This window comes from Globicephala melas, chromosome 9 (genome assembly GCF_963455315.2).
Source record: "Globicephala melas chromosome 9, mGloMel1.2, whole genome shotgun sequence".
Lineage (NCBI taxonomy): Eukaryota > Metazoa > Chordata > Mammalia > Artiodactyla > Delphinidae > Globicephala > Globicephala melas.
Window position 1 is genome coordinate 11,275,666 of NC_083322.1, and position 72,089 is coordinate 11,347,754.

The 72,089-nt window shown below is 41.3% G+C and overlaps 2 protein-coding genes and 2 pseudogenes across 2 annotated transcripts; 3 read left to right on the forward strand and 1 right to left on the reverse strand.

The window, feature by feature from the left end:
* Nucleotides 1-14,169: 14,169 nt before the first annotated feature.
* On the forward strand, nucleotides 14,170-17,680 carry LOC115851802 (olfactory receptor 10AC1-like). Its single transcript, XM_060305417.1, has 3 exons — nucleotides 14,170-14,264; nucleotides 15,018-15,185; nucleotides 16,706-17,680. Exon 3 carries the CDS (start codon nucleotides 16,751-16,753, stop codon nucleotides 17,678-17,680), a length of 930 nt encoding a protein of 309 aa, XP_060161400.1. The 5' UTR covers nucleotides 14,170-14,264; nucleotides 15,018-15,185; nucleotides 16,706-16,750.
* Nucleotides 17,681-34,470: 16,790 nt separating this feature from the next.
* Nucleotides 34,471-35,362, forward strand: LOC115851805 (olfactory receptor 2F1-like; annotated as a pseudogene).
* Nucleotides 35,363-41,231: 5,869 nt separating this feature from the next.
* LOC115851945 (olfactory receptor 2F2-like) lies at nucleotides 41,232-41,808 on the forward strand (annotated as a pseudogene).
* Nucleotides 41,809-70,019: 28,211 nt separating this feature from the next.
* TAS2R60 (taste 2 receptor member 60) lies at nucleotides 70,020-70,968 on the reverse strand. Its single transcript, XM_030854080.2, is given in 3 exon segments — nucleotides 70,020-70,594; nucleotides 70,597-70,749; nucleotides 70,752-70,968. Coding segments are annotated over 3 exon segments (945 nt in total).
* Between the last annotated feature and the right edge of the window lie 1,121 nt (nucleotides 70,969-72,089).

The window sequence follows — 72,089 nt, forward strand, 5'->3', positions numbered from 1 at the left end:
ACAAATGACAACGAAAACACGACGACCCAAAACCTATGGGATGCAGCAAAAGCAGTTCTAAGAGAGAAGTTTATAGCAATACAGTCCTACCTTAGAAACAAGAAACATCTCAAATAAACAACCTAACCTTACACTTAAAGCAATTAGAGAAAGAAAAACAAAAATAACCCAGTTAGCAGAAGGAAGGAAATCATAAAGATCAGATCAGAAATAAATGAAAAAGAAATGAAGGAAACGATAACAAAGATCAATAAAACTGAAAGCTGGTTCTTTGAGAAGATAAACAAAAGTGATAAACCATTAACCAGACTCATCAAGAAAAAAAGGGAGAAGACTCAAATCAATAGAATTAGAAATGAAAAAGGAGAAGTAACAACTGACACTGCAGAAATACAAACGATCATGAGAGATTACTACAAGCAACTATATACCAATAAAACGGACAACCTGGAAGAAATGGACACACTCTTAGAAATGCACAACATTCCGAGACTGAACCAGGAAGAAACAGAAAATATGAACACGCCAATCACAAGCACTGAAATTGATATTCTGATTAAAAATCTCCCAACAAAAAAAAGCCCAGGACCAGATGGCTTCACAGGCCAATTCTACCAAACATTTAGAGAAAACCTAACACCTATCCTTCTCAAACTCTTCCAAAATATAGCAGAGGGAGGAACACTTCCAAACTCGTTCTACGAGACCACCATCACCCTGATACCAAAACCAGACAATGATGTCACACAAAAAAACTACAGACCAATATCACTGATGAACATAGATGCAAAAATCCTCAACAAAATACTAGCAAACAGAAACCAACAGCACATTAAAAGGATCATACACCGTGATCAAGTGGGGTTTATCCCAGGAATGCAAGGATTCAATACAAGCAAATCAATCAATGTGATATGCCATATTAAAAAACTGAAGGATAAAAACCATATGATCATCTCAATAGACGCAGAGAAAGTTTTTGACAAAATTCAACACACATTTATGATAAAAAGCCCTGCAGAAAGTAGGCATAGAGGGAACTTAGCTCAACATAATAAAGGTCATATATGTCAAACCCACAGCCAACATCATCCTCAATGGTGAAAAACTGAAACCATTTCCACTAAGATCAAGAACAAGACAAAGTTGCCCACTCTCACCACTATTATTCAACATAGTTTTGGAAGTTTTAGCCACAGCAATCAGAGAAGAAGAAGAAATAAAAGGAATCCAAATCGGAGAAGAAGAAGTAAAGCTGTCACTGTCTGCAGATGACATGATACTATACATAGAGAATCCTAAAGATGCTACCAGGAAACTACTAGTGCTAATCAATGAATTTAGTAAAGTAGCAGGATACAAAGTTAATGCACAGAAATCTCTTGCATTCCTATACACTAATGATGAAAAATCTGAAAGTGAAATTAAGAAAATACTCCCATTTACCATTGCAACAAAAAGAATAAAATACCTAGGAATAAACCTACCTAAGGAGACAAAAGACCTGTATGCAGAAAATTATAAGACACTGATGAAAGAAATTAAAGATGATACAAATAGATGGAGAGATATACCATGTTCTTGGATTGGAAGAATCAACAGTGTGAAAATGACTATACTACCCAAAGCAATCTACAGATTCAATGCAATCCCCATCAAACTACCACTGGCATTTTTCACAGAACTAGAACAAAATATTTCACAATTTGTATGGAAACACAAAAGACCTCGAATAGCCAGAGCAATCTTGAGAATGAAAAATGGAGCTAGAGCAATCAGGCTCCTGTACTTCAGACTATACTACAAAGCTACAGTAATCAAGACAGTATGGTACTGGCACAAAAACAGAAATATAAATCAATGGAACAGGATAGAAAGCCCAGAGATAAACCCATGCACATATGGTCACCTTATCTTTGATAAAGGAGGCAAGAATACACAATGGAGAAAAGACAGCCTCTTCAATAAGTGGTGCTGGGAAAACTGGACAGCTACATGTAAAAGAATGAAATTAGAACACTCCCTAACACCACACACAAAAACTCAAAATTGATTAACGACCTAAATGTAATGCCAGTCACTATCAAACTCTGAGAGGAAAACATAGGCAGACCACTGTATGACATAAATCACAGCAAGATCCTTTTTGACTCACCTCCTAGAGAAATGGAAATAAAAACAAAAATAAACAAAGGGGATCTAATGAAACTTAAAAGCTTTTGCACAGCAAAGGAAACCATAAACAAGACCAAAAGACAACCCTCAGAATAGGAGAAAATATTTTTAAATTAAGCAACTGACAAAGGATTAATCTCCAAAATTTACAAGCAGCTCATGCAGCTCAATATCAAAAAAAAAACCTAATCCAAAAATGGGCAGAAGACCTAAATAGACATTTCTCCAAAGAAGATATACAGATTGCCAACAAACACATGAAAGAATGCTCAACATCATTCATCATTAGAGAAATGCAAATCAAAACTACAATGCGGGGCTTCCCTGGTGGTGCAGTGGTTGAGAGTCCACCTGCCAATACAGGGGACACGGGTTCGTGCCCCGGTCCGGGAAGATCCCACATGCCGCGGACTGGCTAGGCCCGTGAGCCATGGCCACTGAGCCTGTGCGTCCGGAGCCTGTGCTCCACAATGGGAGAGGCCACAACAGTGAGAGGCCCGCGTACCGCAAAAAACAAACAGACAAAAAAACCCACTACAATGTGGTATCATCTCACACCGGTCAAAATGGCCATCATCAAAAAATCTAGAAAAAATAAATGCTGGAGAGGGTGTGGAGAAAAGGGAACCCTCATACACTGTTCGTGGGAATGTAAATTGATACAGCCACTATGGAGAACAGTAGGGACGTTCCTTAAAAAACTAAAAATAGAACTACCATATGACCCAGCAATCCCACTACTGGGCATATATCCTGAGAAAACCATAATTCAAAAAGAGTCATGTACCACAATGTTCACTGCAGCTCTATTTACAATAGCCAGGACATGGAAGCAACCTAAGTGTCCATCAACAGATGAATGGATAAAGAAGAAGTGGTACATATATACAATGGAATATTACTCAGCCATAAAAAGAAATGAAATTGAGTTATTTGTAGTGAGGTGGATGGACCTAGAGTCTGTCATACAGAGTGAAGTAAGTCAGAAAGAGAAAAACAAATACCACATGCTAACACATATATATGGAATCTAAAAAAATTTTAAAAAAAGATCATGAAGAACCTAGGGGCAAGACAGGAATAAAGATGCAGACCTACTAGAGAATGGACTTGAGGACACAGGGAGGGGAAAAGGTAAGCTGGGAGAAAGTGAGAGAGTGGTAGTGTATATATGGACATATATACACTACCAAATATAAAATATATAGCTAGTGGGAAGTAGTCGCATAGCACAGGAAGATCAGCTCAGTGCTTTGTGACCAGCTAAGAAGGGTGGGAGGGAAGAGATATGGGGGTATATGTATATGAACAACTGATTCACTTTGTTATAAAGCAGAAACTAACACACCATTATAAAGCAATTATACTCCAATAAAAATGTTAAAAAAAGAAAAAAAAATGAAGGCCAAGTATCCAAGTCATAGCAGTGATGACGGAGAAAGAAAAAAGAGGGATTGCATGGCTATTTTAATGCTATTCTCCCTGGCTGAAAACAATGCTGACAATCTCTTCAATGACTTCTTGTTCATTCAAATTCCTCTTCTTGAACAGCTTGATCACATCCTTTGTCCACTTTTGTTTTCTTAAAATTAATTAGTGATATTTCCTTAAATAACTCAATACATTTTTTATTATTGATGATACAAGTATCACTTCCTGGACTATTATTTCTACTTATGTTGGTTGTCCTTTGTTAACCAAAATAGTTATATTTAATGTACTCAAATCCATCAATTTTTTTTACCAAGTTCACCTGAATTTATGGGTCTGTTTCTGAGGTGTCAATCTTTTACCAAATGCCCATTTTTTTTCTTATACAAATGTATATCAATGTGTTTTACTAATTGATGCTTTGCAGTGTGTCAATATCTGGAGGGTTACTCATCCTCTTTACTCTTTCCTCTTTGAAAAAATGTTTAAAATTTTACATTTTTATTAGTTATTTTAGGGTCTTTATTTTTCTATATGTATATTTAAACCGATATACTAATTTGCCTCACGTTTCCTATCATAATTATTATTGGAAATGCATTTAATATATCTCAAACTTGGAAAAGGTGACATTTTTACAAGGAAAAAAGGCATTTTTAATGACCCATTCATGAATATGGTTTCTACCTTTATTTAGATTTCCTTTCTTGTCCTTTACTAGAGTCTTATATATTTTTCTTTACAAAGCTCTTGTGCATTTTGTTAAATTAATTCCTATATATTTTATAATGTGTTGCTACTGTAATGGTATCTTATTTTTTATGATATTTTCTAATTGATTACTGCTGGTTTAGAAAAAATTTATTTACTTCTATATGTAAATCTTATATTAGGAAATCTTGCTGAACTTTCTTATTGGTGTGACTCATTTGCCTATTAATTTTCTCGGATTTTAAATGTAACTGATCATATCGTCAGCAAATAATTATATTCTCCTCCATATCAATTATTATTTTCATTCCTTTTGTATTGGCTAGAATTGTAAGTACTGTGCTGTTAAGTATCATTTATACTTATAGTATGTATCTTGCTCCTGATTTTAGAAGAAGTGCCTCAGATTCCATTAAATACCACATTTGTTGTAGAATTTTTATATGTAGTTTTTATTAGGTTATGAAGCTCCTCTCTAGTTCTAGCTTTTTAAGAATTCTCATGGTTTTTTTCATGTATATTGAGATAACTCTGTTTTCCTTTAGTCAACCAACATGAGAGTGAATTTATAGATTTTTCTGAGGTTGAATCATCTGTGTATTCCTGGGAAAATTGTCCCTTGGTAAAAATATGTTGTTTTTTAAAAAAATGTTAAATTTCCTTGGATAATATTTTTAAATGTTTTCATCTGTAAAATTAGTGTATATGTTTTACATAATATACTAATAAGAATTATTTTAAATCTAGGTTATGCAAATGTCATAAAATGAGTTGGGCAATTTTTCTTGCTTTTTTTCCTTTTCTGGAAAAACATATGTGGATTATATACTTTATAGTATATTTATATTCTATTTTATTTATATTTATTATTATATTTATATTCATCTTGAAAGTTTGGTAAAGTCCATCAGTAAAAGTATTTTCCATCGGAGTAGTGAGAAGGGCAGAGGGGTTATATTTTCAGTAGCAGCTCTAGGTCATTAATGATCATAATTCTATACAAATTTTCTATTTCTTCTTGGGCCAATTAGGCTTTTATTTTCAGATATGTGTCACCTGCATCCATAGATACTATTTAATAATATTATTTTATTATTTTTAATCTCTACTATATCTATTTTAACTTCTACCTTTTCACTTTTTAATTCATTTGTATCTTTTCTCACTTTTCCATGGTGAAAATTCCAGAAATTTGTCTGTCTTCCTAGAATCGCCAGAGAATTCAACTTAAGGTTTTGTTTATGATCTGTTTTGTTTCTTTTCTGTGCTCTTGATTTCTTTGTGTAGCATTATAATTGCATTTATTTTTGATACTTTAAGTTTATTGCTCTTTTCCTATCACCTGTATTTCTATAAATTTACCAAAACAATTATGCAAAACCCGCAAAAAAATTAACTTTTCCTCCTTAGGGCCATAGATATTCATCAAACTCAATAACCTGACTGACCTCTTCTCTGCTGAAGTCAGAGAGCAGCAGTATCTTTTCTCGCTAGAAGCAGGGATTTGCAATCTGGTGACAAATGGCTGAGGAATGTAGAGATGATGTAAGTATTTCCAGTCTTTGTTCAAACACAGATCCCACATAATTCTGAGTCTGAGAAAACTCATCCCAACCTTCCAAGAGGCGACAGAGGCACCAACACTCTGAGGAATCCCTGGGCCCAAGCAGACAATCCCTGTGTTGACACAACTCTTTAAATAAAGCCAGACTCCAGCCAAAGAAAATGTTATGTATAAAACTCTAAACTCCTGTCACTGGTAAATTTTGCTTTAGGTCAGGGCTTATACATCCTGTAAATTATGCCTAAGATTCTCTTGGCACCATTCCCAAAATTCTAAACCATGATACACTGCTGTTTGTGAACGGTATCGTCACATCCGTGAGTCCTGACCACTAAGGAGGCCTGTCCAGACTGAGTTCCTTCCCAACTGCTTCTCACTTTACAGGGAAACTATGGGCATAAAAAGAATGAGAATGGGAGGGTACTCTACATGCTGAAACTCAGTGCCAGGGAAAGGCAGGATGGAGTTCTGTTTGGAAAATATGTTGATCAAGGCTCTTCAACATAATAATAATTATAAGTGACATTTATGGAGTACTTTAGGTTTTATAAAAGTTTTCATAAGTAAGATCTCATTTAAAATCTCCAAACAGCATTTTACATGTCAATCATACCTCAATAAGCTGTTATTTTTTTGTTGCTTTTTCAATGAAGTGCTATTTTTAAAAAGAATAAGAGGAGAGGAAGTATAGAAAGCAACTGCACACAACTCTCCTAAGGATTTTCTCCAAGTGCACAAAAATGGTAACTAGATGAAAAAATAGGACCAAGAAAGATTTTCTATAAGATGGGAGAAATATCAGTTTGTTTAATTCCACATATATGAAAAATCTAAAGTAGTCTAACTCATAGAGGAAGGGAATACAATAGTGGTTGCCATGGACTGAGGGATGGGGAAAATGGGGAGTTGTTATTCAAAGGGTAAAAATTTCAGTTATGCTTGGTGAGTAAATACTAGAGATCTGTTGTACAACATCACGCCTATAGATAACAACACAGTATTCAAAATCTGTTAAGAGGTTAAGAGGGTAGACCTCATGTTAAATGTCCTTGCCACCAAAAATAAAAAGAGGGAGAGAGAAAGAGAGCAAGAGAGACCCAAAGAAACTTCTGGGAGGTGTTGTGTTATGTCTGTTCCCTTAATTATGGTGATGGTATCATGGGTGTTTGCATACATCCAAACACATCACATTGAACAAATTAAATGTGTACGGTTTTCTTTGTATTTCAATTATACTTCAATAAAACTGTTAGAAATAGAATGTCAAAACAAAATCTGCTAATTAGACACAGGTTGTATTATCATTCTTATATTTAATCATGTGAACTAAGGCTCAGACAAAGTAAATTACTTCCTAAAGTATACAGAGAAAAAAAAATTGGGGAAAGAAATCTACAATTTATAACCCAGAAGTTTTTGTTTCCAACTCTTTCCTTCACCATGGGGTTTGGGTTCTGCCCCCACTTCCAGCCTCTGGTATAACTCCTTACACTTTATGAAGAAGGGGAAAAGGGAAGAGGAAGGTCCACTGCTCCCTGTAAGAACACCATTCAACCCTCCACATTACCTTTAACAGAAGAATTATGTAGGGATTGAAATAATCGTTTGTTATCAATGGGGGAAGTCATCCTACTATATCATGGAATCATTCTCCATGTAAATATTCCATGATGGAGATGTGCAAATTTGGTGATAGGCAGACACAATTATATGGTTTACCGAGCTGAAAAATGGAGGCTATAGACTCCCCGCATGTTCTCCCTTTCTGGTTTCTTTTCATCTTCCTAAAGCCCTAATTTTGGAGAACCCCTGCAATCAGTTTTGGGACCCTTTCTTTTCTCTAACTATACTCATTCCTATAACGATCTCACCCAGTTTCATAACTTAAAGTATCAGCTATAATTGATGACTTCAAATTTACACCTCTAACTTGAACTTCTGTGAACTGCAGATTGTATGTCAATTAAACAGATCCACTTGGACATCCAACAGACATCTCAAACTTAATATGCCCCACATTGAACTTCTGACCACTCTTTCTTCCCAAACTTGCTCCATCTGAGGCCTTCCTCACCTCAGGTAATGATACCTCTATTCTTCCTGTTGCTCAGGTAAAAAATCATTCTGGCCTCTCTCTTTCTTTCACATCCCATATCCAACCCATCAGGAAATTCTGCTGGCTCTACATTTAAAATGTATTTTTAAAAAAGAAATAATAAATCAAATGCATTCAAAACCCAACCATGTCTTCCCACTTCTATTGCTATTCTCATCTAGATCATATATTCCCTCACCTGGATTACTGCATTGCTGATTTCTGCTTCCACCCTGACCCGCTAAAGTCTATTCTCAACACAGCAACCAGACTGACCTTTTTTACATCATTTCAGTCTTTCAGCCAGTCTCTCCAATCCGCTGCAAGGCACCTCTTACTGGCTGTCCACAGCCTTCTTGACCTCATCTGCCACTAGTCTGTCCTCACTTCACCGCAGCCACACTGCGCTCCCTCCCTGTGCCTCAGGCACACCTGCCCTGCTCTCCATTCAGGATCTCTGACTAATTCTGCTTTGAATGTTCTTCCCCCAGATAGCCACACGATTCACTTCTTTACCTCCTTCAAATTTTGCATCAAATGTCTCCTTTCCACTAAAGCCTTCCTCAAACATCCTATTTAAAATTGCATGTCACCCCCTCACATTTCCTATCCTCCTTTATTTTTCTCTATTGGACTTACTTTCAAATATGCCATGTAATTTACCTAATTTGGCTATTGTCTATCTCTTCTCCCTGGAATGTAAGCTTCATGAAGACAGACATTTTTGTCTGTTTTGCTCCTTGATCTATACCCCAGTACTTAGATCAAAGGCTGGCACATAGTAGGTACTCAATAAGCATCATGTGTTGAATAATTAAATCAAAGTATGAGTGAACGAGTAAATGAACTGGAGCAAATGACCTCTACAGTCCTGGGATTCTGGTGCATATACACAGGTGGACAGGCAGGATAATAACCGGGAAATCAAGAGCAAGTCTTCAGCTCTCAAACTTAGAGGGACCTGCCAGAGTTGTCAGGAGTATCCCGTGGTGGAAGCTTCCTAGAGCAGTTTCTGGGGTCCTTGGACACATGTGAGAGTTAAAGACAATTCATTCATGCATCACAACATCCAGCTAGCTTCCTGCTCTAGACATGGGACAAACTAACACAGCTTAGACCTATCAGGTACCTGATCCTTCTCCACAGCTAGAACTACCACATGCACAGATGAGAATTGCTGTGATGACAGAGGAGTATGGAACACTCTAGGGAAAGACTGTGGCACCAGTGGGGCAGAGAGAACTCGGCAGGTGGTCAGTATGAAATAGGGAGTTGTTTCTCTCTGGACAGCTGCAAAGTCACTGCACGTGTGCCAAGCCCTCCTAGGTCTCCAACCTTGAGGAGGGATTTTATGATGAGAGAATTAATCACAGGATGCTTTTTCTCTTGCCCTCCCTCTGGAAGGGACTAGTATAACCTTCTCCTCCCCATCCTCCCAACTCTCCAGGGATATAAAGCAGGCTAAGGTTATAGTACCGACCAGACACAGCGAATCAGAAACTGCTGTGGGAAATCCCCTCCAGGCGCTCGCCCCTCTCCAGCGTCTCCATCCCTCATTCTTCTCCTTTCAAGCCCTTCTCCTCTACCCCTGCCCACTGCAGCTCTAGAGTCTGCTGTTTTTCATTTTGCCTGTGATCTCTCTAATCTCCAGTCACCATGATCTGAACCTCCTCTCCACCCATCTCCAAGTCACCCTTGTCTCTGAGCCCAGGCTGTGGGGTAGGAGGGCAGAGGAAGAGAGGGAAACATCGAGAGCAGAGTATGAAAATAAGGAAATAAAAATACTTCCCGAGTAGGTTTACCCAAAAGAGATAACTGCTGGTGAGAGAAAGACCACCCTCCTTAGATCAGATCTGGTGCCTCACAGCAAGAAACCATGGAGCACCCGGTGTTCAAGGTGCTGTAACCCGTGGAACCCTTCAATCTTGGGTGCCCTGAGGTAGGGCTGGGCTTGAGAAACACGAGGCAGCTACAAATGCCAGGACTGTTAGGTTCTGCTTCTATTTTTATTGAATGACTTTGCCCCAATGCATCTCTTCTGCCTCAGCTTTCTCATCTAAAAATGGGAGAGTTCTGTCTTCTCAAATGAACAGAAGTTTTCATGGCGAGAGGCATCCAATGATATCTTGTTTCTTTAGAATAATATGTAAGAACAGAATTGAAGAAAATATGAATTCTTCAACTCTCAGAGGCAGAAAAGAAAGTATTCAAAAAGGTGTTACCTATGATTATCATCCTACCTCATGGGACACAAAAATTTGACCACTGATGATACCATGACAGGAAAAGCTCCTTGTATGCCTCCCATCCTGGACAAAGCACTAAATCCCTAGGCCCCAGACACCGGCCACAGGGCTTCCCTTGAAGAAGACCCAGTCCCCCATCAGAGCCCACACTTGGGCAGGCTGAATCCTGTGCATTCCATCTTATTTCATCTAGTAATTTGTTCCTCTTTCTCAGCAACCGCAGGAGTCTCTTCTAGAAACTCAGGGGTAAGCAGTAGGATGGTAGGGGGAGTGTCCTATTGGAAAAGGTCCTGAAGCCAAAATTATGCACATGACTCTTGCAGATGATAGGTTTTCTGAGGCGCCCATGGCTTTCTGAGACAATATTCCAAAGATATCAGAAGCTCTCTCTCCTGAAAGGTGGCTGGCCGAAGAAATCAACATTTTTTCCGTAACCATGTTTTTTTTTTCCCATTTTAATGAATCATGAAAATACCCTGACAGAACTGAGGTAGCCTTGATTTCCTCATCCATGCAGCTGCTTTGCCCCATTACTTAGTTCCAACTCTCAGTCTGTGGCCAATAAGAAACAGAGGCTTCTGGGTTTTTGAGGGAATTCTCTATTTTGTAGCATAAGACGAAGTGAAATTAAAAGTATTCTCAAACCTACTAAACCCAAATTCATGGAAAACGACAGCTGATTTTTTAAATAAATTTTGAAAACAAATTAGATTTTTTTTGTCTGCGTTGGGTCTTCGCTGCTGTGTGCAGGCTTTCTCTAGTTGCAGCGAGCGGGGGCTACTCTTGGGGTGTGCAGCCTTCTCACTGCGGTGGCTTCTCTTGTTGCGGAGCACGAGCTCTAGATGCACGGGCTTCGGTAGTTGCAGCACGAGGGCTCAGTAGTTGTGGCACACAGGCTCTAGAGCTCAGGCTCAGTAGTTGTGGTGCACGGGCCTAGCTGCCCCATGGCATGTGGGATCTTCTGGACCAGCGATCGAACCCATGTCCCCTGCACCAGCAGGCGAACTCTTAACCTCTGCACCACCAGGGAAGTCCCAAATTAGGTTTTTTATAGAGCAAAACTGCAAATATTTATTCAAGTAGACAAAGTAACTGACCCTCAGGCCTAGAATACTTTAAAAAATATGTAACAGCACAATGATCATGCATTTATGTGTGATAAAGTTGACCTTCACAATTGCAGAATTGGGACAGTCTCTTTGCCGGACAATTTTGATGTTGAAGATTAAAGGGCTCATGTTTGAAGCATATCCTTCTTCCTCTGGCAGAAGCCTGGGTCAGAGATATTAGTTTAAATGGGTGCTGCTTTGTTCAAGCAGAGTTTCTTTAAAAGCATTAAAGGCAGAGAGCCAGCTCTAAAATCAGCAGGACTCCTAGATTTGTATGGTTCAAATGTCCTCTCCAGATGGAAATAAAAGAGACCAGCGCACCTGAAATGACACTTTACTCAAAGTTTTAATCCCACAATTGATTTCTGGAGAAAAGAGAACAGTGGCAACTATTCAGGGATCTCTTAACACAAGTGCACATATTGTCATGTAACTCTGAATCGTCAGGAAACTGAGGAGAAAATGTTGGCCAAAATGCAAAACCCAAGGTAACATATCGACCCAGAGCTAGAGAACTAAAAGATTCAGAATTGTAACCATCATTTTAAGAAGGGCTCCAGAGCAGACACAGAAATATCAAGGGCATCTCATTTTTATAACATGTAGGATCAACAAATACTTCAGAAAATGCTGTAAAAGGAGAAAAGCAAGAATGTTTGTGTAAGGAAAACATTCCCTATTAAATCTACTTAAATGCTTTTAGGGGATAAAGATGCCAACAAGAAACTAGCAAGGACTTCTTTTATTTAGACTTTCAAAAGCTTTGACAAGCTATCTTACCAAATTTAGTCATGCGGACTCAGTAGACCGCTTTATCATGTAAGAGAAACTGGTTCACAAGACAGAAACATCATGCCAGAAAAGAGGCTCATGTCCCAGGGTTGTCTCAGGGTTGAGGCTGAGATTATAAACGGTTGGAAGAAGGAGCACAGTGAAATCTTTACAACCAAAGATGATATTTAGCTCCTTGGAGTAAAGAAATTACCAAACTGATGAGGAAAAAAAAAAAAAACACTAAAAGATGTAATTTTGCGTGACAAAGCAAGAAAAAGGTAAATGAGTTTTTTAATTCAAGGGATTTTATTTCAGAACACACATCTAAATTTGAAATATATAATAATGCAAATATATGTTAATTGAGTTTCAAGTTATCTGTCATAAACCAAGGAAAAGGCTCATGACATAGGAAAAGGAGTCATTATAGTAATTACAGTTGTCAGCTGCTCTGCAGGTGGAGCCCAAAGGCTGACATCATACTGCAGAAGTTGGGTTATAACATGATGTGATTAATAACCATCTCTTCATGTCCGCTTTGTGCCCAGCACTGTGCTGTGAGCTTCCTTTGTAGAGTGCCTATGAATTAGATACCGTTATCTCCACTTAGATGTAAAGAGACTGAGGATCAGGGGAATTGAGTACATTACCCACAGGTAATGTGGCTAGTAAGTGGTTGAGCCAGGATTTGAATTCATAGATGTCTTCTTCCATAGTCTGTACAGTCTTATAAAGATGACAGGAAACCAAAGAGAAAAAAAAAGTTGAAAGATAGAAAGAGAGGTGGGGGGAGAAAGATGATGGTAATGATAATGATCAAAGATAGAGATAGACTTATTTATGTCTATCTCTACTTTTCTCCCCATGAGAAAAGTATTCTTCCCTAAATCCAGAGTACTATGTATACCTTTGTTTCCTGGATCCCAGAAAGACGGAAAAGGCACCTGAAGAGACACCATCAAGGGGTGAGGAGATTTTCACGGTGGAAAGATGAATATTCAGAAGAAATACAATCTAAGCCTGTCAAGGCATGAAGGACAGAGATGAGAATACTTTTTAGTCTTGTTGTGCACCTGCTCTGTGTGGGGTTTTGTGCTAGTTTTTGCATGCTGTCTCACGGAACACTCACACGTCCCTCCTTTGTTACCACCCCCATTCAACAGTGAGGAGGCAAGGTTTCCGAAGTGTTAATTAGCTTGTCCCCAACCCAAATCAAGCACCCATCAAATAACAAAGCAAAAATTTAGGCTGTGGGGAGCCTTTCTACCTCACTGAGGATTAAGGAAAAGAAAAAGGAAAAATCTTTTGAATGCATGGTGTGTGTTTTCCCTTAAAAAAAAGCACTGGACAAAAATAGACTTCAGAACAATTTGTATAAATTCATAGACCAGATGCTCATGACAGGTTATTAAGTCAAATTATGGAAATTCAGGCATATGTACAACTTTAAATTTAACCTCCTATGGGACAATGATCTGATTTTTCTGTGACCTCTCCTCTGGTGTTTTTGTAAACAATTTTAATACTAGATCAGTGGACTCAGGTCTACTCTGGAAGACAATTCTGGCAGAAATAGAACCATCAAACAGGAGTTGAGAGTCCAGTTCTGCTGCCAACAGACAGTGGTGAGGTCCCAGTCTGGTTGTATGTCCTCTATGGGGCATCCCTTGCTATAGCATGAGGATCTGGACCATTTGACCTTCAAGCTAGTTCAGCATTTTATGGAATCTTCAAGACCCAGAGGAGCCTGACCTGTCTGCCTTTCAAATCTCCCCACAACCTCTCCTTAGAAGTGTTTCGACTGGCTATTAAATGACTGATTAAAAAACATCATTATTACAGATAATTTTAATTATTCTACACAGTGAAAATCAAATCCCAGATCTATGGCCCCAGCCCAGCAAGGCTTCCAGCCGCATCCAGATGTCCCGGGCCACCAGCCAGCCATTAATCTGTGGGTGCTCCACGAAGCCTTACACAATTAGGAAAGCAGATCTGTCAGAACAGTAACAACAGGAATGAAGAATGTCAAGGCTAAGGAGAAATTATTTTTAGATTTGCTATCTTAGATGATCTGTATTACTGCTCACATCCACATGTCCTCAGAAGAAATGTCAGCAAAGGGAAATCTGAGAATAGAAATGCCTAGGAGAGTACAGGTAAGTTCTGGACAGGGGAAGGTAGGAGATGTGGGAAGAGGTTGTGTCTTATGTGAGAAGAATTTTTAGGAGAGTGATAAGTAAGGAAGACAGTATAGTGGATAAGACCATGGACTAGCAGGGACTAGACTGCTTGAGTGAAAACCTGGCTTTACTGCTAACTAGCTTCATGACATTTAACTCTTTTAGGCCTCAATTTCCTCACCGGTAAGATAGGTACAATAAGAGTTCACATACCTCATCAGATTGTTGCTAGGATTAAGTGAGTTAAATGTATTAAGTCCTTATGAGCATTTGCCTGACACTCTCTTAGCTATTACTGTTGAAGAGTGAGAATATAGACCTTCTGGCGCTGGAGGAGGAAGGGGGTGTTTTCTTTTCCCTCTGTAGCTTCTCCTACTAGGCTGGAGCCTGGTTTTGAACAGACCAAATTGTTGAAGTTGTGAAAGTGTCTGTTTCCCTCCTCCCTCCCAGGGAAAAGACATTTCTAACATACATTCGTAGAGTTTGTGACAAATCCTCCTAAAAACTCTAGACAAAGTAGAAATACTCCTCAGTCTCCTTTTGATTGAACTAAACTGTCTGGCTTGCATTCCATGGCCTTGTTTGTAAACGTGGTATACCTTGAGCTTAGAGTTACTGGAGCCACTGCCCGGCCTTCCACGTCATCTCCGTTTCTGTGAAGCATGAGCATGAAGGCGAAAGAACTGGACTGTCTGTGTTTCTCTACCCCCAACACCCTGCTTCTCTAAGGAGATGAAAAGGAAGAAGTAAAAGACCGAGGGGTAAGCAGAGGCAGAGCGAAGAGAGCCGGTTACTTCAACAGCTTCGTCCTGTCTGAACCTCCAGGACAGTCAGCCTTCTCTCTCTTGGTCACACCCACAGCTAAGACACCTGGCAGGGAAGAGGCACTCAACGCAGGTTTGTTAAATTTGTCCAGGTGGCTGAATATTGGGGGGAAAATGATGGGAAGTGATTCCACATCCCTCAGACCCACCCACAACCCCACCCTATTCCTCCTCCATTGCAATGCAAACATCTGTTTGAAGGCATTCCCCTCGGATGACAAAAAAGAGAGCACAGGTTGACGCTGCTAAATAGAAATCCCCAGAACTATCTCAGAAAGGAGCATTAATAGCAAAAACCAAGCTCTTTGCATTCTTTCTGGTTCTTGCATCCAATTTACCTGTCGCCCGTGGCCCAGCTTTATTGCCGTTGCCCTCTGTAGTGTAACAACGGGCACAAACTCCACTTCCAACACTGATTATAGACAGTGACTCAGAGTCACTAAGAGGAAATAATGGTTGAACTTACAATTAAAATTAAAAAGAGATAGCATTAATAACTACTGGAAAAATCAAACGTCCTTCTCTAGTTGGCATGGCCTTGAATTTCTTACCACCTCATGTTCCCTGACTCCAGAGGTTTATAACAATTGCAGCCAACCTACATGCTATCAAATGTTCTCCAAATGTTGCCTGCATGAGTCACTGGATAATGCTTAGAAAGAGACTGTGTTCCGACAGCATATCTGGAATGTACTGCTCCCTCTGAAGGGCGAGTTAAAACAGATACACATCACTTTTTCTCATGCTGGCAGAGTATTAATAAGACTGTTAGGACATATTGTTCCTGATGTGCCCGGTTAGGCCTCTCTGCTAACCACCCCCTGCTGCCTAAGTGTCTGCCTCAGTGCCAGGCACAGACTCGGGTCTCTATTTAAGGCTAAATCAATATGGACTGACTGATTGATGCCAGTGACCTTTTTTACCAACCTCAGATGGGGTCGTGGGAATTTCTGGATTCAGCCTCAGGAATGCAGATTCTGGTCCTAACCTTCTGTGAGCAGTTAAGCCCTTCATCCTGCTCCTCCCCGGCTTTTTTTTTTTTTTTTTTCTCTTTAAAATTTTGAGGCTGAATGAGACGATGGCTAAGATCCTCATCTGCATTACGTCTTTGTGATTCTGAGACACCAGACAAGCAACTCAGAAGTGGCAGAGTAGAGCAGGGAGGAGGAAATAGAGCCTAAAGACACAGCTCCTGCCTCGGGGAGCTGAGGCTGAGGTGGACTAATACCGGTGCCTGTACAGGACCCACGACATACGTGGAGTCTGAGGAGAGGGGATTCTCCATAGGCGGAGGTCAGGAGAGATGCACTGTAAAGGAAGGGCCTAAAATCAAGGTTTCTTTGGAAGCAGCATGTTGAGAAAGCACCTGTAAGAATTCTAGCCCAGAGGCAGGAAAAACTGGACCATTGTTTACAACAAGTTAACAAGACGTCCCTCATGGGGAGGGGGGATGGCAATGGACCCATCAACCCACCTCCCTCTCTGCAGCCCTACTCCCTCCCACCCTCTAAATTCCACCCAGCCCTTTCTTCACCAGCAGCACCCGAGGAGCGTAGCCCACAACCTCTCCCTTCCCACATTTCTTTCCCACAGATACCCCTGGGCAGCCAATGCGCGGACAGCGCCCGCAATGCCACCATGCCCTGCGGCTTTCTCCCGCAGGGCTTCGCGGAGTCTCCCCACCTGGGGCCCATGCTCTTCCTGCTGCTGCTGGCCGTGCACCTGGCTACCCCGAGCGGGAACCTGCTCATCCTGGTGGCCGTGGCCTTAGTGCCCAGCTGGCCGCCCATGCTACTCTTCCTGTGCCAGCTGTCAGCCATCGAGCTCTGCTACATGCTGGCAGTGGTGCCCCGCTCCCTGGCCCACCTGGCCTCGCCAGGCCGCGGCCGAGGCAGTCCCATCTCCTTCCTGGGCTGCACTGTTCAGATGCAGATGTTTGTGGCTCTGGGCGGGGCCGAGTGCTTCCTGCTGGCCGCTATGGCCTATGACCGCTACGTGGCCATCTGCCACCCGCTGCGCTACGCGGCTGTGGTGGCACCTGGGCTGTGCACGCGGCTGGCCCTGGCCTGCTGCTGCCTCGGGGGACTGGCGGTGTCCGTGGGGCTCACGGTGGCCGTCTTCAACCTGCCTTTCTGCGGCTCCCACCTGCTAGCGCCTTTCTTCGGCGACATCACAGCGCTGCTGCACCTGGCCTGCACGCAGAGCTACGCGGAGGAGCTGCGTCTGCTGGGCGCCTGCCTGGTGTTGCTGCTGCGGCCCTCGCTGCTCATCCTGGCCTTCCATGGCGCCATCGCCGCCGCCCTGAGCCACCTGCACTCCCCACGCGGCAGGCGCAAGGCTGCCTCCACCTGTGCCTCGCACCTGGCCGTCACCTTCCTCCACTATGGCTGCTCCACCTTCACGTACATGCAGCCCAAGGGCAGCTACTCCCCTCGGCAGGATCGCACGCTGGCGCTGGCCTACACCAACGTCACACTGCTGCTCTACCTGCTCATCTACAGCCTGCGCAACGGCAAAATCATGGCCGCCACCCGCTGGGTGCTGAACCCCAGGGCAGGATCTGTGTGAGCCATGAGAGCCGGCAGGGACCAGGCCAGGGGGGCGGCTCTGCTCCCTAAAGTTCCCCCTATCAGCACATGTCTGCACTGAGGACGCCACCGGGAGAGCTCAAGAACCGGATTCAGAAAAGAGAATCTGGAAAAGTGTCCCCCTAAGAGAGTCTCGCAACAGTTTCCCCATCCTCCGCCAGTTCTGTGTGGAATAGAACCCTAGACCTGATTTGAGTGGATCCATCAGTACCTGTAGAGTTCTTCCCATGTGCTGGGCTTGGGCAAGGTAGCAGGCTTGTAGTGACAAAGAAGGCACAACTCATGCCCCAGGGAGCTCACGGGGAGAGAGGACAGATGTGAGGAGAAAACAGGAGATGGACGGAGGGGCTCATGCTAGACTTTTCCAGGGGAGAGGGGAGTCAGGGAAAACTTCTTGGGGGGCAAAGATGGCTCAGTGGAGAACTGTAGGATGGGTAGAGGTCAGCCAAGTGAAGAGGAGAGTGAAGAATGCTCTAAATGGAACTGGTTAAACAGGGGCTGGGGCATTTCGGGAAGGTCCTTGTAAAGGGCTGAAGGATTTGAGTTCATAGAGTGATACGACAGCTTGCCCCTCCTTGAGTGGTCACTCTGGCCACAGTGTGGCGAATGGACTGGAGGCATGGAGACCCATGGAAGCTGTTGCCATATTACAGGAGAGAGGTGATGGAGTCTGGACCAGAGTGTTGACACAGCTGATTAAGGGACATGGAAAGAATAAAGAGATATGCAGGAGGAGGAAACCACAGAATCTTGATTGGATATGAGGGCAAGGAAGAAAGAGAAGCTAAGGATCATTTCTAACCTAGGTCACCAGGTGGATGGTGGTACAATCGCTGAAAAGGACACAGGAGCAGGTGCAAGTGAGGAGGGAGGAGGATGGGGACTTCTGCTTAGAACGTGTGGACTTGAGATGCTGCCAGGACAAGCCAGCGAAGATGGCGATTGAGGAAGCAAATACACCAGTCTAGAGCTCAGGGGAGAGATTCAAGAGGGGGGACAGATTTGAGACTACAGACAGCTACTGAGACAAGGAAGTGATGCCACCCACCAGAAAGCTAATAATTGCTCTTTATGTGATAAGATTACAGGTGATTTATATTTTATTGATTATATATTTTCCAAATTTCTCATAATCATTTTCAGTGGATATTACTCTTATATATAAAAATTACTATTTAAGACAAATAATACTGGCATGCCTCAGTGAATCAGAGAGACTTCTTCCCCTCTACCCCCAGGATGAATACCTGAAGGATGTCTCCTGAAGGCTCTGGGGTGAAGTGGAAGGGAATTCTACCACGTAGCACAAGAGCAGGGGCGCACTGACGTGCTCTCATCTACCTCGGTAGCTGGGTGGAGATATTACCGTCAAAGATAAAGTGAGGAGACGTTAAAAGGAAGAGTTACTAAACACTCTGCCTTGTAAAACTGACTAGAGAAATTCCCTCAATGTGACTATTTCTATACAGTGTTACTACATCAATATATCCTATAGTAAAGCGAACAAATTGGCACAAAACTTAGGCTACATTAGGAAAATTCTAAAATTTATTCCTTCATCCATACGTGCAACAAATAACTGTTTATTGAGTGATGGTTCCATGCCAGCGACTGGAGAGTTAAGGATTCAACTCTGATTGAACGCCACTGTATACCTAACATGGCATTCCAAATTATTGGAGCGATGAAGGTGAGGCCCATGTGGAGCTTGAAATCTGCTAGGGGATTCAGGCAAATAAACAGGCACTGCATTACTAAGTGATGAGTACTATGGTGTGACAAGATCCTGTTGGAAGCATTGTGCCTGGTCTTGGGGTGGTGGGAGCATCAGGAGGTTATGGAAGAAGTAATGTGTAAGATCTAAGGGCACGTTGTGATAGCTAGAGCCAGACAAAGATAGCTGAGAAAGGAGAGTCCAGGCAAAGGGAACAGCATGTGCAAATGCCCCAAGGTACGAGGCCATGATACATTCCAAGGACTTGTCAAGAGGACTGATTCTTATTGATGGTGATGTTGGGAAGTGGGGTGCTGTGTGCTGAGAGGTATTAAGAGGTTATGCTAGAGGTACAAATGCAGGCCAGATCATGTAAGCCTTGTATGCCATGTTAAAGAGTTTGGATTTTACCCTAAAGAAGAATGAGAATATAGAGGAGGGAAAGGAGAAAAAAGCAGGAGGAAGAGAAGGAGAAGAAGAAAAGAGAGAAGCCATTGAAGATATTTAAGCAGGGGAGTGATATGATCCAGTCTGAACATTCTGACTACTGTGTAGAGAAAGAACTGAAGAAGGACATGACAGAAAGTATATTTATTAGGAAGCTAGTGTAGAAACACAGGTTAGAGATGATCTTGGCCCATTTTAGGTAAGTGGTAATGGAAATGGAGAGAAATGGACAGATTTGAGAAATATTTAGAAGGTAGATATAATAGAATTTAGTGCAGATTGAATGCTTAGGGATAAAAGGAAAAAAGGATTCACTGATGATATAGATTATCTGATCTGGAAAAGATGACACATTGGGCTCACTGAGATGGAGTACCCAGGAAGAGTGACCAGTCTGAATACAGGACAAAGTTGAAATGGTGAGTTCAGTATTGATTATGTTGACCTGGGCTGTGCAGATGTCCACTTGGCAGTTGGGTATGTGTCAGGAGAAACATATTTAGAAATCATCCACACATCAATGGCAACTGACACGGCTGAGAAGATCCAGGGAGAGTGAGCAGAGGAAGAACAGAGCAGTTCCAAGATAGGACTCTGAGGAAGACCAACAATGAAGGAGGGATGACTGTGTAAGTATGACACAAATGCATAATTTATTAACTATATTAATAAAGCAAAAACTTCATTCCTGGGACACTACCCTAAACAAAATGAAAAGAGAAAAGAGAAACTGGGAAGATCATACCTAATGTATGAAAGAGGTTCATTTCATTAATACATAAGAAACTTTTGCCAATCAATGAGAAAAAGACTAACAATCACAAAGAAAAATGGGCAAAGGATATGAATAGAGAGTTCACAGAAAAGGAAATGCAAATGGATTTTAAACAGGAAAAGAGTTTCAACCTCACTCATAAGAGGAATGCAAAATAAAATTAGAAAATGCTATTTAGAGCACTTCCTGCTCAAAAATGTGAACACAGAGTTCGGAGGATATTTACAACAGACTCCCTCATACAGAGTTGGTGGTAAAATATATTTGTTCAATTCTATGGAGGCCAATTGTGTACATCAATTAAAATGAGAATTAAAGAACATATCATTTGTTCCAATAACTCTACTTTGGGAGTTTGACCTTACCAATGTATTTGCCTTGTGGACAAACATGTATGTTCAAAAATATTTATGCCAGCATTACTTGCATCAGCAAAAGATTAAAGATTTTTTAAACAGCAGTATGGGACTGATGAAATAAATTATGGTTTTATCCCTATAATGGAATCTTATGCAATTGCTAAAGAGAATGAAGCAGTTCTATCTGTTATAGACCTGAAACCATCTCTCATACATGCTATTAAATGAAAAAGCAAGGTACATGGAAGTATGTACTAAGGAGTCATCCTTGATTCTGGCCCATCTTTGATTCTGGCCTTTTCCTTATTATGTCCACTCCTGAAATGCTGCTCTTCATCATGCAGATGCCGTCTTGGCTCAGATACTGGCTTCTCAGAGAGGCCCTCGCTGGGCACCCTACATGTCACCTGTCTGTCCTCTCTCACATTAGCACACTTTAAATTCTAATCATCTCTCATTACTGAAAATTCTCTGACTTTCTTTTAAATGACTTTCTTTTAAATTGTCTCTTCCTCCCAACAGAATATAAACTCTATGAAAATTGTCTACTTTACTCACATGGTCTTCCCGGGGTCTAAACAGTGTCCGGCATGCAGTAAATTGTTAAAGAATGAGTGAATAAATAAATGTTACGGTATGATAGCATTTACATATAAAAACACACAGAGTATCATGTGTGTATGAGCATATGTGTGTGCTTGTGTATGTCCTATAGTTTTACACCCTCACACACACACACACACACACACTTGTAATCAAATTAAGAGTCTGTGGAACTGGGTGACAGAGGTGGAGCAAACTTTTACTTTTTTTAATACTTTCCTTAAACACATATATGCATTATTTATTCAATAAATGTTTTCAAAAAAAAATAAAGGCTAGGCAGAGGAAAAGGAATGCACAGAGGAGTTTTTTAAAAAGAGCAATCAAAAAAGCAGAAGAAAATCCAAGAGAACATGATGTCATGGAAACCAAGGAAAGACAATTTCAAGGATGGAGTGACCAACAGTGCCAAATGATACTGCTATTTCTAAATAATATGATGCTGGAGCCAGAGATGACTTTAGAGATGTCTAATTTGGTCCAAAGAGCACCAAGCTCACTCGTACAAACCTCAGCAAAGCATGTGTAAAGGCCTGGCAGCCGAACTACACAGCCCCCTTCCAGAAAGGCTGTCTAGCCAGAGATCATGCAAGGACTGCCTGACTCCAGCCAATATCGAAGAAACATGTAGAACCAACTCAAATTGTGCTTAATCACCTGCCGGAGTAGAAAGTTACACTGGCTTTCATTTTAAATGCTGAAATCATTAACACCGTTCTAAGACCTGTACCTGGGATTTGTTTTACTCTGGTATGGTAAGGTGGCAGACACAGAGACAACTGCCTTTGAAAGAAGAGCTTATAGCAAGGGAAGGGGGCAGGCCACACCACGCACGGCCCGTGGGGAAGCACCAGGTCAGTCAGGAGGCAGAAGGAGAGAGGAGAGAGAACGACCCTCAGACACTACTGTGGTTTCTGAGGAAGGAATGGATTAGGCAGTTAGGAAAGCTGGAGGAAACTTAGGCTTGGATAGCTTGAATAATTTCGGCAGGCTCTGGGCCATAGGACTGGCCTCTAGCTGTCCAGTCTAGCTGACTTGGCCCTGAGGTGATAACAGCAGGGAAGATGGTGGCTTGGTGCCTGAGAGTTAAATGAAGGTGACCGGGATGTGGGCTTTGGATTGGTTGATTTGCATAGGAAAATTGTAATCAAAAGGAAGTTGGTTTGCAATGTCTAGAAATTAGTCAGCTCTGAGAGGGGCAGCCTATCCCCTACCAGCAAGACCCCTAAGATGTCAAAACATCATAAAGTATGAAAAATATAAAAACATGATTAATACAAACACAAACTCTACAAATGATACCTGAGACAGTGTGTGTGGAATCAATATAATCCTTCTCCTTGGGCTCCAGATTCCATCTTTACCCACCTCCTTGGAGGGCTCATACATTACTTACTGCTACATCTCCCAGGCCTCGAACTCGAGCATATAAACATCTTTCTGATACGAAAATTCCAATTACTCTGATTACAAGGTCCTTTTCCTTGAAGCGGCAAGTTCCAACTGGGGAGGTGATGGCTAGATTGCTAAGAGTTAGCAGTTCCCAGTCAGTGAATACTTCCCCACCTGAGGTAGGTCAAGGGACAAGCTGGTTAGAAGAGGGCAGGGGGAGGGAACTAGAATACGGTCATCCAGAAGAGATGAAGAAAGGTGAAGTGAGAATGGAAGATGCTTATGAAATCTTTAATGAAATTTCCCTATGTATGAGATAGTTGCCCACATCTAAACTAAGGCCCACTTAACAGGCACATGAAAAAATTCCTTTAAAGACATTCCACTGATTTTAATGCTATTCAAACTAGTAGAGTAGGATTTTAAATATATGTTTGATGGTGGTGATATTAATCATGATTACAGTATTCTCCCACTAGAATTCTTAAAAGAGCCAACCTAATATAAGCTTTGGAGTCAGACTTAGGAAATACTTGATAATGGACAAACTTTGTGTAGCCTAATGGCCTCAACTTTCTCCTTCCTCAGATGAGATTGTGTCTATGAAATTGCTTGAAAGTAATGAAGCATGATATAAATATAAGGTTTTTTTCCTTTTTCAGGATAAGGAGAAGAGGAACTCCCATCTAGCAAGATCAGAGCTGGAGAGTTGTTTTTCTTCTGGGAGCCAAAGGAATTTCTTTGAATCTTTTTCGCACTGGGCCTGGAGATAGGAGAGGATGGAAGTCTGTAAGGCAGTTTCTGGGGCAGCACTCCTCACCCTCTCACCCTTTCTTCAGGACATTGGCAGTAAGTTCACTATTAAACCTGAACAGAGGCAAGACGGAAAGGGCTCTTGTCGCCCCTGTGAATAGCTTCTGGACCCATATCTGCTCTTGGATAATCATTCCCAGCCCCTACACTCACTTTCCTCTTTGACCTCCCTTCAGGCTTCATTTTCCCCATGCCCACCCCTCTTGGCCAGAAGAAGGCTTCTTGGGCTGGAATCTATCCTCTCCTTTGGATAGCCTCCAGCTGCCCTCTCCAGTTCCACAGGACAGGAGCTCGGAAGTTTTCTACACTTAGAGCAAAGCTTGAGCATCAGTTCCAACCAGTGCAGTTTCTTAAAAGGTACTTCCAAAACAGCTCTCACAAAATCCCAAGGACGGCATGAAACACTCTGGATCTGATGCGAAGAACTGCTGGAACAGCTTGTATTTTGCAAAAGAGAAAAGAAAATGTTGAGTTTACAAGCCTCAACAGGATGGAAGTAAATGTATGAGGGGCGGGGGGGGATAGTTTCTATTTGTATCATAGGTTTGACTAGCACCTTTCTTCTAAAGTGTTGAAAGTATTTTAAACATAAAAATATCTAACGTTGGTTGAGGGTTCATCATAGACTAGACACTGTGCTAAGGGCTTTGCATGGATTCTCTCATTTAATCCTCACAAGAGCCACATGAGACAGATATTATCATTCTCTCCATTTTACATTTGAAGAAACTGAGGCAAAAGAGACTTTAACCTGTCCAATGTCATAAATGCACAGGGTAGGGAGCCAAGATTCTGACGCTGGCAATCAGGGTTAGGCGCCTATACTCTTAACCACCAGGCTTTGCTTCTTCCAGCAACATCATGATCTGCTAAGTAGATAAAACCACCTCTGCTACACAGAATCCATCTGAGACTTTTAAAAGGCTTAAAAGTCTTGGGAAAAGGTCAGAGCCAGGATGAGATTCCCAGGCTCCAGACCACCAGATCTCAGATCTATTGTGTTCTGGGAACTAAGAGGAACTGGCTCACTGAACATCCTGAATTCTCAGGGTATAAGCAGAAAATAACTTTATTCCTGCTCACCCCCACACCTTCAAAACCGAACCGTGGGGCTTCCCTGGTGGCGCAGTGGTTAAGAATCCGCCTGCCAATGCAGGGGACACGGGTTCGAGCCCTGGTCCGGGAAGATCCCACATGCCGCGGAGCAACTAAGCCCGTGTGCCACAACTACTGAGCCTGCGCTCTAGAGCCTGTGAGCCACAACTACTGAGCCCGCGTGCCACAAGTACTGAAGCCCCTGCGCCTAGAGCCCCTGCTCTGCAACAAGAGAAGCCACTGCAATGAGAAGCCCACGCACCGCAACGAAGAGTAGCCCCCGCTCGCCGTAACTAAAGAAAGCCCATGTGCAGCAACGAAGACCCAATGCAGCCAAAAATAAGTAAATAAATAAATAAATAAATGTATTAAAACGAACTGTGGGGCATGCTTGGACTAAATCCATAGCATGTAGCATAATGTCCTGGTTCCCGTAGAAAATATAAAGGTTTACAGTCACTTTCAGTTCCCCAAACAGTCCCATTTCAGTACTAAAAACAGCCAATTTTGTTAGGGCAAGCTTGAGGCAAATGTAGAGACCTGGAGGTGGTAGGAAGACTCCAGAGCAAAAAGCAAGTCAGCTTCCTCGTCTAAAGGCCAGGAAGACAGTTGTATCTAAGAGTAGCAGGAAACACCCGGCCAGAACTTTTCCCTGCTCCTTTTGGGTGAGAGGCATGGTTTTGCTTAACTGGAGCACAGAAGAGATCCCAACCGCTTCTCCTTCTGCTGACCTCTATGTAGTGAAGTTCCGAACATCAGGGCATGAAGAGACTTCTACACTCTTCCATTTTCAACCCTTTTATTTCAGAAAGAAAAGAATAATGGTGGCGGCAGCTTGGTCTAGTGAAAAGAGTCTAAAATTTCACGGGAATTCCCTGGCGGTCCAGTGGTTAGGATCCCGCGCTTCCACTGCATGGGGCACAGGTTCGATCCCTGGTTGGAGAACTAAGATCCCGCATGCCATGTGGTGTGGCCTAAAAGAAAAAAATGTTTTTTTAAAAAGAGTCTAAGATTTGAAACCGATCATATAATGATTTTCATCTCAGCTGGTTCTTTACCAATCGTCTAGCTCTGGCCAAGTCTGTGCCTACCTCACAGAGTTGTTACGAATTTGACAGAACACTGTTATCCTCTCCTCACTCCCCAGGACATGGCACGTACCCAAGTCCCGCTTTAGGGTCGAGCCCATACCAAGCTAGGGGAACTTGGAAGTGACTCTCACAAAGAACCAAACAGGCTCTTTTAGCAAAGTATTTCACGTCTTATGCTTAGTGATGACAATCTGATTGTCGTGTAGCTGCCTGATCCCATAGTCAGAGCTGCCCAGGTATAGTCCTTCAATCCCTCCTCTACCCACATGGTTCCACAGCGCCCCCCGGCAATGGCATCCATGGAAGAATGAATGGAACAGAGTGACTGCTGATTGCTAGATCAGAGTTGGGATACATATAGAGCACAGAGATTAAAGGATAGACAAGCGATAGGGGGAGGAGATCGTCAAAGGTAGAAACGTTTACCTGATCCCCACTTGGAGACCTCAAGGGAGACTGTAGCTCAGGAGGCCACAGCACAGCAGTGGAAGAGGGCACCAAACAGGTCTGAGACATGTTCCTGGCTCCTAGAACACGGGATGGATGCCTCAAGCTCCTACACGTTTCAAATGCGAGGTACAGAAGACAGCTGAAAGTTCCACCAGAGAACCTGCCAGAGTAGGATCAACTTGGTGGAGAAAAAGGACTACAAGGTGGACTTCCCCCAAAAGGAATCACGGTCAGTTCTTGGAGGTGGGGTGTGTGTGTGTGTGTGGAAAACGGGGGTCAGAATCACATCAGAAACCCCGAAGCAGAACCATTTCAACAAAAGGATTGCCACTGAACCCTGACAAAGCCAAGACAACAAACTGCCCATGTGTCCCTCAGCCACAGACTTCAATACTGGATGCCACGGGCTAGATTGAGATTGACCATGTCTCAGCAGAAACCTGCCATATGTACACACGCAGATAAGAGTGATTGCCCAACTGCAGAGACCAGGACCAGCATGAAACAAGAGGGATTCTACACCCTCATCCCAAGTTCCACGTTATCCCATAGTAGCAGTTTTCTCTTATACCCAGAATCCACCAATGAGAAAAGAAAGAAATAAACCATTCTGATCAAAGGCTGAACTTTGAATTAATTAACTATTTACCTGGAAAGATTATTTTTAGTCAAAAGATACTGTTTATACTGTAGGAAACTAAGATATTTTCGACTGGCAGTATTATATTGTTTGCTTTTTTCCTCTTTCCATACCAAGCATCAGAATGTAAACTTGGGATGATAGGATCACTATAGAAAACAAATAAGCTACATTTTCATATAACATCCATGAAGAGTATTTAAAGTTGTTTCACCATCACACAGGCAAGTTGATCTTGAAGTAAAGGTAGGTCTGAGCTCCTTGTGTGTGCCAGTAATCTATTAAGGAGAGACTTCTTTTCTAGAAATGAGCTGTACTGAACCTGTCCAATGTTAATATAAAATAAGGAAATTACATAAAATTTCAAGGAGATGATTCTTATAAAGCATTCAGTACTCGTTAAATATTAGTTGCCATTAGAACATTAGAATGTTCTTTCTCATTCCCACCAGCACCACCTAAGCGGTTTCCCTCAAGTCACATAGTTGCTTATGCACAAAGAGAAGACCAAATCACAGAAATCATTTTACATTTTCCTAGTGTGTTAGAGGTAGGGATCAGAGAAGTATCCAGACCCTCTCATGACAGAGATAATTTGTGATGAGTTGCAGCCAAAGCTACTGAATCAGCTGTCAAGTGTAGAGACCATCGGCCCAGGTAACCTGCTTCCTAGAAGCTGCCTCTTGACATTTCATGTGGGAAAGCTATCTCCGGTTAAGAAAAAAAAAAAAAAAAAAAGTAGAAAGAACTAAAAAGGGAGGTAGGTGCATAACTGAGAACCCAATAAAGTAGTTCACTGGGAGTGAACTAAACTATTCCTAGTAACAGGAAAGTCTTGTGGCAAGGAGATATCAGTGGGGAGAAGTAAGGGGTGGGGAAGCAGTAGTCGTGGGGCAATTTCAAAGGAATGAAGGGAAAGACCCAGGGAAGCAGCAGGCCAGGGGCTGCACAGACACTGCAGGAAGTGAATTATCTCCAAGGGCTAGGGATCCAAATAGTACATAAAATATTGGTTCTGTCAATGAAACTCCCTCCTCATGTGAATCAGGCTCAAAGGAGATAATTACCCCTATGTCCTCAAGACCACTCTTTGGATCCCATGAGGGTCTAACTCCTGTCTCAGATGTCAGTATCTAGGAAAATATAGCAATGTCCACACTGGAAAACATAGACTTCCAGAGCTGCAGGATCCTTACAGTCTCACTGAATCTCTGTTTCACAAGTGTGGAAACTGAAGCCCAAGGAGATTAAACAGCATGCCCAAAGGCAAAGAGCTATTTACACCAAAGCCCCGGCAAACACCAATTATCTTGTCCCTAGTCCAGAGTGTTTGCCACCACAGAATATTTACAGATTCACCTTTCATGGTATAAATGGTTTTAAACCTGTAGTCATACCTACTTTGCTGAGGCAGGATTTTAATTATACCTTCCCTCCACCCCATAACACTCACCCGTTTTCCAAAGACCATTCAGTAGTGTGGGACATTAAGCCAGCAAGTTGATTTCCCAGCATCCCTATCTCAATGTGACATATCTATATCAATAATAATTTTTAAATTTTAATTTGGGCTCATATTAGAAAAATGTTTATTATAGACATTTTTCAAAAAGACGAAAATAAAAATACCTACAAACTTATTACCAGAGATAATCTATTGACATTTTATGATTATCCTTTCAGTTCTTTCTTTGTGTTTCTGTCTTTATGCATATCTAACTGTATGTATATATTCTTTTCAATTTACGATTGTTCTGAACCTACTATTTTCTAACCTATTGTTTTCACCCAGTTACATATTATCTGTAACCTTAGTGCTTGGAAAAGTAGGAATGATGAAGTTTTGTTTTAACAGCAAAGAAATATTTTTATTAGAAGACCACACACTATGTTGTCTGGAAGATGGTACCCGGCAGTTATTTTACACTTGAGTCACCTGTATTGATTTATACTAAGTCTATCTTTGATGTACTTCCGGAGTCCCACCTCTCACGTGTCAATCTCTCTCTCTCTTCTCCCTCATGGTACCCTCAGACTTCTTTTTACTTCTGCCCTCCCCTCAACTTTTGGCTCCAGCTCTGTCGAAGGGCCCCATCAGTTTTCAGTGCTCGAGGCTGGGAGAGCTTCAGGCCCTCTGGGTCCTGGGCATAGCTGGATGGTGGAAGGGACAGAGGTGAGCCTGAGGTTACAGGTCCTGCCCAAAGGGAAGAGCATGCAGTGAAACTACCGTCCCCAGTCCATTGTCATTAAAGTGGCAAATCTCCAAGATAATTAAATTTTATCTTGCTAATATTGACCAATTATTACAGAAAAACTCTAATGGGTTACTTGCTAACAATATATCTGTTTCCATCTTACCAAAGACCGTGTTCTATTACTACAGAAACGGATAAGTAAATAGGAACAAAATCGAATCCCAACCCACTGTTTTCTCTGCTCCTTCTAGTAATTCCAGTGAAGAGATTAAAACTTTCATGCAATATGATCAAGAACTGGGAGATCAAGCTTAGGGAAAGCCTGAAAAACTTCTGATAGTGTGAGAATACACAACTCAACAGCTATGTGATATTGGAGACCACCAAGGAGCCTGTGGGAGTATTTTAATGACTGTGAACTTGGGACTTCTCAATGACTTCTGGGACGTGAACATGATGGTTCTACTTGGCAATTTCTACTTTACTCCCCACTCCCTGGTCGCCAAAACTAGATATGTGGAAGGAGGGGAGAAGACGCATTCATCTTCTCTTAGAAAGGAGGTCAAACTTGGATTTTAGTTCCACTTCTCCTTCCCAATTAATCTCAGTCCCTTCCCATCAGGTCAGAGGTGTAAATATTCTTGTCTCCTGACTCCTGTCAAAAGTCTCCAATAATGCCATAGCCTTGAAAAGCAGTGAAAGACTCAAAAAAAGTCAGGGAAGGGCTCTGAGATCTAGAAAGACAATTAAAAGTTGAGATAAAACATTTTCAAAATGTTTATCCCATTGGGAACTTAGAAGAGTAGGGAGCTGTGGTTGCTAAGAAGAAGCTTGGGGGGAGAATGAGTAAAGAAACACAGCAAGAGCAAGTAATTGCCCTCTGGGGATTCTTAGGTTCTGGAAAGTTATCAGCTAAGACTGACAAAGTAAACCTCCATCCCCAAGAAGAGGATGGACCACTGCTTCAAGGACTTCCTGAAAGATGTGCTGCCTCCCCATCCAAAGTGAGTTAGTTCTGTGCATAAGGTGAGGACTCAGTCTCGGTGAGTCCTCCCCACAGGGAACAACAGGAGGAGGGTGAGACAGTAGAGCCCAAACCCCTGGAGCAGCCAGGACTGTCCTAGGATCCTCTACTTGGTTTTTCTCACTGGTTGCAGTTGGAGGCGCTTTGATTCTTCCACTCAATCAAGTGCTCGGTCTTGGTCAGTCATCCAATTAACAGTATAAACTGAAGTGCTTAGTATATACAGACATACATTCAAAGAGCTGAAGAGTGGTGATCAAAAGAGATAAGTCTCTTTTCTTAGCTTCGAGGCATTTGCATTATACTGGAGATAAAAAGAGGAATGGAGAAGGTGGGATTGGTATAAGAACAAAAGATAGACATGGACCCCTCCTTTTCTCAGGTTTGGTCCCTGATCTAGTGTTGTTATGGATTACCACACTATGTAAGAAATATCTGGGTCCAATTTTGGAAAGAATTTCATGTGTCAAAACCCTACAGGTCTTTCAGCCTTGACCCAAGTAGTTTTCCCATTTCTATTTGTATGGTGCCGTCCCTATTTCCTTAGCCTCTGGTTTTCAAGCCAACATGGTCTCTCACTCATTGGCACTTCCCCAGACAGTTATGTGTGATACGAATGCTTTGATCCCCAGCCCCGGAAACCCATAGCTTATTTCCTACAGCCCCACTAGCTATGCATACTTAGAGTAATCAAAGACCAAAGATTTTTTTCCCTCTTTTTATACTGCTTTAAACTACAGCTTATGTATATTCACTTACTGCAGATCTTCAGAGCTGACAGCAATCTTAGTGTTTACCTAACTTATTCGTTCTGCAGATGAAGAAACTATGGCTCAGAAAGGTAGTGACCTACAACCATACCTACGTGGTCTATTGATACAGGTTGAAAGCCATGCCTCCTTACCACCCATCTACATACACTGTAAACCACATCTCCTTTTACAAGACGTAAATGCACTTGCCTCTTTGCTTCTACTTTAGTACTTCTACGTATCTTCCCGGCTATTTACACAGTCCGACTCTATGTCTCCTGTTACCTGACTTGATACTCAAGCTTCCTCTGAAAACTCTGATAAGATCATGATAACTCATCCTCTCCATCCTCCTGCCAGGCCGAGTTGCTAGAGATGGAGACCAGACTGTATTGATCCTTCTCACCCCAGCACTTGCCACTGGACCAGGTTCTACTCAGTGCTCAGTGAATGTTTACTAAGTCAAGCTAAATGGAAAGAAATTCTCTAATTATCCCCCAAAACTGAGAACAAGCCCATCTATTAATAAAAATCAATGTTTTTATCATCTAAAAACAGCATCAAATTTTTATTGGAGAAAAATATATTGCATTTATATTGTGTGTAGAGCATGGTACTACCCACCTGGTATAAACAGACTCTACCTTATTCTTCACTTTATTTAAACAGTGTCTTTTTATTTCGTTCTTTATTTTTTAATTTTTATTTTATATTGGAGTATAGTTGATTTACAACGTTGTGTTAGTTTCAGGTGTATAGCAAAGTGATTCAGTTAGACATAGACATATACCTATTCTTTTTCAGATTCTTTTCCCATATAGGTTATAGTATTGAGTAACAGGGTCTTTTTAATTAAGTGATTTAGGCAATAAGATGTATTGCAGAGGGGCTTTACGGCTCACATTCTGTTAAATTTCTGGCCTTTATAGCATAAATTCACATTGTTTCTTGTCACCCGATGACCACGCAAATTGACCTCACCCATTGAGTATAATAACAATAGCCACTTGTGTTTACTTAGTACTTTACAAAGCCCATCCATATTCATTTCTTCATCTGATCTTACTCAGAATATTGTGAGCTGGGCATTATTATTCTTCCCACATTTCAAATGGAGAAACTGAGGCTCAGAGAGGACAAGTAACTTGCCCAGGGCACATAGCAGGCTAATGGAAGAGGCAGACAAGAACTCAGATCCCTTGACTTCTCATTCAAAGATTTTCCCACTCACCACACAGCATTTCTCTGCATGGCAAGATAGGTGTCCTGGGCCTCCAGTCTAAGATTCCTTAGGCGCCTCCCTTCCTAGACCATATCCTTTTAGAACCCCCTCCCGTCCCTCACAAACAGGTTCAGTGAGAACTGAGAACGTGCAGCACAGCCTTAAGCCTGGCTCCAGGTTGTGTCCCAGGTAGATCTGACACCTGGGTCAATCACCTTACCCCTGTTCTTTGGTTTTCCTGTCTGTAGAATTAAATGGATAAAACACATGATCTCTATGATTCCTTTCACGTCTAACATTTTTTAAAATTTTCTTATATAGCAACAGGGCCCTTCTGAAGGGAATCTGGATTCATGACAGCAGCTCTAAAGGCGAGGATTCTGGATGCTGTCACAGCCTCCGGATTGTAGTAGATCAGAGCTGAACTGCTTTCTCTGCTGTTAGAAGGACGAGGTCCTGTGGGTAGCCACAGGCTTCCTGGGGCAGCGCTCAGAATCCCAACCACCAACTACTGCACTCAGGCCCCAGAACCTTGTCTCCAATCCTGAGAATCTAAAGCCAGTTTCTATTCTTAGCAGTTTCTACAGTGACACCTGCTGGCCACTGCAGGACCAGGGCTGAGTGGAAGGCAAGAGAGGCCTGATCCATCCAGGTTCTCTGCTCTCTCCCTCCACCAATCAGCACCCAGACCCCCTTCCCAGCTAGAGAGAATCTGAATTGGATTATGCTTTTCAATTCTGTTGCATTTGATTATGTGGCTCCACTCTGGTTTTCTTAACACTGATATATTGCTTTTGTCCTTTGTTACGCTGTCTCATTTGATTCTCATAGATTTTACCAAGACCCAATTTTTTTTTAATTTCTTATTTGATTCTATGGCACTGCTGATTTTCTAAAACAAATTCCTAACACTGAAAGGCAGTATTTCCTAGAGGTTGGTTGAAAGCATAGTACCTCATATGCTCAATAAATATTTTTAAATAATTGGGTTAATTAATGTACTAATTATTCATATTTTAAGAGCAGGAAATATACCTTGATACTACATTTCTATTAAGAAAAACTGATGGCATTTAATTCTATGTTTATAGAAGACTGGTCAACATGTTGGAAGGAAAATGACCCAGGGCAAACTTAGCTAAGAAAGAATTCACTCTCCCTGAAAAGAATCAGTGGATGTCAGTCACTTCATACTCAGTAGTGACAATGTTAAGTATCATTGGTTTCCAGATGCTCTCATTATATTATTTTTTTATCATTTATTTAAACATCTAACTTACTACATAAATTGCATATTATTGAGAAATAAGGCATAACTGCAGTCATAATTTAATTACACTGCAAATTTAATTAACCAACTAGTAACCTTGTTCTTCTCCTTCATAGCACTTAGCACAATTATACTTAATTAATTTTTGTAATCATTAATTTAATCTCTATGTCCCCGATTAAATTATAAGAACCAAAGAGCAAGACTCGCGCTTCTGCGTTTCTGGTCCACAGACAGGTGTCTGATGTCTAGCACAGTCCCTGGCACACAGCAGGGGCTTAACCTATACTGATTTCAAGTATTTAAACTTCGTCCAGACTGATGGGCACGAGAATGATGTGAGAGGACTCCTTTCTAGGCAGTGACCCAGACCTGGACGCCAGAAGAAACATACAGAGCAAATGAATTCAGTCTTTTAGGGTTGGACCCCTAGGCGCTCCTCTTGGTCTCAAGTATCTGCTTGTAATACTTTTCCCACAGCCACCCCACAGTGGAGACTCCTTCCTTTCTTCCCTGTCTTCTACTTCACTTCCCTCCTTTTCCTGTTTTCCTACCTTCCTTAGTTTTCCTTTCTCTTTTACCTTCCTTTTTTCTTTCCTATCGTTCTTTCTCCCTTTTCTCCGCCACTTTTTCCCTCTATCTTTCCTTCTATACCAATAGCTTATATCCTATATAACTGTAACTGCTGGATCCTAGATGTAAAAGGACGACCAGAACAGGGACTTCATCCTTGAGTCTAGTGTGAGAACTCAAATGTCCTTTTCCCCACCATCTTCACTGCATTCTCTCCTAAGCACCTAGGTTAAGGAACCTGACGGGGAGGTGCTCCAGTCCTGGCCCACGACTTACTCCCAGACTCCTGGAGTGAGACCTTTACTTGCCCCTCCCTGCCTCTGCTCCTCCCCTGACAGCCTGACCCACCTGCTCCATGAGGAGGGACAACCTGACCTGGGTGAGTTAGTCCTCATGGGCCTCTCCAGTGACAGGTAGACGCAGGCTGGGCTCTCTGTCCTGTCTGGGGCCGCCTAACCGCTGACCCTGCTGGGCAACGGACTCATCCTCCTCCTGATCAGCTGGAAGCCCGCCTCCACCTTCCCATGTACTTCTTCCTCGGCAACCTCCATTGTGGGGTTCCCCAGATGCTGGTGCACTTCCTCCTGGAGACTAAGACCATCTCCTTCACCCAGTGTGGAACCCAGCTCTTCTTCTCCCGGGCCCTGAGTTCCTGCTGCTGGCAGCAATGGCCTATGATCGCTATGTGGCCGTCTGCGACCCCCTGCTCTACGTGGCAGTGATGCGGCCAAGGCTCTGTGCAGGGCTGGCAGTGGTCTCCTGGCTCGTGAGTCTGGCTAATGCTTCAGTGGAGACTGTGGTCACAGTGCATCTGCCTACCTGTGGGCACCACGTGCTGAACCATGTGGCTTGTGAGACACTGGCACTCCTCAGGTTGGCCTGCGTGGACATCACCCTCAACCAGGCGGTCACAGTGGCCTCCAGCATGGTGGTGCTGCTGGTGCCCTGCTGCCTGGTCGCACTGTCCTACACCCACATTGTGGCCACCATCCTGCGGATCCGCTCCAGCGGGGGCCACCGCAAAGCGTTTGGGACCTGCGCCTCCCACTTCACTGTGGTCTCCATGCCTTACAGGCCGGCCCTGGTTACCTACATGCAGCCTGGCTGCATGGCCTCAGGCAAGCAGGACAAGGTGGTGGTGCTCTTTCACCCCCACGCTGAATCCGCTCATCTACAGTCTGAGGAGCAAGGAGATGAAGGCTGCTCTGAGTCAGGCTCTGATGAGGCGCTCTGAATCAAAGCATTAGAATGTGACCTTGTCATAAGAGGGCCTCACTCTGAAGACAGTGGGCACTGGAGCGTGCCCTCCGCCTACTGTGTGCATGTGCATGTGTGGGCATGTGTGTGCACGTGTGTGTAAGGAAGCAGGTGAGAGAGACCACAATCCATACTATCTTTTGAAATAATAGAGAAGTGGAATTTTATCTCTGGGCACTATTTCTGGTTCCTGACTTAGTCTAAAAAAGGTGAATTACAACAACGTAGAAATACATACAGCCTCCAGAAGATTAAATGGAAAAAGAAAGATATACTGGCACATATGAATTAGAAAGGAAGACCAAATCAGAAGCTTGAGCAGTACACAAAATTTATGCTAAAAAAGTCTATTTCCTAAATGCTACAACCATATGTCTAAGCTTTTCTGAAATCAGTGAAAAAAAGAGGGGACAAGCTGTCAGTTACAAGATTCACCGTGCCCATGGGATCAAACAGGTCTTAGGCCAGAGGTATAAACGTCATCATGTGATCACACGTGGTCCAGCTCAACTCAGTAGGCTGGGGTATATTCACATGGGGACTTGGAGCCAAAGTCATAGTAATAATCCCCACATCCTTGACGAGCAGGACTGGACACAGTGAGAGTCACGTGGATACCACTCTGCTCACTTCCCCTTCAGACTTGCGCAGTGGGTGGCAAGTGGCTGGCCAAAAAGTGAATGTTCATAACCTCAAACAAATATCTTTCTACATAATCAGGTCTAAGGACGTGCTCTTATGAAAACTGAAGGATGTATTCAGAACACATGCTTGACTAAGAATTGTGCCACGTACCATTAGAGATAAGCCAAGCTACTTAAAAAAGAAAGAATTACAACTCCCTGTTAGTGATCATTTCACTCTACTCTTCGAACCCACAGTTAATGACTGAACTCTAAACATCCTAGAATGTAAAGTGAGAATAAAGTGAGGCAATAACATTTTATCCAGAAAAATGTTTAAAACAACTTTTAAAAATCAGAATGAAGCATCTCTTACCTAAATATTACAGATTTCTGCTTTGTCTTACCCACAAGCAAATATACAAAATATAAATTGAGAACAATTCAAACTTAGTCTGTTGAGAAAATGTCAAAAGGTTGAGGAGGAGAAAATGAAGTATCTTTGAAAACTCCTAGCAAAACTTTTTTTTAAAATTGAGGTAAAATTCACATCACATACAATTCACGATTTTAAACATTTACGATGTGCAATTCAGTGGCACTTAGTATATTCACAATGTTGCAGAACCTCATGCTATCTAGTTCCATGACATTTTCATCACCCCCAAAGCGCAGCTCATACGCTTCAAGCACTCGCTCCCCATTCATCCCCCTTCCCAGGCCCTTACAGACACTAGTCTGCATCCTGTCTTCATGGATTTGCCTATTCTGGGTACTTCATATAAATGGAATCGTACGATATGTGATCTTCTGTGTCTGGCTTCTTTCATTTAGCATAATGTTTTTGAGGTCTATCCATATTGTTGCATGTAGCAGGGCTTCATTCCTTTTTATGGCTGAATAATGTTCCCTTGTAGGGAAATAACCACATTTTGTTGATCCATTCATCAGGTGATGGATATTTGGGTTGCTTCCAACTTTGGGCTATTGTGAATAGTACTGCTATAAACTTTCATGTACAAGTTTTTGTTTGAAAACCTGTCTTTAATTCTTTTGGGTACATACCCTGGAGTGGAACTGCTGGGTCATACAGTAACTCTATGTTTAACTTTTTAAGGAAATGCCAAATTGTTCTCCACCATGGCTGAACTGTTTTACATTCCCACTAGCAATGAATGAGGGTTCCAATTTCTCTACTTCCCCGACCACACTTACGTTCTGATTCTTTGATTGTAACCATCCCAGTGGGTATGAAGTGATATGTTATTATGTTTTTGATTTGCACGTCCCTAATGACTAATGATGTTGAGCATCTTTTCATGTGTGTGTTGGCCATTTGTATATCTTCTTTGGAGACATGTCCAGCAAAACTTTTGTTTTTAATTTTATTGAAGACCTCCCTTTCCCTTCCCTCCCTTTCACTCACTCCCTCAGCCCCTTCCTGCCTCCCTCTTCCCCTAGGACCATGACCACCAGCCTCCATCCTCCTCTTAATCCCCTCCCTGGTCCTTTCCCCTGCTGCTCCAACTCCCATCTGAGGCACTCAGCTCCATCCCCTGAGAAACATATTTTAACTCTCATTTTTAGACTTCTCATTTTTAGACTATTAATTTCTCCCCTTAAATCAACAGATTACCTTTTCCTTTCTCTATTCCTTTTCAAAGTTCTCTCCCCCAACCAAAGCCTCCACACTTAGGCATCTGCCCGCCCTTTACCCAGTGTCTGTGATTTCTACAGCAAAGAAGCCTCAGGAGTTCTTCCTCATCAGTGAGTGAGAAAAAACCCACAGTGCTTATACTTTGATGTATTTTCCTTTACCCTCATCACATGTCTATGGAACATCCAGCTTTGAGGAGTGTGGTATTCTAGTACACCTTCTAACATAACCTGGCTACAGAAATGCTCACCAAGTAGCTGAATGAACAAACTTTGTCTATGAGGTTGGATAAAACCAGTTAAAAGTTGGAAGGAGTCAACTGATGTTCGTTCTATACTTGTTGAGCTATAATCCTTCATTAAATTATGACGTAGTTGGGACAATAATCTATTGACACCTTCTAATCCTAATAATTAAAGCATATCTTTTATATATAAAATAAAATTTAGATTGTATTGTCTGCAGCAGTAGTGCATACATCTAGTTTATCCAAAGAAGACATCAGTTCATTAGGTTGTAGGTTAGAAAAGAGGGGGGAAATGTCCAAAATATTTTCCTACTTATCCCACTGTTTGAGTTTTAGAATTTAGAAATTTTTCTTGGCCCTTGCCTCTTTAAAGAGAGACTCAATGTATTTAAAAGGCACTTACTAATCAGGAGGAAACAACTGTTTGGTCCCTCAAAAGACCCTTCCGTTTAGAGTCATTCTTGAGCCGGTATCACAGAGCAGACTCTGAAAACATCAGTAACAAGGTTCTACACTGAGCTCCTAGATGAGAGGATGAATTTTAAAGAAACCCTCCTCAATATGATGTTCACTCATTCATTCAGTCCACCGGCTCTATATGCCAGTCTCTGTTAGAACTAGAAAGGGCACAATTAAAAGAAAAAATACCCTCTCTACCCTTCAAGCAGTTTGTTTGCTAGAAATCAGAAAAGAGGAGTGAAAGAGCTGGGCTTAGTGGAGGGGGGTTTCCAGTTCCACCTCCTGGCTTCAGAGTAAGTTAAGAGTCAAGGTATGTGGGCTCTATCCCCCCATTACACTATGGGGTGGATGTTTCCCTTTTACAGATAAAATGGAAAGAGGTCAGCTGGTACTTGACGAACTGGACCACCAGTCCACTGATCTGTCCAAACTACTCTTCAGCCTGTTTCCCTGCGTTACATTGTGGCAGTTCAAAGTTTCCACCTGGCTCCCCAGGAGCGGCATCCAAACACCACACCTTTTCTGACATTCCCCTCCCCCCATAAATCAAACCTGTGCTACATTTCATTCTGTGGGAACGCGGCTCCCCACCAGCAGCTGCGATACACTCTTCATGCTCCACGTGGTAACATAATGTGAAGTAGCAAGAAGAAGATGGGGACCGTGGTCCTCAGATTTCAGATTCAGTTCCAGCTTTGCTTCCAACTGGCAGAATGATCTTGAGCAAACCACTTCTGCTTTCTGAGTCTCAGTTTCCTCATTTGTAAAATGATGAGGTTGAAATGGTGATCCCAGAATTTCCTTCCAGCCTACATTCTTTTCTGTGACTCTCACTTCGCATTTTATTCTCTTCAGTGGTGAGAATTTCAGTTGCTGTCTTCTGCACTCATGAGCCACATTCGGGGACTAAAGCTTGGTTACTTACTGCACTGACAAAAGAAACAGGCTCTGTGGAAAGCCAGGGACTCCCATCCCAGGTGCAGGGTTCAGAAACTCAGCTGGGTATTGTGCCAAAGCCAGTTTCTATTCTGGGCATTTTCTACAGTGACACGTTCCAGCCACAAAAGGAGTGAAAGAAGAAAGTTGTAAGTTCCAACTAGCTAGTAGGAAAGACGGAGGATAGCATCCAGCTGCTCTGCCCTCTTCACCCCCATCCAACCACAGCCCTAACTTCAAACCCTGTTAGAAAGACTTGGGGTGAATTGTTTTCATTTCCATTTCATTGGATTCTGTGACCCATCTCTCATATCTTTAATACAAATCCTTTTTATTTAGATAATGCTCTGAAGTTATGAAGGGCTTTCTCACACATTGTCTCAGTTGATACTAACTAGTTCTTCCCTGGATCTAAGACATTCTAAAACATTTGTTTTGGACCAGACCTCAGAAGGCTAAAGCTAAGGGGAGACGCAGCACACAAACGGCAAGAAATTCAGGATCACTTTTTCACTATTCAGTGGGATTTGGCCTCAACTTTTTCAAACAAAGAATGAGAAGTTTAGGTCAAAGATTTTCCTCCTCAAAAGCTCTACTGGTTTTATCTCTAAACATATTCCTCTCTCAAAAATACTACGTCTTAAGTTTTCAAAGATAAGGTTAAAAGTTCCCTCTAAAGCAGTGATTCTCAAACTTGTAATTAAAGTTTTACATTTTAGTTACCAGGAAATATTAAGAAGTTACTAATGTCTGGGTTTCACCCTCCTGAGGTTCTGATTTAATTACTCTGGAGTGTGGTCTGGGCTTCTGGAGTTTTCAAAGCACCCCAGGTGATTCTAATGTGTAGCCAATGTGGAAAGCACCGCTCTGGTTTCCACCTTGGGTCCTGTGGGATTTTCATAGGCAAACCCTTTAACATGTAGTTTTTTCCTTCCCTCTCAAACTTTCCCAAATGGACATCCAAAAGGGCTTTCCCAGCAGTCAGACTCTTCTATGTGTCTCTGTGGTCTCTACTTACTCTCATACTAGCCAATAGCACTACCTTCTCCCGACGTGTTGTAAAGACACATGAGGTGAACATTGAAATGGGACTAGAGGGTCTTGTTATTAACAGAGAAATACAGACTATAAAATTGCTTAGTACCTTTTTACCAAAAAAAAAAAAAGACATCTTTATCCTTTGACAGAGGCTAAAGACAAGCAAAGTAAATAGGGAGGTGTTCCAAGGGCAAACATGTCTTTGCTATGACAGAAGGATTTACACATAACAAAGCCCCAAGGGTTTCAGAGGCACTCCCTTACTGCCTTCACCAGTGGGCACCGTCAGTTTCCAAACGTCATTGCAAGTAAGTGATGTGCGCATTCATCTTACATTAATCACTTAGTTTAGCACTCAAATAAACGCGAGCATTTCACCAAGGAAACAGCAAAATCACAGAAGCTGGGACATAATTATAGTTGGTATAATGTTCTACAACGATGCCTTGATCTTATCATCCTAGGATTAAGCCTGATTCATCAGTACACTGAGAACCAAATGAAGGATTTTTGCTCTGTCACTGACCCAGCCTGGATAATGGGAGAAGCAGGAAAACCACCTGCTCCAGCATGAATAATAAGGACAAGGGGGGGTTTCAGAATACAAATCCTACATCTTGGGATCAGATAATAATCCTCAAGACTACTACTTTAAACTCTTTCTATTCATTTACCCAACAAAATGTTTTTATTGTGAAACATTTGTTAGAAATCTTTGTATAAAAAGAAAAATCAGAAAAGGTCCCTGACTTCAAGACACTCAGAGTCTAACGGAGGAAAAATACAAGTACTTGCAGTCCTACTTAAAGTCCTTTGTTCAAACCCAGACTGTGAATTCTGATCCTGATTCTGGCCTCTCTAACCCAGCACCTCCTCCTGCAGCCTGACCCACCTGCTCCATGAGGAGGGATGCCCTGACCTGGGTGAGTGAGTCTGTCCTCATGGGCCTCCCCAGGGACAGGCAGAATCAGGCTGACCTCTGTCCTGTTTGGGGCCGCCTATCTGCTGACCCTGCTGGGCAAAGGGCTCATCACCCTCCTGATAGCTGGACGCCCGCCTCCACCCGCCCATGTACTTCCTCCTCGGCAACCTCTCCATTGTGGGGTTCCCCAGATGCTGGTGCACTTCCTCCTGGAGACGAAGACCATCTCCTTTACTCAATGTGGGGCCCAGCTCTTCCTCCCCCTGGCTCTGGAGGGGCCTGAGTTCCCGCTGCTGATAGCAATGGCCTATGACCATTATATGGTGGGTGACCCCCTGCACTACAGGGCAGCAGTCAGCCCGAGGCTGACAGTGGTCTCTTGGCTTGTGGGCATGGCTAATTCTGTAGTGGAGATGGCAATCACCATGCACCTGCCCAGCTGTGGGCACCACGTGCTGAATCATGTTGCCTGTGTGGATGTCACACACACTAGGGTGTCCTGGTGGACTCTAGTGGAGTTGTGTTGCTGGTGCCTTGAGCTGAATGCTGGGTAGGAATTCAGTTGTAGAAACCGAGAAATACAGAAGAGCTCAGAAACAGAAATAGGAGGGTTTCCCCTGAGAACAAAGAAGCTTGTACTAAGGGATAAAGTGTTTCTGCAACTGTATACACACAAGTACATGTGTGTGTGAAAGATGTACTCTTTGTTTTTGAAGGTATCGACAAATAATGACTTAAGCGCTGGAATCTTCTTTGTAACTCTGCTTTTTTCCACCGAAATTCAAAAGCAGTTTACACCAGTCAGAAATGTTAAATATTTGTTGACTGAGTGAACATCAGAATAATTCCCACAACCACTTTCATCATTGTCCTAAATGTCAACTTCACCATCTAGTCAATCAGTCAAATAGCACATTTAATGAACCTCTCTTCTGTGCTCACCCTGACTCCTTTCATCACCAGAGTTATCATCACAACTCCCTCCTAGTGTTGAGCGCATCATGGTGCCCTGGAAAAAAGGCAGGACTTGGAAAGAAATATCAATCAGTAAACACATTCGTATCAAGCTCCACTGTGTTCAATACCCCATGCCAGGTGCTGCAAGAGACACACCGAGTCTAATATGAGGTCCTTCCCCATAACCTGGGGATTACTTGGAAAGATAAGAGATAAATACCAAAAAAGAAATTGCAACATAATCCAGCAATGGAAAAGTATAATTAGGCAACATTTGGTTAATTGCCAAATATGAGATAGAAATTAAAAGCCCATGGGATTCACAAAATTCCCCCATGAAGGGGAAAAAACTGGGTCGTTTGCAAAGGAATTGAAGAGGAAGGAAAAATTAAAATGGCTACAGAAAATGGTAGAACTTGGATAGATGAGGGAGTAGAGAGAGAGAGGTTTATTCTTGGCTCATGGGGGAATGACATAAGCCAGGTGAGGAGATAAAAAATACCAAGGTCTGTCTGGGAAAGAGTGAGCAAACCAGTTTGGTTAGAGCAAAGATTTCATTTTGAGGAGTCCTGCGGAGGAGGTAACGCTGGAAAGTGGGGATGGTGTGTATAGTAGGGCTTTGAAAACAAGGCCATGGAATTTGCATTAGAGGCAATAGCAAGTTAGCACAGTTTCTGATGTGGGAAATAGCACATCTAATATATGATGTTCTAGAAGTTATCCTCTTCTTCTCCACCAGGACTGTTAGGCTAATTGAGACAAAAATAAATAGGACAAACTTTTTTCTTCTTTTAGTCCAAAAAACTCTCTATTTCATGCTTCACTAGTGGGAGTAAGTGAATCAACTATTTATAATTCAACTTCCTCTAATTAGGGTAAACTTCATAGACCAGGCAGAGTTTAAGGTAAGGTTGAAAGACCAAGAATTGGGAAGCTAGTGGATATAGACCAGAAGTTATTTAGAATACAGGGAAATGTTAGACGTAAAAATGAATGATCAGATCTTGAAATTGAGAATTGAACAGAGGGTATAACTATAGATAAAGCACCTTCTATTTTCCTTTTTTTTAATTGAGAAGATAACCATGCCATCTGAGTAACATCTGAAGACCAAGCAAAAATAAGCAGAGCTTACCTGGTGTTTTCTTTAAGTGTTAGCTCTGATATGAGCCTGTTTTTCTGTCTTATGTCACATCTCGAGCAGCAACACCCTGGTTAGATAGGCCCCACCCCTGTCAGGAGGGATTTGGAGTTTGCTTTTCTAATGCAGGTTCACAACATGAGTCTGAGTCTCACCAAGACACTAGCCTGGGAAAGCCTTCAAATTTATACTTTTAATGGAGAATAAATAAGTGCATGAGGCCCAGGACACAAAGCTCAGGGTCCAAGACGGGAACTAGATTAGGAGGGCATTTTACAATCACTTAGAGACAAGGCAGGGAGCAAACAGGTGTGAGGCAACATGGATCTGAACACACCTGGGAATTCCCATGACAGAGGTTCCCTGACTGCAGAACCTCCCTGCCCCTCAGGCACAAATCCAATCTCTTCTACCCAGAACAAAATCTCCCCTACAGCATTCTCTGCTTCACACAATCGAGACCAGGAACACCACTGGAGAGCAGGGCTTATTAGCCTGGAGCTCACTGACAGGCTTGGGGTCTATGACCCCTCTGGAATTGTGTGCTAAAGTCCTATCTCATCCAATTTTTATCACTTCCTGAGGAAGTCCTTCTGCTAGTGGCCCTCCCCCACCCCAGCTCTCTGCCTCATCCTCCTGTTACACAGACTCATAGGCCTCCATGCTTTCCCGTCCTCACACTTGTCCCAGTTTGTAACGACATGCTCACTTGTATGACTAGACGCTTTATTCCTGACTCCCCACAAGGCTGTAAATTCCACGGCAGGAGAGGCGTTTTCTGTGATACTACTCTATCCCCAGCTCAGGGCGTTGTCTACATGTAAGCACTCAAAACATATCTGCTAACTGAATACATTCTCAAACAATCTGTGGCCCCCACAAAAGGTTAACACGTCCCGATTTATGTATTGGTTTGTATTAACGTTTTTAAATTTTAGAAAATGTGTTTTATAAAACCTTTACTAGACAGCTGTGATATTTGCCACTGATTGATAAGATGGGGGTTTTAGATAAGCTTCCCTGATGGTACAGAATTGGACTTACCATTAAAAAATACTGCCCAAAGAGAGCATGTGGTCCAGTGTCCATCAGTCAACCTGGTTTCCCATTGATCTAATCTGATTTCTCTAATACATTTTCTTAGTCTCTTCATTTCTTTCTTCAATATAACAGTGTAACATAGCAACCTTACAAAATATAATATAGAATTTAGTTTAAAGGTAATAGCTACATAATGTTTAGTAACACTCTTATTATTCCTATAATTCCATCTTTTCCCCTTTATTTCTTCAAAGGAAAAAACAAAACAAAAAACAACTCCTAGCTTTTTTCACTTCCCTCAGCTGATGTCAAAATGCTACTTAAGTAAATTATTCTCCCAGCCACACCCTCTAGTGAACTTCCAATATCCTTCTTTAGCATCAGACTTCCTTCTCAGTGATTTCTTATCCACCACAAGTGGTTTTCCTTTATCTCAGTCACACTTAGTATATTTGCCCTTTTTGGCAATTCAAAATATTGAAAAAAACAGGAGTCAGAGAAAGAAAAAGAAAAACTGGTCTTTCCTTGTGGCTAGAAAAGTCCTTGCCACACCCTAGTTCCCCTACTCTCTTCATACTGACTCAGATACAGAAAATAATTTGAAAAAATAATATTAACTATGCATTATTATAATACTATTAACAAGTTATGGTAAGTACTACTTACATGTCATGCACATATATTACACATTTCAATCTTTGCCAATTATTCTAAGACAGTTATTATTACCAAATTTAATATACCAGGAAACTAAGGCATAAAGGGTTAACTATACCTAGGAATTCACATCACAAAAAATGCAAAGATCTATATTTTAAAAAATTAAAACACTACTGAAAGTAATAAAAGAAATCTTGAACAAATGGAAATGCATACCATATTCTTGAATAGAAGACTCAATATTGTGGATGTGGATGTCTCCTTATGGTAAATTGAATAGGATCAAGTTTATATAACAAAAAAGAAATTTTTGTTTGAGACCAGACACTATTATTTTAAAAATAATAGCCAAGAAATTTCTGAAAAAGAAGATTAATGAAGAAAGACTAGTGTACTAGTTATTCGAACATCATAAATCTAAAAGAGTCAAAATGCCATGGTAGTGGCACATGATTACACCAAGGCAGTGAAACATAATAGAAAGTCTGGAAATAAACCAATATAGACAGGAATTTAGTAATGATAAAAGGTAGCATTTTAAATTAGTGAAGAAAAAGATCAATAAATAGTGTTAGGGAAACAAGCTAATAATCTGGAAAAAAAAGTAAAATTTATCTATACATGATAATTTATATAAGAGTAAATTCCATAGCGGTCAAATATTTTAAAAATGATAGCATAGAAGTGCTAAAAGAAACCAAAAGGCAGTTTTTTTATGATATCAATGTGAGGAATGCCTTCTGAGACAAAAATCTCAACATTTACTAAAACTGTTTTGGATAAAAAAACTCTGTGTGGCACAAGCCACTATTATAAAAGTAAGAAGCATAAACAAAAACAAAACAAAAAAACCACAAAGGGTATGGTGAGGGGCAGGTACAGATGCATAGGCACGGCACGAAGGAGTTCTTTTGTGATGATGGAATTGCTTGTGTCTTGACTGTGGTTACACAAACCTATACATAGGGTTAAACTGCATTGAATTAGGGCTTCCCTGGTGGCGCAATGGTCGAGAGTCCGTCTGCCGATACTGGGGACACGGCTTCGTGCCCCGGCCCAGAAAGATCCCACGTGCCGCGGAGTGGCTAGGCCCGTGAGCCACGGCCGCTGAGCCTGTGCTCCTCAACGGGAGAGGCCACAACAGTGAGAGGCCCGCAAACCACAAAAAAAGAAAAGAAAAGAAAAACTCCATTAAAGTTGGGCAAATACACATTTTTCTCACTCTTAGATCTATGTTCCTTATACAGTTTTTACTCATTCATTCATTCACTCAAAAAATACTTATTGAGCACTTATATACACAGGGCACCTGTTGTAGTCAGTGGGGATATAGCAGTGAGCCAAAGAGGAAGGATTCTTGCTTTTATGGAACTTACAATCCAAGGGAACATAACTGATAATAAGCAAACACCTGAACAAGGTACTTTCATACTGTAGTCAGTGCTTTGAAGAAAAAAGAAGAGTAAAATTGCTGAGGAACAGGTGGAGAAAAAAATGTTGCTGCTTTAGACTTGCAGGCTGGGGAAGGCTTTCTCAGGGAATAACATGGCTTAAGGGGCTGAGCAAGTAGAGCCTTCGCCATGTGTACTTCGGCTGTACTTACAATACTATTAAACCGTAATTTTATCATTCCTTTCTACTTTTTCTTCCAAATTTATTTAGCAAAGGAAACTTCTCCAGCCAGAGATAAAGAACTCCAGCGTGTCATATGACTTTACTTTTCACGCTTGTCAAACAGGTTGTTCCAAGATCACTTCAAGTCACAAAACAGCCTCAAACCAGAAACTGGACATTTCAGTTCAGCACATTGAAAACTAGGTAACTGCAGCTTCAACCCTTCTGAGACTGGCTGATGCATAGGGAGACTGGAAAAGGAGCAGGAAGGGTCTTATTTGGACTACAACCAAAGTAATCTAATCTGGCTTTGCATTTCCCAGGCCTGGCAGACGTTTAATGCTGATTCTCTTCCTCATGGGAACTTTCAGGGCTCTGGAGGTTCCCTAATGAGCCCTCTCTCTGCAGTTCCCTGTGATGGGGCAAAAGCACTTCTATTTTGAGCGCTCCCTCAGGACTCCTTCCTCAGTCCCTAGGCATTCACCACCAAATACTTGCTGCTGGAGTTTCCACACTCCACTGGACAGCCCCGTTAGTCAGATCTCAAGACACCCTCACACACATGCTCTCTCCCTTGTGGCCCACAGCTGGCCCCTAACCCTGCCTCCACAATCCTAATGTAGCCACATTCTCCTGATTCTGCCCCCAAAATTACCCAGTCAGTCTCTCGTTCTCTTAATCCCTCAGGCAGAAGAAAGTCCACTGTCCCTCCCAACAGGAAGAAATAACCCTATAAGCTTTGCAAGTGGCCCCATGGAAGCTCTCGACCACCACCAGGTTTGAGGTGAGGGGGAGGCATTCCTAGTCCTCCTTGGCAGAATATGGAATGGGACTCATAATGTAGCTTTTTCTAAGTATTTATTTCTCACAAAATCCTCTCTCTTCTACTGTTTCAACTCTTTTATCAAAGGGTTTCAAGAGTTATGAAAAGTTTATGTCCATTTCCTTTGAACATCTGCATATTGTGAACTGGCAACTCAGTTTGAAATCTCATATTATTAAATCTTTGCACCTGGTAGAAATTTCAACCTTTAACATCTGGTTATTTAAAGGACAAAATCAAGAAAGTCTTGTTGAGGATTTCCCTGGCGGTCCACTGGTTAAGTCTTTGTCTTCCAACACAGTGGGGTACGGGTCTGATCCCTGGTCAGGGAGCTAAGATCCCACATGCCCCGAGGCCAAAAAACATTTTAAAAAAAGCAATATTGTAACAAATTCAGTAAAGACTTTAAAAATGGTCCACATAAAAGAAAAAAAAAAGTCTTGTTGGTCATGGTAAGAAATTTGGACATTATCCCAATGTAACTGAAACCATTAGAGGGGTTTAAAGAGAGGAGTAGGATAATCTAATTTATGTTTTCAAACATATCCTCTGTGCTATTATGTAAAGAATGGAATTGAAAGAGGCAGGAGTGGAAGAGAGCAGTCAGAAGCTACTTCATTAAACTGAGTACAGGCAGAGGGCTTGTCCTCAAGTGGAAGCGCGGGAGATGGTGAATGCGCATACAATGCTGGCATATTTTGAAGGCAGATCCAATAGAATTTGCTTGATATGAAGGTGAGAGAAAGAAATCAAGGACAAATCCTAAATTTTTTATATCAGCAACCGGGAGAATTTTATGGAGCCATTTACTTCCTCAGATGAGGAAGACTGAGAGAAGATGTGGGGAAACTCTGTTACCTTTATGTTAAGTTTGAGATGCCTGTTAGAGATCTGAGAAGAGATGGGAAGGAGACAATTGAAATATAAGTCTGGATCTCAGTGAAGATTTACGGCTGGAACAACAGGTTTGGGAGTCAACAGCACTTACATGGTATTTAAAGCCATTAAACCAGATGAGATCATGTGGGGAAAGAATGTAGACGGAAATAGTTAAGGTGCTGGGAGTAAGCCTTGCACTCTTCAACTTTTAGGGGTTGAAAGCCAAAGGATCCAGCAGAGGAGATTTTGCTGAAACAAATATTAGGGAGGGATTCCATTCCCTGAGTTCATGTTCAGGGACGAGAGGAGAAGGAAACAAACAAGTGGGAATGATAAACATGCTGAAGAGATTCTAGTTGTCCAGAGTGATCTGAACCCAGGGGTTTTGTGCTATGCTCTCTGGGGACATGCCCTAGGGCAGACATGTTCTAAGTTTGAGAGGCCCTTTGGTTCGGACCCAAGGTTAGCACAGAATGTCAGTGTTGAAATTGGTATCTGTCCTGTGCTTTACCCACTGATTGCATCAGCATAGAAGCCCTACTTATCATTCATCCATTCAAAAAAATCTATTCGGCATGTAGCATGTACTGTCTGTCAGGTGCTAGGCCAAGCACGTAGATACAAAGATTAAGGTGGTCTTGAGAGAGAAAGACAAGTAGACTTATGATGATCATTTAGCATAATAAGTGTTAAAATAATAATTACCACTGTTTACTCAGTTCTGCTAGCATCCCCATGTACTATTCTAAGCGTTTTACAGATATTAATTTTTTGCAACTCATAAAAACTCAATGAGTTTCAAAAATGGTGCTGGGGCTTCCCTGGTGGCGCAGTGATTGAGAGTCCACCTGCCGATGCAGGGGACATGGGTTCGTGCCCCGGTCCGGGAAGATCCCACATGCCGCGGAGCAGCTGGGCCCGTGAGCCATGGCCGCTGAGCCTGCGTGTCCGGAGCCTGTGCTCCGAAATAGGAGAGGCCAAAACAGTGAGAGGCTCGCGTACCGCAAAAAAAAAAAAAAAAAAAAAAAAAATGGTGCTGTAACATCTAGGTTCCACATACAAAAGAATAGACTGGACCCCTTCCTCATACCATACTAAAAAATTAACTCAAATGTAAGAGTAAAACTATAAAACACTTAGAGGAAAACACAAGAGTAAATCTTCATGATTTTGGTTAGACAAAGCCTTCTTAGACATGACATTGAAAGAGTATAAGTGACTAAAGAAATAGATAAATTGAATTTCATAAAAATAAAAATCAAAACTTTTGTGCTTCAAAGAACGCCATCCACAAAGTAAAAAGAAAACCACATAATGGGAAAAAATATTTGCAAATCATATATCTGATAAGGAGCTTGCATCCCGAATATATAAAGAATACTTCACAGCTCAACAATAAAAAGACAAGTAACCAAATTTTAAAATGCCCACAGGATTAGAATAGACATTCCTCCAAAGATGCTATACAAATGGCCAAGATATACAAATGACAAAAAGATGTTCCATATTGTTAGTCATTATTGAAATGCAAATCAAAACCATGATGCTACTTCACATGGTCTTGATTTGTCACAGCAAGTGTTGACAAGAATAGGAAGAAATTGAACCCCTCAAACATTGCTGGTAGGATTACAAAAATGGGGCTGCTGCTTTGAAAAACTGCTTGAGTTCAGCTCCTTAAAATGTAAAACAGGGACTTCCCTGGTGGCACAGTGGTTAGGAATCTGACTGCCAATGCGGGGGACATGGGTTTGAGCCCTGGTCCGGGAGGATCCCACATGCCGCGGAGCAACTGGGCCCGTGAGCCACAACTACTGAGCCTGAGCTCTAGAGCCCGCGAGCCACAACTACTGAGCCCGTGTGCCACAACTGCTGAAGCCTGCGCGCCCTAGAGCCCGTGCTCCACAACAAGAGAGGCCACCACAATGAGAAGCCCGTGCACCGCAGTGAAGAGTGGCCCTCGTTCCCTGCAACTAGAGAAAGTCCGCGTGCAGCAACAAAGACCCAATGCAGACAAAAATAAATAAATGTTTTAAAAATGTAAAACATAGTTACCATATGATCCAAAAATTCCATCCCTAGGTATACACCCAAGAAAAATTAAAATATATGTTCACACAGAAACTAGTATATAAATATTCATAGCAGCTTTGTTCACAATAGCCCCAAAATAGAAAAAACCCAAATGTATATCAACTGATGGAGAAGCACAATGGGATATATCCATTAAGTAGAATATTATTTGGCAATAAAAAGAAATGAAGTACTGATAGGTGAATTGTATAGTATCTCAATAAAGTTGTTTTAAAAAACTGATGGACATATCCAAAAGACACAAGAAGCCTGCCTCCAGAATGTTCCATTGGGAAAATTTCAGCATTGAAATTAAAAATAATGCAGATAAAAGAAATCCAGTGAGATAGGTACTATAGTTACCCTCATTTTACAGATAAGGAAGCACAGGTACATGAGAAGTAACATCTCCTAGTTACAGCTATAGTAAGTGGCAGAGCTAGAATTTCAATCCAGGCAGTCTAACTATGTAGCTTGTATTCTTCACCATTACAGTACCTGGTGTCTGCTCTGAAAGCATTAAAAACTGCATAAAATCTAGTGGGATGTGGAGGGGAAAGGTGAAAAACAGGTGGATCCTGGGGAGACCTTGCAAAAAGATACAAGGTTTGACTTGAAGTTTGAATTTCACATAGGATTCAGTAAGGCAGCTGAGGATGGAAAAAGGAAGGATGTAGGCTAAGGCTAAAAGATCATGATAGGAAAAAGTACAGGCAGGGAGAGCTAGCTGAAGCCAGTTCAGAATGACAGGAGTTTGAAGAAAGGTTATGTAAATAGGGAAAGAAGGGAGCAGATGTCAAAAGCGATGTCAGAAAGGTACGCAGGGGCCAGACCACAAAGCTCCTGATATGTCATTATCAGGTTCTTGGACTCTATAGTGAAGTTTACAGGAAACCATTTTTGAAAACTTGATCAAGAAAAGGAAGAAAATTCTGCTTTGGAGCACACTTCTTTGTCTTTGTGACTCCCTACACAAAGTCATGGATGGGACGCTTTGGGCCCAGTTAAGAGGTGGAAAGTGTTTTGTCAGCTCTGTACAGAGTCAGCACTGCTCTGGTACCCTGGAAATTGGTGACTTGGGTGCACTGAGGGACAGCCCCTTTGATATGGATGTTGGCGGTCTCACAAGAGGCCTGAGCCATAGAGGCTCCAATGGGCAGCTTCACGGGCATGGGTACCCAACAGAAAGGCAGAACTGAAAAGGAGAAACATGCTAAGCATGCTATGCAGTACTTGTTGCATGGAAACATGAGATACTGACCAATGGAAATTTCACCCCTCTACCTAGAATTGGGGAAACACATTGCAATAGAATAGAGGGCAGGGGGACTGAGGATCAGAAATCAGTGGTGGCGCGGCCACCATTCCAGTTTCGGCAATGACAATTAACAACAGTTCATTTTACAATCATGTATTTCTCAAGGCTAGACCTACCAGTTCTACTTATAATTTCCCAGACTATTCCAAGCATCATGGGTCTGTCAATTGTAGGAATGGTTGTCTCTGTGTTATTCCCCAATATTTAGGTTAAAAAATTACAGATATTTTTGTTATGTGGATGCTTGAATATAATATTGGCACAGATATATAAATTTTGAAATCTCACCCTCATTTAAATTCTAGTAACATTTGTAGAACACCTGTCATGTTCATCGAGCACCATGCTAAGCATTTAATCTTGATTATCACATTTTATTCTCATAAGAAATGAGATAGGAATTATCATAATCACTTTATATATAATAAAATTTATGCTCAAAATTTATGATGATGAAAAATTTCATGATACTGGATTTAACAAAGATTTCTTTGACATGACACCAAAAGCACAGGCAACAAAAGTAAAAACAGGTAAATTGGACTATATCAAAATTTAAAAACTTCTGTCCATCAAAGGACACAATCAACAAAGTGAAAGGTAACCTACACAATGGGAAAAAATATTTGCAAATCATATATCTTATAAGGGGTTAATATCCAGAATATATTTTTTAAAACTCCTGATTTAAAACTCCTGAATTCTCATGGTGATCATTTTGAAATTTATAGAAATCTCAAATCACTAGGTTGTGCACTAACATCATGTTATAGGTCAATTATACTTCAAAAACAAACAAAAACTCAAACTCATAGAAAAGGAGATCAGATTGGTGGTTACCAGAGGCAGGGGATGACAGGAGGGGCAACTGTATGAAGGCGGTCAAAAGGTACAAATTTCCAGTTATAAGATAAATAAGTACTAGGGACGTAATATACAATAAATACGATAAATATGATTAACAATGCTACATTATATATGAAAGTTGTTAAGAGAGAAAATGCTAAGAGTTCTCATCACAAGGAAAATATATATTTTTCTATTTAATTTTGTATCTATATAAGATAATACATGTTTACTAAACTTATTATGGTCATCATATAATGATGTATATAAGTCAAATCATTATGTGGTACACCTCAAACTTATACAATGCTGTATATTGATTATATCTCAATAAAACTGGAAGAAAAAATGGACAAGGACTTGAATAGGTATTTTCCCAAAGATAATATACTAACAGTGGTATATGGCTAACAACCACATGAAAAGATGCTCAATGTCACTTATCATTAGGAAAATGCAAATCAAAACCACAATGAAATGCCACCTCACACTCACTAGAATGGCTATTAGCCAAAAAACAGAAAATAACAAATATTAATGACAATGGGGAGAAACTGGAACCTATGTGCTCTGCTGGGGGGAGTATAAAATGGTGCAGCCACTGTGGAAAACAGTATGACTGTCCCTTAAAAAATTAAAAATAGAATTACCATATGATCCAGCAATTCCACTTCTGAGCATACACCCAAAAGAAGTGAAAGCAGGATCTCAAAAGATTTTTGTACTCCCCTGCTCATAGCAGCATCATTCACAAAAGCTCAAAAGTAGGAATACCCAAGCATCAATGGACAGATGAATGGATAAACAAAATGTTGCATATACATACAATGGAATATCATTCAGCTTTTAAAAGGAAGAAAATTGTGACACATGCCAAACATGAATGAACCTTGAGAACATGCTAAGTGAAATAAGCCAGTCACAAGAAAACAAATACTGTGTAACTAACTTATGTTAGGTGTCTAAAGTAATTAAATTCATAAAGACAGAAAGTATCAATAGTATGGTGGTTATCAGGGGCTGAGGGGTGGAGGGGTGTGAAATGAAGATTTGTTGTTTAATTGTTATAGAGTTTCAATTTTGCAGGATGAAAGAGTTTTGGAGATTAGCTGCATGACAATGTGAATATATTTAATACTACTGAACTGTACACTTAAAAATGGTTAAAATGGTAAATTTTATTTACGTATATTTTACCAAAATTAAATTTTTTAAGTAAATTTTTTAAATTTGTTTGGGGTTTTTTTTTGGCTGTGTTGGGTCTTTGTTGCTGCACACAGGCTTTCTCTAGTTGTGGTGAGCGGGGGCTACTCTTCGCTGAGGTACACGGGCTTCTCTTGTTGCGGAGCATGGCCTCTAGGCATGCAGGCTCAGTAGTTGTGGCGCACGGGCTTAGTTGCTCTGCGGCATGTGGGATCTTCGTGGACCAGGGATCAAACCCACGGACCAGGGATCGAACCCATGTCCCCTGAATTGGCAGGCAGATTCTTAACCACTGTGCCACCAGGGAAGCTCCTAAGTAAGTAAAATTTTTAAAAGAATTTAAGTGACTGCTTCAAGGTCACTAGAGGAAGATTTTCTAATGAGTTAGATTTTCTCACTCTGAGTTCTATGCCCTGTTCTCTACACTCTGCTGTCATCTAATCAACCACCACTGTGTGTGTATGGCTTTGAGAGTAAAAGAGAGAGAACCAAGGTGACATCCCCAAGATGATGACATAGAAGGCTCCTGACTTTCCTTCCTCCCATAGATACACCAAATATACAGCTACATGTGGAACGATTCCCCCTGAAAGAAATCCAGAAACTAGTTGAATGACTCCTACACATTGGGCAACTGAGAAAACACCCATATCGAAATGGGTTCAGAAGGCTGAGACACTCTCTCATCATAAACCCCACCCTTGGCATAGTGCCTTGTAATCAGGAGGGAGACCCCAACTACCAGCTTCCCCCAAAGGAACAAAGGGTTTGGAACACACATCTAGTACTCCAACTTTTAAGGCTGCCATCTGAGGCACAGCCCCCCTGCCCAAATCACCTGGTTCTGAGGGCTAATGTGACTTGCATTCTTAAGTCCCACAGGACAGCAGCAAACAAGGCAGTTGTTAAATGGTCACACAAGCCCTCCCCCCAGCTCTCTCTGGGCTCAGGGCAGAGGGAGCCTTTTCAATAAATGGTGCTGTGAAAACTGGATAGACACATGCAAAAGAATTAAACTGGATCCCTATCTTACACCATACACAAAAGTCAACACACTGAGCCCACGTGCTGCAACTACTGAAGCCCTCACACTTAGAGCCCGTGCTCCGCAACAAGAGAAGCCACCGCAATGAGAAGCCCGCGCACTACAGCGAAGAGTAGCCCCTGCTCACCACAACTAGAGAAAGCCTGTGCACAGCAACGAAGACCCAACGCAGCCAAAAAAAAAAAAAAAACAGAGATGACAAACGCTGGCAAGGATGTGGAGAAAAGGGAACCCCCGTACATTGTTGGTGGAAACTGACACAGTCACTATGAAAAACAGTATGTAGATTCCTCAACAATTTAAAAATAGGACTACCATATGATCCAGCAATCCCACTTCTGGGTATATATCCAAAGTAAATTAAATCATTGACTCGAAGAGATATCCATACTCTCATGTTCATTGCAGGCTATTCACAATAGCCAAGGTATGGAAACAACCTGAGTATCTGTTGATGGATGAATGAATAAAGCAAATATGATATAGATATAAAGATATATATATACATACATGTATATGTATACATAAATACACAATGGAACATTATTCAGCCTTTTAAAAAAAGAAATCCTGCTATTTGCAACAACATGGATGAAACTGAAGGGCATTTTGCTAACTGAAATAAGCCAGACAGAAAAGGACAAATACCGTGTGATCTCATATGTGTGATCTCACAGGCGTGTGGGCTTCAGTAGTTGCAGCACGTGGGCTCAGTGGGTTGACTTTTGTGTATGGTGTAAGATAGGGATCCAGTTTAATTCTTTTGCATGTGTCTATCCAGTTTTCACAACACCACTTACTGAAAAGGCTCCCTCTGCCCTGAGCCCAGAGATAGCTGGGGGGTGCTTGCGTGACCATTTAACAACTGCACATCTTTAAAAAAAAGGTTGAATTTGTAGAAACAGAGAGTAGAATGGTAGTTGCCAGGGGTTGGGGGGTGGGTTAAATGGGGAGAGGTTGATAAGAATACAGACTTTCCAGTATAAAATTAATAAGTTCTGTAACATAAAACACGGTGATTACAGTCAATAATACTGCATTGTATAACTGAAATTTGCTAAGAGAGTAGAACTTAAGTATTCTCATTAAAAAAAGGTAAATATGAAGTGAGATGTGTTAATTAACTTGATTATGGGAATCCTTTCACAATGTATATGTATATCAAATCATCATGTTGTACACTCTCTCTCTATATATATAATAATTTTATTTCTCAATTATACCTCAATAAAGCTGAAGAAAAGACTGGAGTCAATCTGGAACTAACTATGAATGTTAACTAAGAAAGGCAGAACACAATATGATGTTTTTTAACTATTATATTACCATTCAAATATATATGTCTATGACAGGATGAATGGAAACAAGGATAAACACATAATTTGCAATTATAAGAAAGAAAGGGAGAGAACCAATGATACTTTTGATGCAAACTAGAATAGTCAGAATAAATATCCCCAAAGTGGCAGGCGGAGTCAGCAAATATGGTCTCTAGGACAGTCTTAGAGGACATAACATTTGTCTATAGTGGCTAAAAATAGTAAATGTGAAGTCATGCTTGAAAGCATGCTCCTTGGGACATAAAAGTATAATGCCAAAACACACTGGCTGAGATTCTAGGTAGAACTGACCCATGATTCCCTCTCTGAAGAAAGGAAATGGAACATTTAAAATTTCATCACAATGTAGATTGCAAAACAATGAACAAAAGATATAATAATATGTCCTGCAATAAAATATTCAGAATCTTTGCCTTTTCAGACTGTCCTGCTGTGTTCTAGGAAGTGAGAGCACCACTATGATGGAATAATTATGAAACAACATCACCAAGTTTATCGTGTCCTAGTTCTATTTAAAATCACTGTAAAAGGTTTATAATAAAAACATGCTTATTTGGCTAAGTTATTGAATAAAATATTTTTACTCATAAGCTTTATTTTTTTCATGTTTCATGCCATACTTTCCACAAAATATTTGGGTATCCTAGAACACTGCCATCTATGAAAAGAAATGATGATTCCTTATGAGAAATTAATGATTATTCTGCTCGTTATTCATTTTATATTTTGCATGCTTTTTCACTTATAAATTTCAAAGTAGCTTTCAATACTTATTTAAAGGCTTATGTCTGTAACTGCATAAAAGGGATGTATTCATAATACATAAAAATATAAACTATTATCCCAATTTTATAAAAAATCATTTAAATGTCTGAGATATTAGCATTATTTATTTCTGTAGGTGCGTATATATATATAAATACAATTTTATGTGAGAAAAAAATGTCTGGAAGAAATAATGAGTGATAATGGTGGTTATCTTCAGATAATGAAAGTTTGAGTGATTTTGAAACTTCTTTACAATAGTCTAAATTTTCCAAGTTTCCTACAATAATCATAAATTATCAAAAAAGAATACTAACGTTTTAAAACTAATAAACCATTTGTGATATATTTAAGTAAGGGAGACTAAATAACTATACTTTGTGTTCAACATTAACCTTGGCCTACAAGACCCTTTGATTTGAAACTAGTTAAGAACTGATTGATCTGGCATAGGGCAAGGGAAGGTAAGGGAGGATAGAACTGGTAGCAGTATTCAAGGTCTCATTATTATGCAGAGTTGTATATTAATCTTCTGAAGACTGGCTTACCATTGCTTTGTTCATAGAATTATTATTCTCCTATGAACAATGGCCAAAAGGTGGAAGCAACCCAAACGTCCATCAACAAATTAATGGAGAAACAAAATGTGGCATATACAGGCAATGGAATATTGTTCCACCTTGATAAAGAAGAAAATTCTGACACATGCTACAACATGGATGAACCTTGACGACATCTGGCTAAGTGATACTAGCCAGTCACAAACGGACAAATACTATATGATTCCACTTATGGGAGGTACCCAAAGCAATCAAATTCATAGAGACAGAAAGTAGAATGGTGGGTGCCAGGGGCTGGGAGGGAGAGGGAAATGGGGAGTTATTGCTTAATGGATACAGAGTTTCAGTTGGACAGGGTGAAAAAGTTCTTGGGAATGGATGGTGACAATGGCAGCCTAACAATGGGAATGTACTTAATGCCACAGAACTGTATACTTTAAAATGGTTGAAAGGGCAAATTTTATGTTATGTGTATTTTACCATAATAAAAAAAAAAGTATTTTCTCAAAGAATATTTTCTGGGCACAACATAGGTCTTAATCTTTTAAATTCGTGCTTCAATGTGAGATGTTGCTCTCGGTCTACTAGAAAGTATGCTGTTCCCTTAAAAAACAAAAACTGTCTTCTCCAGCGCCCAACACCTCCCACACAGTGGGCACTAAGGAAATATTTGTTAAATGAGCTTGCTTGCTTCCCCGTTTTAAAATAATCTTTGTGTCACCCTTGTACAAATTGCATTACTGATATATTTTGTTACAGATGTTTTCAATATTTGGTTCTTTGAGGAGACTGAGTTAGCAAGACTTTATAGAAACGCTGTGATGATAGAAGCAGTAATGCTTATATCTAGCTTGGAAATGCTGAGAAGAAACAGGTATGCTGTACATACAAAAATGTTTTCAGTATTACTTGTTAGAACCCTGAAAGTCTGGTCTTGCTACTAAAGGTTGGTGATGATATTCCCCAAAAATAACAGATCAGTAAAAACTCAACCACAGTAATACATGTAACAAAAAATTTCAAACACAGATAAGGTAAAGTATGTTATTCACTCACATAAATACAGTCATTGGCTTTAACTTGAGAAATGCAGCTTTCCCCCTAGCTTCCTCCTGGATTTCTCTATTCAGTACAGAGGAGTCCGAATGTGAATGCTTTCCAATTCTAAAGCTTTGAACCAGATATTTTCCTTCTCCATCTGAAACTCTCCCGCAGTGAGATCAACAGTGTCCTTGAATCTGATCCCTACAGGATTGAATGGATCCTACCTTTGGTGCTGACCCAAACCTCAGGGCTCCCAACGAGTTTGCCAGCAGGGTAGGAAGCTACCAACCTCAAAAACATAGTCCTAATCCCTTATCTTATGAAAACTATAGTTCTCCCTGAAGGAAGAATTTCCATGTTGCTCTCAAAAATCATTGCACTTTAGTTCTAATGTGATATAACAATCTGATGACAAAGGAGTCATTTAAAAAAAAAAACTGTCTTAAGAAAAACAGAGAATGAATACTATTATGTAAATAGTGTACCTTAAATAGTTAATTCAACCTCTTCTTAAAAACAGTTTAATTTTATTGAAAGAAAAATAAAAGTCCTAAAAAAAAAAAAAATGCCACCACCCCCTCCCTGGCCTTGAGTTTCCATCACTGTAGTCCAGGACAAGTATTATTTATATATAGTTAAAAGATATGTCAGTCAGCTTAGCCTACTGAAGTTCAAAAGGCATTCAGCTGCCCACTGCTAAAGCCCAGCTTCAAAAGCTTTTGTCACTAAGGCCAACCATCCAAACCACTGGAACTCAGATTCATTATGAGCCTGTGACAGAGGCCAGCCCCAGGAGCAGCCACCAGAAGCCACACCCTGGCTCACTCCTGCTTCACAACTCTGACCTGATTTCAGGATTCATTTCCCCTCACAACTCTCCTCCCATGTGGGCCCTTGTTCTTGTGACTTTTTTAAATATCAAGATTATTGCCCTTCACCTGAGTGAATCACACAAGAGTGGCCCATGATACAGGCTACAATTCTATAGGAATTCAGAAAAGGAGGCCATTGGTGATATCAAGAAATGTCAAAATCAAACAGACTGGGCTTCCCTGGTGGCACAGTGGTTGAGAGTCCGCCTGCCGATGCAGGGGACACGGGTTCGTGCCCCGGTCTGGGAAGATCCCACATGCCGCAGAGCGGCTGGGCCCGTGAGCCATGGATGCTGGGCCTGCGCGTCCGGAGCCTGTGCTCCGCAACAGGAGAGGCCACAGCAGTGAGAGGCCCGCGTACCGCAAAAAGAAATAAAAAATCAAACAGACTATTATCAAAGATAGATGGAAACTCCCCAATATCATGTATCTGAGACATATAAAATTTGCAGCGAAACATTTTAGATAATGTTAGACAACTGTGTCTGATTAATTTCCATTTTAGAATTCTCTCTACTGAAAACTCACTCTCTCTCTCTTTACTATATGAACTATTAGTACTTGACAATGGTCACTAGCTCTTAACTGCTCTATATTCCTCTAACTGGTTTAGTATGGTACATGGTAGATTTCTTGAATGTTTAAATCCTGCTTTCATATCTCCATTGCACTTAGCAAGGAGATCTATACCTAGACATCCATGTCTAGATGATCAATAAATTCTTGTCCAAACGTAAAGGAAGCATGGCAGCAATTACCTATAACAACAACTGCAGAAAATATGAAGACTGAGTATTATATTAGTGAACTAGCAAAAATCACTAAAGTGTCTGAATTTATAAGAGAATGTCCATTGATGATCCATTCTCTAGCAGCCATAGTTACTTCTGCAGGCATAGAAATAATGAAACTTTGCATTAATAAAGTAATCTAGTTAATTATAATAAAATAAGGCATTCGTGTGTTCAACAAATATTTATTGTTTACCATTTGCCAGTGGGGAACAAAATAGACACAAATCCCTGTCCTTATGAAGTTTACATTAGATTGAGGGAAACAAATGATAAAAAAAAAATAAGTAAAATAATAATAACATTAAAGAGAGAAAGCAGAGCAAGGAATAGTCTTATGGAGGATTGCAATTTGGAGTGGCAATGACAATGCCAGAAATAAGAGAGGGAGTGAGCCATGCCCATATCTGGCGAAGAGCATTCCAACCAGAGATCACCAAAGGCAGAAGCTCTGGGGAAGCATGTGCCTAGCAGTCAAGGAAGCCAAAGTGGCTGGGGCAGTGTGAGAGGACGGCGGAACTGCAGGAGGCAGCTTCAGAGGTATGAGGTGGAGGACAAAATCATAAAGGGCATTTTCGTTCGTCATGAAAACTTGGGCTTCTTACTCTAGGTTGAAAAGCAGGTGGAGAATCATGAAAGAGATGTGACATATTTTTAAAGGATGCTGTTAGCTGCTGTATTGAAAACAGACCAAAGGCAAACAAAAGCAGAAGCTGCAAAACCCATTAGGACACCATTGCAGTAAACCAAGAAAGAGATAATAGTGGCTTGCACTGAGTGGTAGCAATGAAGGTGGTGGTGAGTGGTAGAATTACAAGTTCATTTGGAAAGCTGAGTTAACAACTCTAACACTAATTTTTTCAAACCCTTGTGTCAAGGACGGACTTTTAATAGACTGCAGTGAAGGAGATGCTTGTTGCATATGAAACCCCAACCCAAAAGCAGTTTATCTAAAAATGGTTTAATGAAAAAATCCACAAATGATAAATGCTGGAGAGGGTGTGGAGAGAAGGGAACCCTCCTACACTGTTGGTGGGAATGTAAATTGGTACAGCCACTATGGAGAACAGTACAGAGGTTCCTTACAAAACTAAAAATACAACTACCATATGATTCTGCAATCCCACTCCTGGGCATATATCCGGAGAAAAACATGCTCCTAAAGGATACATGCACCCCAATGTTCACTGCAGCACTGTTTACAATAGCCAGACATGGAAGCAACCTAAATGTCCATTGACAGAGAATGGATAAAGAAGATGTGGTACATATATACACTGGAATATTACTCCACCATTAAAAGGAATGAAATAATGCCATTTGCAGCAACATGGATGGACCTAGAGATTGTCATACTAAGTGAAGTCAGTCAGACAGAGAAAGAGAAATATCAAATAATATCACTTATATGCAGAATCTAAAAAGAAATGATACAAATGAACTTATTTACAAAACAGAGACAGACTCACAGACTTAGAGAGCAAGCTTATGGTTACCAGGGGGGAAGGGTGGGGGGAAGGGATAGTTAGGAAGTTTGCGATTGACATGTATACACTGCTATATTTAAAATAGATAACCAACAAGGACCTACTGTATAGCACAGGGAACGCTGCTCAATGTTATGTGGCAGCCTGGATGGGAGGGGAGTTTGGAGGAGAATGGATACGTGTATAGTATGGCTAAGTCAATTTGCTGTGCACCTGAAACTATCACAACATTGTCAATCAGCTACACTCCAATATAAAATAAAAAGTTTTAAAAAAATTAAAAATGGTTTAGCTACAAGTCAAATGGCTTAGCATCAGAATTGCTGCATGATTGTAATGTAAAATATTTTGTCCAGAGCACCTAGAAGAATGGCTGCATCCTGAAACATGAAAAATAGTAACAGAAGCATACTGAAGTGAGAAGATGTCAGGGGTTCAGTTTTGCATATGATAACTTTGAAATGCCCGTTATACAGCCATGTAGACCTTCAAGAAGCGTTATACAAATGTAGATCAGAGAGATACAATCTGAAGATCAGACCACTTAGATCAAGCTCTCTAGAATCAGAGCCTATAATGGAGGTTCTTGTGCAAGTGATTTTTTGAGCAATTGCTTTCAGGAGAAACCTATAGAAAATTAAGAGACACAAGATAGGGCAGGGACTGTTGGTGGGAATGTAAAGTGATACAGCCACTATGGAGAACAGTATGGAGGTTCCTTAAAAAACTAAGAATAGAACTACCATACGACCCAGCAATCCCACTACTGGGCATATACCCTGAGAAAACCATAATTCAAAAAGAGTCATGTACCACAATGTTCACTGCAGCTCTATTTACAATAGCCAGGACATGGAAGCAACCTAAGTGTCCATCAACAGATGAATGGATAAAGAAGATGTGGTACATATATACAATGGAATATTACTCAGCCATAAAAAGAAACGAAATTGAGTTATTTGTAGTGAAGTGGATGTACCTAGAGTCTGTTATACAGAGTGAAGTAAGTCAGAAAAACAAATACCGTATGCTAACACATATATATGGGATCTAAAAAAAAAAGGTTATGAAGAACCTAGGGGCAGGACAGGAATAAAGACACAGATGTAGAGAATGGACTTGAGGACACGGGGAGGGGGAAGGGTAAGCTGGGACAAAGTGCGAGAGTGGCATGGACATATATACACTACCAAATGTAAAACAGATAGCTAGTGGGAAGCAGCCACATAGCACAGGGAGATCAGCTCAGTGCTTTGTGTCCACCTAGAGGGGTGGGATAGGGAAGGTAGGAGGGAGACGCAAGAGGGAGGGGATATGGGGATATATGTATACATTTAGCTGATTCACTTTGTTATAAACCAGAAACTAACACACCATTGTAAAGCGATTATATTTCAATAAAGATGTTAAAAAGAAAAAAAGATAGGGCAGGGGAAGAAGCTAGACAAAAAAAAAAAAAAGTGGTTTGAGTGTTAATCTAGTCTTGGTTTGATACTATAGGGAGATCTGGAGTATAGATTGCTAGAAACTTGAACCTTTAAATTCTGTCAAATCTTCTTTATCAATAGAGGCAACTCTTCCTCCCTTATCTGAGGAAACTGGTCACTCCTTCCCTGCAGAGCCCATCATGGAGGCCCCTGTGGTAGTTTCCTTGCAAGGCATTACTGATCCTCCTAGTAACCCACTCCCCTATGGTAGTTTCCTTGCAAGGCATTACTGATCCTACTAGTAACCCACTCTATCTCCCCTCATTACTTCTAGAACTATAACCAGACTCAAGTCCCAGCATGCCCAAGAGTGTAAGACACAAAATGTGACCAGTAAGAAGGTAATACACACCAAAATCCTGTCGGGGGGTGGGGGGGATTGCTGATCAAAGGGTGTACACATTAGTATATTTGATAGATATTGACAAATTGCCCTCCATATTAACTAATTTATACTCCCATCAGCAATGTGTAAGAAAACTAATTTCTCCAATAACTTGACAAAAAAGTATTTCCAAAGTTTAGGAATTTTGCCAAATGGATAGTTAAAAAAGGGTATCTCAGTATAGTTTTAATTTCCGTGTCTCTTGTTATAAATTAGTTTGACAATCTTTGTTGTGTTTAAGAACCGTTTGTATTTCCTCCTCTGTGAATTACATACTCATATTATTTGTCTTTTCTTTTTCTTTTGGGTTGTTGATCTTTTCCCTAAAGACTCTAAAAGCTCTTTATATATTAGAGATTAAACTTTGGCTATGAATGCAGATCATTTCCCAGCTTGTTATATTTTTTTGTAAATTTCTTATGAATTTTTACCATGCAGAACTTTTTCATTTTAATTAATCTTTTCTTTTACGAGCTTAAAAGATTTTCCACACACCAAGGTTTTAAAAGAATCTTCATCCTCTCACTTTTTTCCAGTAACTCTATTGGGGGTTTTTTGGTTTTTTAATATATTTATTTATTTATTTTTGGTTGCGTTGGGTCTTCACTGCTGTGCGCAGGCTTTCTACAGTTGCGGCAAGCAGGGCTACTCTTCATTGCGGTGTGCGGGCTTCTCACCGTGGTGCCCTCTCTCACTGCGGAGCATAGACTCTAGGCGTGCAGGCCTCATTAGTTGTGGCACGCAGGCTCAGCAGTTGCGGCACACAGGCCCAGTTGCTCCGTGACATGTGGGATCTTCCTGGATCAGGGCTCGAACCGGTGTCCCCTGCATTGGCAGGCGGATTCCTAACCACTGCGCCACCAGGGAAGCCCAACTCTATTGGGTTTTTTTTTGTTTGTTTGTTTTTTTCTGCTGTACTCGGGCCTCTCACTGTTGTGGCCTCTCCCGTTGTGGAGCACAGGCTCCGGACGCGCAGGCTCAGCGGCCATGGCTCACGGGCCCAGCCGCTCCGCGGCATGTGGGATCTTCCTGGACCGGGGTACGAACCCATGTCCCCTGCATCGGCAGGCGGACTCTCAACCACTGCGCCACCAGGGAAGCCCAACTCTATTGTTTTTAACATTAACATATTTGATCCATTAATTCTTTTTTTCAGATGACTATCCTGTTATCTCAGTATCGATTACTGAATAATCCATTTACTTCTGATCTGAAATATTATTTTTATTTACTGAATTTATACTGAAGTCCCATATTATAAATATTTGTTTTCTGGACTCTCTATTCTACCGTTGTATAGTCACACACTCTTAAAATTTTGAGGTTCATACCACAAATCAAACCACGGTTTCTAATGTATGATAGAGCTTATCTACCTTTTTTTTGGGGGGGATGTTCCTTCCAGCTTCCATAACAGCCTTAGATGTTAGCCCTTTTTTAAATAGGTTTATAAAGAGGGGTAAAGTTGGCATTTTTATAGGTCTTACATTAAATTAAGAAATTAACTTAAGAGTAGCTGACATCTTTACAGTACTGAGCCTTCTCATCCAAGCACATGGTATTGTATTCCATTGATTCATATCTTCTTCCACGTTTTCCTGAGTGCTTTAAAGCTTCCTTCATGTAGGTCTTACATATTTCTCACAAAATTTATTTCAAAGTATTTTGTCTTTTTGTTGTTATTGCAAACAGAATCTTTTCTTTCATTCTAACTGGTGACTGTTTGTATATATTAGAAAATTTTGATTTCTGTGCATTTATTTTTCTCCCCACTACTTTACAAAATTCTTACTGTTCTATAGTAGTTTTTAACGTTGATTATTTGGATTTTTCAACTATGCAAACATATATTTTGCCTCCCATTTCCAATGTCTATAACTAATTTCTTTCTCTTGATTACATTAGGTATTATCACTTTAAAATGTAAATAGTGGGAGGGCTTCCCTGGTAGCGCAGTGGTTGAGAGTCTGCCTGCCGATGCAGGGGACACGGGTTCGTGCCCCGGTCCAGGAGGATCCCACATGCCGCGGAGCGGCTGGGCCCGTGAGCCATGGCCACTGAGCCTGTGCGTCCGGAGCCTGTGCTCCGCAACGGGAGAGGCCACAACACTGAGAGGCCCGCGTACCACAAAAAAAAAAAAAAAAAAAAAAAAAAAAGGAAGAAAGGGAAGCTTTTAAAAAATTAAATAACATTTACATTAAAGATCATCTATGTAGGATCTAGGATAAAATGTTGGCTCTATATTTGCTGCAACACTATTAAATGACTATCTTTTCCCACACTGATTTGAAATGCCTTCCTTATCAAATATAATTTTCCATGTAACTATTATCTGGATTGTCTGCTGATGTACTTACCTATTCCTACACCAATAACACAATGTTTTACATATTATAGCACTAAAGTTTCACAGTTCTATCATACACTGACCATGACACCTCAGTAAACTCCTCTAAACCTCAGTTTCTACTTTGCAGTGTTTGTTTGAGAATTAAGTACATAAAGGATATAAGTAAATAAATTTTGTGGCCCCATGCCTCACAAGATAAGCATTCACGAATGATTGTTATTAATGCCGCCATAAAGCATGATGAAATTAGACTATAGGCAAAAATTAATGATAATAATATTACTAGGTATTTTTTAACATCTTTATTGGAGTATAATTGCTTTACAATGGTGTGTTAGTTTCTGCTTTATAATTACTAGGTATTTTAAAAATATAACAAATCCTACTTCTCTTTTATATTTCCCTGTGTGTTCAAGTTCCAAGGGAACTTCTCCCTGTGGGGAGATCACGCAGGTTCTGGTAGATGTCCCATCTCCTAGCCTAATAATACAGAGTGGAAGGAACAAAGAGTAGTTGACAGTTTGCTTAGGAAAGGTCCACTGGGTCAGTAACCAAGGGGAGAAATGGCACTTCCCTTATATTTCCAGAGGTAGGAGCTTCACAGTTGCTTAACAACATGTAAATGCATAAGAAAGAAGGAAGGTAAAGGTATCACAAAATCAGGCAAATTTTACTCTCTCATCCATTTATTATTCCTACATTGTGCATAACTCAAGAGAAACAGAATATATGTCTGACCTCCAAAAACAAGCTGGCCAGTGAATGGCATACAGCTCCAATAGAACCATAAAAATGTAATTGGTAGTAGTGGGTAGCCCAGATTATATATATACAGACAAAAGTACATGTGCTTACAGCTGGATTCCAGATGCAAGAGAACCATTCTGTTCAATGTAGCAAGTATTTATAAGTGCTTCAGGGACACATGGAAGACTATGAGGCAGCCCACACTTTCCAGAACTTTAAAATCTACTAAGGAGAATAAAATGAGTATACAGATCATACCACCACAAGGCAGAATTCATGTCACAACTGAGCAACACCCCACTTGTATGTCCTCTTAAGTGAGAGATCAAAGCTTGAGGTGTGGGGGCATCCAGAAAAGCTTCCCTGAAGAGAAGCCATTTGAATTAACCTTTAAAATTAAACAGGAGGGCTTCCCTGGTGGCGCAGTGGTTGAGAGTCCGCCTGCCGATGCAGGGGACACGGGTTCGTGCCCCGGTCCGGGAAGATCCCACATGCCGCGGAGCGGCTGGGCCCGTGAGCCATGGCCGCCGAGCCTGCGCGTCCGGAGCCTGTGCTCCACAACGGGAGAGGCCGCAACAGTGAGAGGCCCGTGTACCACACAAAAAAAATTAAACAGGAAAAAAAATTAAATAGGATTTTGACAGGTAGATGTGGGATAAGAGAACACATTTCAGCACGTCATGGAGGAAGTTCCAGGCATGTCCAGAACAATGATAACCCAAATTTTGCTGCAAAATAGGGTTGGTTCTACTAGAATGGAAGCAGTGAAAGATAAAACTATTTCCACATTGTGGAGGTCCATGAATGCCAATTTAGGGACATGTGCTTTAATTGATAGGCACTGAACAGTGATAAGGGTGTGGGTGAAATTGTCAAGAGATCAATCTGGTAATGGTACTTTTGATTGGGGGTCGGGGGAGTGTGCGAAAGAAGACACTGTAATGAAGCAAGTGGTGAAAAAGAAATATAAGCAGTCTAGGTGGGAGAAGAGGACAGTCTAATCTAAGGTAGGATCTACAGGAACAGGAAGAAAGGAAGAGATAACAGAGATACTACAAGGGCACCAATTGGAGACAAGCTGCTGATCAGATACAAGGGTTCAGTGGAGAGTGAGGAGTGAAAACTAGCTCAGAGTTGGTAAGTCTGATTTATTAGATATCAATAATAGAAAAAAATAGATTCAACTGGGTGGTGGAGGGAAAGAAAGAGGAGGAAGAAAAAAAGGACAGCTGTTACAAACTTGCTAAGTTTGAAGTGCTCATGGTACTATCAGATAGAAATGCTCAGCAAGCAGGAAAAAATATAGGCTTAGAGTTTTGAGGAAGGTCAAGGCTTTGGTGATTATTCACATGAAGGTCATAATTGAAACTACATGAGTAGATGTAAACATGAAGGAAAAAGGAGAAGATTCATGTCAAGGAAGGAAGAGGGCTGGTGAAGGAAAACACCGAGTCAAGATGATGAACAGACAGTGAGGAAGACACGAAAGGAGCCGCAGAGCAGGGAACAGAACTTAGTGCAGCATCTGAGAGGCCAAGAGAAGGACTTTTAGGAAGACATGTGGGTAAGCAATTACTGGTGATGTTTATTTTCCTGCTTTAAAATCTTCTACCAAAATCAGGCATTACTTTTTGTAAAATATTTTAATCCATTTTTTTAAGAAATCATTTTCTATTAAGAGAGGCAAATACTACAGCAACACATGAAAATGGGGGCTGAGGATAATACCACATTTAGGGATCAGGAACCCATGTGCGTCCTTTAGAAACACATTTCAACAGAAAAGGCAGCAGGAGGTTGTAAGTGCCCATGGGGAGACTCTCAGCAAGTGACTAATTAGTAGGATGATAACTTGAGGGAATGAAAGAGTGGAGGGGACTTTTTTGTGTGGGGGAAGGTAAGAGGCACACTGAAGAAGGGAAGGACAGTAAATAGGAAAAGGTTGAGGACTGGTGTAGAAGTGGGAATTCTTGACTCAGCAAGGGATAGAAAAGAGGCAGGAGAGCATGGGGCTAGGATAGCATGAATGTTAGCCCTGAAAAGTCAAAAGCAGGGACCTGTCTTCTAATACAGAGGGAAAGGGGGGGAAAAAGAGGAAATGAGGCTGAGAGATTTCAAAGCAGATACAGGGACATTGAGGGATCTCAGTTTGAATGATTCAAGAGGTCATTGAGCTTAAGGAAAGTTTGAGAAAATCTGTGAAAGGCAGAAAAGCAGTCTACATGCTTCACCAAACCAAGACGGGAGCCTTCTTAAATCTTATGCATCAGAAACAGATGAACCTCTCCATGTCAAAAATTTTAGTAGGTCCCAATGGTAAAATAAAAGAAGTCACATCTGGGTTCATGGACCTTAACATTTATAGAACAGACTAACTGAGCTACTGTAGAGGACATAAACCATATATAAATCATAAACCCCTAGAATTCAGGGGGATCTCAAAAGGTAATCTGTAAATATACAAATCCCAGGTAACACACACAGCTGCACACATGCACAAATCACACCATGCTCTGTACAGAGAGTTCAGACACCAGGAACTCTTGCATGAAAGGAGAGAGCGCTTCACTGCACTAGATGGCTAGAAATCAGTTAAGGATGAAAAAGGAAATATGGTTTTACAGGATGAAGCCAAAGGAAAATTCAGTTTCCAAAAATCTTCTCCAGTCTGATTCAACAGATAAAAAGTGAATCGTGGGCTTCCCTGTGGTGCAGTGGTTAAGAATTCACCTGCCAGTGCAGGGGACACGGGTTTAAGCCCTGGTCCGGGAAGATCCCACAGGCCACGGAGCAACTAAGCCCATGTGCCACAACTACTGAGCCTGCGCTCAAGAGCCCGTGCTCCAAAACAAGAGAAACCACTGCAATGAGAAGCCCGTGAGCTGCAATGAAGAGTAGCCCCTGCTCGCCGCAACTAGAGAAAGCCCGCATGCAGCAACAAAGACCCAACACAGGCAAAAATAAATAAAAATAAAATTAATTAATTTTTTTAAAAAAGTCAATCATGTGTCCGGATCCTTGCATCCAGTTTCCAGAGGGATAATTTTAAACACCGAGTTTAGTCACAGGGAAATAAAAGTTTCCTGCTTCTTTGGCCACATCAAGTCCCACAGGGACATTTACTATATCAGCTACACCCTTGCTGAGTGGAAATCAGTGACACTAGACCACTAGTTCAGTACATTCCATCTCACCTTGAAATCCTATTTCACTGAAATCATGAAATGCATCAAAGAGGGAAAGAGCATTAAACGTGGCAAAGAGATTTAAAGAAGCAATGTCCCATTCTACCCAGGCCTTCTGCAGTAGAGTCTCTGAGGCTCTTCATCAAAGCAACTCAAGATGCCCCATGCCCTGAGGAGCAGCCCCTCTCTAGCACAGCTCTCGGCCTGCTGTTACTCAAGAAAAGAACAACGGGGTGGACTACTGTGCACAGATAAATCACAGCCTGCCACACCCAGTGCCTGAATTCCCGTGATGGAAACACACCTGAGGCGCTGAGCACCAGTGACAGAAAATAGGAAACAAAGAGGACAGCAAAGGAGATGAGAGCCAGGAGAGCCTTGATGTGTGCCTGGGCGCTGGGATCGTGAGAGCCTGAGATGGACAGGGAGACCTTCTTGGTGTGTCTTCCCAGAGGTGGAATGAGCAAAGCCATGCCAGCGATGAAGACAACAGTAGGGACTGTCCAGGTAACAATTTTCAAAGGGAAGAAGCAGAGTCTCTCATATGTTCTCACAGCATTCCCAGCGACATTCCAAGGTTGCAGAACCCTCTTTAAATAGTTCTGATCTATTCTCCGGTTGCCTATGAAAACTAGAATGGTGCTGAAGCTGGAGAACCCCACGGAGCTGAGCAGCACCCATGGAACCAACACAGACACCATCTGCTTTAGCCAGAGGAAGACAGGGGGGTGAAGGTTGCGATTTTCACACAGTAGAAGACACTGAGCCAGGTGGAGAACCATAACGTGACAGCATTCAAGAAGTCCCACTGAAAGGCTAGGAACTGGAATACAGGGTTGTATGGGAAGGCTATTGGATTCAGGAAAATATAAATGTTCTTATCACCACCCATCACAGATAGAAGCTAGAGGCTCCCAGGCTGACCAATAAGTTATTGCAGGGTGACAAAGTTCTCTGCAGCAACCACTCCATGCCCAGTGCCACGGTGATTAAGCCATTACCCACCACTGCCACCAAGCACAAAAGGAATAAAATGATAGCAAAGATAAAGGCTATCTTATCAGTCAACTGAGGTCCTGGAACCATGTCCTCTCCACTCATCTCTCCTGCAGACAAGATGGGTCCCAAGACTTCAAAGTCTATTCCTGTAGGGTGGCTCTGGAGGGTCCTGTATGATGCTGGTCTCTCCAGCTTCCCTACATACAGAGGATAAAGTAGAGGATGTGGGCTATCTGAGGAGGGTGAAGAGGTTTCTTCTTCTCTGAATAGATACAAATATCATTAAGGCTCAGTTTCAAAAGTCCCCCTGCCTGCCCATGAATTTGCCTGTCCTTCCTCTGCCTACTGTCTGCCTATATCAACATTGCTGTGGATACTATATCAGGCCCTTGCATTTAGCATCCCTTACATGGGAGCTTATACCTCTCTAAGCTGACACCTAAGATATGACCACACACCTACTGGCTGCTCTGTGAGGAAATCCAGTGAGCACACCTGCTACTAACAGTCAGAGCTCAACATCCTTGGTTGGTTGGTATGTTCTGGGCATTGTCCTAAGTGATCTTCATTGTCTTTAGGTCTCACAATGACCCTATGAAGCCAGTGCCTTTAGAAAACCCCTTTGACAGGCAGAAAACTGAACAAAACCTCTACTGAGAGAGGTTAATTCAAATACTATTACTTGTGGTGACTGTTATCATCAAATAGAACATAGCAGACAATTATACATAATCAAGCAAGTGAATTTTTTAACCATATTTTATTAGTGACCTTTAAAGGGCATTTCATATAGGAAAGCCTACTATGATAGCTATAGCACTAATGGGCTATGGCAGGAAGAACTCTGGGCTAGGAATCAAGGCAAGTGTTAGTCCTAGTTCCACCATCACTGTGAGTTACTGGGTATGTCAGTAGGCCCCTCTGTGCCTCAGTTTCTCCATCTGTAAGATGTGAAAAGTATCATCTGTTCTAATTCACAGGATAAGATTCACAGGACTAGATTCTAGGACTAGAATCACAGTTTTCAGAGTGAAAGAAGACATTAAATGGACTGACATATATACACTAGTATGTATAAAATAGATAACCAATATATAGAACCTGCTGTATAGCACATGGAAGTCCACTTCGCTGTACAGTAGAAACTAATACAACATTGTAAAACAACTATACCCCAATAAAAAAAATTTTTTTTAAACATTAGAAACATCAAAAAAGGTATT

Excerpts from the sequence above, each read along its gene's own strand:
- LOC115851802 (XM_060305417.1), top strand. The coding sequence starts at position 16,751 with ATGCCCTGCGGCTTTCTCCCGCAGGGCTTCGCGGAGTCTCCCCACCTG.